The 68,422-nt window shown below is 37.4% G+C and overlaps 1 protein-coding gene across 5 annotated transcripts; it reads right to left on the bottom strand.

The window, feature by feature from the left end:
• Positions 1–13,011: 13,011 nt before the first annotated feature.
• Positions 13,012–60,490, bottom strand: MYBL1 (MYB proto-oncogene like 1). Of its 5 annotated transcripts, none has more exons than XM_054497534.2 (16): positions 60,091–60,490; positions 49,673–49,778; positions 48,956–49,027; positions 46,370–46,462; positions 44,654–44,874; positions 42,906–43,080; positions 40,447–40,521; positions 39,767–39,871; positions 27,582–27,815; positions 25,872–26,240; positions 23,150–23,292; positions 22,295–22,409; positions 16,720–16,836; positions 16,528–16,632; positions 15,907–16,086; positions 13,012–14,670 (listed from the first exon to the last, which is right to left on the bottom strand). In XM_054497534.2, the coding sequence occupies exons 1-16, from the start codon at positions 60,108–60,110 to the stop codon at positions 14,542–14,544; spliced, it is 2,259 nt and encodes a 752-aa protein (XP_054353509.1). In that variant the 5' UTR covers positions 60,111–60,490; the 3' UTR covers positions 13,012–14,541. The 5 variants fall into 5 exon arrangements, with proteins under 5 accessions (XP_054353509.1, XP_063524890.1, XP_063524889.1 ...); XM_063668820.1 differs by having other exon boundaries at positions 23,150–23,262; positions 25,872–26,255; positions 60,091–60,320; XM_063668819.1 differs by having other exon boundaries at positions 25,872–26,255; positions 60,091–60,319.
• Positions 60,491–68,422: the final 7,932 nt, after the last annotated feature.

Genomic DNA, 68,422 nt, shown 5'->3' on the forward strand with positions numbered 1-68,422 from the left:
CTGTAAGATTTCAAAAATATTAGGGGTTTGGAGAAGTAGTAGGTTTGGGGTTTGGCATATATTGCCAAATTAGGACTATCCTCATTGTTTCAGAAAGAAAGATTATTATGCAGACACCCCAAAAATAGAAAGAATGTGTTCTCAGAATGAATGACCATTCTATAAGTTAATTAACTTTTGTTTTACTTAAAAAACTTATGCCCACCAACTTTTCTCAAATAAAAGTATAGCTTCACCCAAAATATAATTGCCTTTCATATAGACAACGAAATTTTTGAAATACTTGTTTGTACTCAGCTACAGAAAGGAGATCCTGGATGGGCATGGTGACACATGCCTATAATTCCAGCGCTTTGGGAGGCCAAGGTAAGAAGACACTTTAAGCCAGGAGTTTGAGACCAGCCTGGGCAACATAGCGAGATCCTCATATTTACAAAAAATAAAATAAAATACAAAAATTAGCTGAGTGTGGTGGTGCATGACTGTAGTCCCAGCTACTCAGGAGGCTAAAGTTCAAAAATCACTTGAGCCCAGGAGTTTGAGGCTGCAGTGAGCTATGATCACACCACTGCACTCCAGCAAAACTCCATCTTTAAAAAAGAGAGAGAGAGAGATCCTGCCATTTCCCACAACATGGATATAAAGGACCTGGAGGACATCATGCTAAGTGAAATAAGCCAGACACAGAAAGAAAAAATACTGCATGATCTTACTTACATGTGGAATCTTAAAAAAAAAAAAAAAAAAAAAAAAACCCAAATATACAAAGATAGAGAACAGGGACAAGTGAGGAGGGGAAGAGAGAGAAAATAGGGAGATGTAGCAAGTACAATGTGAGGACCAAAGTTAATCAAATTGTACTGTATTGGGAATTTTTGTTAAATAAGATTTTTAGCTGCTCTTGTCACGCACAAAAAAAGGAACTATGTGAGATAATGTACATGTTAATTTGCTTTACTATAGTATCAATTTTACTATCTATACATATCCCTTAATATCACAGTTTGTTTTGTTTTGCTTTGTTTTGTTTTTTGTTTTGTTTTGTTTTGTTTTGTTTTGAGACAGGATCTCACTCCTGTAGCCCCCGCTGGAGAGCAGTGGTGTGGCGCAATCTCAGCTCACTGTAGTCTCAACCACCTAGGCTCAGGTGATCCTCCTACCTCAGTCTCCTGAGTAGCTGGGACTACAGGCACCCAGCTAATTTTTTTGTATTTTTAGTAGAGACAGGATTTCGCCATGTTGCCCAGGCTAGTCTCAAACTCCTGGACTCAAGCCATCCGGCCACCTCGGCCTCCCAAAGTGCTGGGATTACAGGCATGAGCCACCATGCCGAGCCAATATCATGTTTTAAGCCTCAAATATATACAATACAATTTATTGTTTAACAAAGAAAAACATTTATTTCTAATTATTTGCCCAGATTGAAAGATTGATTTTTAAAAATCTCAAACTGAATTCTAAAATTCAGGCAATATTTGGTATTGCAAAGATCTAATGAATTCCACTCACTCTATGTTTCTATCCCACCCGCCTCCCAACCCTTAATTTGTATTATGGTCTAGGGAAACACACTATTCTTTCTAGAGAAACAATGCTATTCTTTCTCCACCAGCAAGCTTGAGAAAAGATTTACCTTTAAAACCACATCATAGCAAGACCCTGTCTCTGAAAAAAAAAAAAAAAAAAAAAAAGAGAGAGAGAAAAATTAGCCAGGCTTGGTGGTGTGCATTGTGGTTCTAGCTACTCAGGAGGCTGAGGTGGGAGAATCTCATGAGCCTGGGAGGTCAAGGCTGCAGTGAGCCATGATTTCACCACACACTCCAGTCTGGGTGACATAGCAAGACCCTGTCTTAAAAAATAAAAACCGTATCATTAAAAGTTACAGTGAGAAAAACTATTAGGTTGGTGCAAAGGTAATTGCAATAAATAAAGGACCCAAACTACACAAAGAAGCTACCACTAAATCTAAAGTGCTCAGAAATTGTGGTAAATTTTGATGTTACCATCACATCTATTCCCCAGACTCACTATGACTCCCTGGTGCCATTCATATAGTTTCTTCTTTGGAAAGTGAACAGCAAACAAAATAATAAATATATAAATTACATTTACTACTTCAAATTGGTTAAATACTTCAGAGGTTTATCACCCACTGGCTAGTCTCAAAGAAGGGAGGTCAGACGCAAAGAGCAGCCTTCAAAGACATGGGTAGCGGGGCCAGGCTAGAGGCACAATGTCCAGGAAGAACGGAGGAAAGTCTTATTCCCACCTTCTCCAGAACTCCAGACTTCTTTTGCTTCTTCAAACATGTCCTGTTTAACTTTTCATTTTGAAATGATTCAACACTACATGTAACAAGAATAGTACAAGAAATTTCATTTTTTTTTTTTTTTTTTTGAGACGGAGTTTCACTCTTGTTGCCCAGGCTGGAGTGCAGTGGTGTGATCTCGGCTCACTGCAACCTCCACTTCCCGGGTTCAAGCGATTCTCCTGCCTCAGCCTCCTGAGTAGCTGGGATTACAGGCACATGCCACCACACCTGGCTAATTTTGTATTTTTAGTAGAGATGGGGTTTCACCATGTCGGCCAGGCTGGTCTTGAACTGACCTCAGGTGATACACCCACCTTGGCCTCCCAAAATGCTGAGTTTATAGGTGTGAGCCACCGTGCCTGACCGATACAAGAAATTTCTGAATCATTCTTCAAACCAGGTCCACCAGTTGTTGACGTTTTAGCCATGTTTGCTTTATTATCCTCTTTCCCTCTCTCTCTGTATGTTTACATGCATACGTGTGTGCACACGTACATGCATATGCACAGGCACACACATTTCCCTTGAACTGAGAGTTACTCCTTTATCCCTAAATACTGCTCCTTTACTAGAAACAAAAATATTCATTTAAATAATCATACTACAAAGATCAAAATCATGAAAGTTAATTCTGATACAATACCATTATCTAATATATTAATTTTATTTAAGTGTTGCTAATTGCATGGACTGAATCTGTCTTTCTACAATTCACATGTTGAAACCCTAACCCCTAGCATGGCTGTATTTGGAGATGGGGCCTCTAAAGAAGTAATTAAGGTTAAATGAGGTCCTGAGCATGGGGTCCTGATCTGACAGGACTGGTATCCTTATAAGAAGAGACACCAGAGCTCTCTCCTGCCTGTCCACACATGCATAGAAGAAAGGCCATGTGAGGACACATCAAGAAGATGGCTGTTTGCAAGGCAGGAAGAGAATTCTCTCCAGAAACCAAGTTTGCCAGCACCCTGATCTTGGACTCCCAGCCTCCAGATCTGTGAGAAATAAATGTCTGTTGTTTAAGCTACGCAGTTCATAATATTTTATTATGGCAGCCCAAGCATGGTCCCAATAATGTCCTTTATGGCAACTTTTTGCTCTGGCCTAGCATCTGATCTTCCCCCAAACTCTTAAAGTGCTCCGTCTCTATCCCTTCCTTTGGTCCACAGCAGGAACTGCCATGTGTTTTTGGTAAACTTTTCACATGCACATGTCCATCTTTCTGGGGGAGCTGTGAACAATGCTAATCTTCACTTTTGTCTTGTACTTCTGTGATTGCCACACATGGTCCACACAGGCTCTTGCACACAGAGGCACTCAGTAAAATACTTGTTGATTGATTGGATGGGAATAAGTTATAATCACTAGCTGTATTAAAGCTTGGGGCCAATGATCACTATGTGAGCCATTTCTTGGTAGCCCGTCTTGCCTATTGCCAGCACAAACTTTCCTGTTTGTAACACATACTCATAGGCTCCCAAACTCCTTCAGTATAAAAGTTCAACCTCTTATCAGGATTTTAAAGACTCCTTAGGGTCTGGCCTCAGTGTGCATTTTTACCACATGATTTCTTCAACCAAAGTGGAGCCACTTGGCATTCCTTAAGTACGTCCTTAATTTTCCATTCTCCAGCCTTTTACTCATTTTTGTTCTCTCTGCCTAAAATTCAATTCTTCCATCTCCATTGATTAAAATTACCCTCTAATATTGGAGCCCAATATTGGAGTAGGGCAAAATTTCAATCATTCTTGCATATATGCATGTATACATTTATTCCACAAATAATTATTGAGCATCTACTATATGCCAGGCACTGTACTATGTGCTTGAATTACAGTATTGAATGAGATAGAAATGATTTGCTGCCCTCTTGATCATCCATACCTTTGCTAATTGGGCAGTCTCTTCTGCAAATTTGAGGCAGGGTTTCTATTTACAATGACTTGTTTTCCTGATATAATAATACAGTAGTTGGTCATTTGGCCAATACAAATGCCTCATCTTTGCAGACAATTCTGTAGTTGATAGGCACATACACACTCATTAGCTCATTTCATCCTAACTCAGAGGTTAGTAACAAAGATATACCTGTTCCCATTCTATAGAAGAGAAGACTGAAATTCGGAGAGGTTAAGGTAGCCAACATAGGCTACAGTCAGATCTATCATTCCTCTAGAGATCTCTCTCTAGGATGAGAATCCTGGCCTTCTTTCTGACCCTTTGTGCAATATCAACACCTCCTTTATATACAAATGAAACTAGGTGTTAGAGAAGGGATAAGCAACATTAGTTCTACTTTATATGTAAAAACTGGCTGGGCACAGTGGTTCACGCCTGTAATCCCAGCACTCTAAGAGGCCCAGGCGGGCAGATCACTTGAAGTCAGGAGTTCAAGACCACACTAGCCAACATGGTGAAACCCTGTCTCTACTAAAAATACAAAAATTAGCCAGGCATGGTGGTGCCCACCCGTAATCCCAGCTAGTCGAGAGGCTGAGGCAGTGGAATTGCTTGAACCCTGGGAGGCGGAGGTTGCAGTGAGCCGAGATCATACCACTGCGCTACAGCCCGGGGAACAGAGTGAGACTGTGTCTCCAAACAAACAAACAAACAAAAACAATATATAAGCACAGTGGACGTCAAGGATCTACTGCAAAATAAATGCAAGCTAGTGGTATTTGGAAATAAAATTCCATCTTACTTCTTCCATCAAGAAAATATAAATGAGATATCAATGCCTTCAGAGAAAATAAACTATTTGCCAGAATTTATCTGAATTTATAAGTTTGATTGTTGGTAACTTGGCCTTGCTTTATAAACATTTAAAATTTGAACAACTAGTATTATAATCTGTTAAATCAGTAAAAATTTTAAATTCTTCTGTATGTCCAGTTTTGTCTTACACTATTGAAATAGCATTTCAGAAAATTTAGGGAAAAAAAGAAGATAAATCACTAATCTACACATTTTAACACATAGTTCTTAGCCTGAAAGTGTTTCCTTTCAGTCTTTTATCAGATATAAGGTTTTACATTATTACAATTATAATTCTCATGCCCTGCCTTTTCTGATGTCCTATTTATACTTTTCTGTGTTTCGACATAGTCTGAAAATAGAATAGGTCTTGGAATCAGAAGACTGAAATTCAAAACCCAGCTCTATGACTTACCACCTGTGTGCAAAAGCACATGCAGGTTTTACAGGGCTCAAAGCTTTTACAATTTGGGGATCCTTTCTTTAAGAATACAAAATTAGAAGAATTGACTGTTTCTTTGAAATTAAAAAGGAAATCACAACACATTTCTGGAGATGTGGAGATTTCGATCTTTAATTCTAAGAGCTCTTTAGGCAATTTACCAGAAATGCTTATATAGAAATGCTTTCCAATTGCAATCTGGTTTCCCCTACTATATCTCACACTGTGTGACTCCCTGCGCTCACAGGAGTCCATACAAGCCTTGATGTTTAAGCTTCATTTGCTTTACAATAAATCCACCTCTGCCAGTATGATCTTGGGCAGGTCAAATAACTTCTCTGGTCTTCAGTTTGTTCCTCTGTAAAATGGAATCATTATATTAATAGCTACCTGCAGAAGTTACAGTGAAGACCAAATGAAACTATGCAGAAACTAGTGCTGGAAAGCACGGAGCATCACCCAGGCCGTTTATCATTCCCCTAATGCCAGCCCTGCAGTGCTCTGGCTCCTTATGGAGACCAGCTTCTTTCCATTATATTATTGTCATTTTTCAACAAACAATCTATGCCTTCCTTTCTTATGCCACTTTTAAGGGATTTTTAGACTAGTAAATGCTGTTCGTTTTTACAAATCCTTCTGTAGCAATTTATGGCTAAAATGGGAATTAAGTAAAGCAACTCTATCTGAGTGCTATCCTTTGGTTATTTCTTCAGAAAACAATGCCTAATAACATCTGATTTTGGAGGAAATGGATTAAAGAAACTAGGAAAGAGGTTAGAGGACTCAAGAGATCCAACGGCTCTGGCCTGTGAGCAGACGGGCCATTCATAATTTTGTAGTTTCTCATTCAGAGCAGCCTCCGATGAACCTCCTGCCCAAGCTGGTCTGCTTATGGAACAAAAGGCTGGCGACGTGTGTGTTTCACGCCTCACTACTCAGGGCTGGCCTCTCTGGTGGCCTGCAGTCATCAGAGGGACTTGCCACCCTCAATTATTTGGCTTTTACAAATCACTACAGGAAATCCAGCCTAGGCAACACATAAACGCTTTCCTTCATACCACTGGGAAGCTGCCACAGTCCTTTTATTGTTTAAGTAACCGACAAAGGTTTCTATTGACTATTTCCTGTTACGGCTTCCTCACCAAGGAAAGGCACCCTTTCCTGCAGTGACTTTTTCAAAATGCTGTGGAAACCCTGAGAGTGATCATTGAAAGTTGTTCCTAAGTCATTATTCCATGGTTTACAACATAATTCCCTCAAAGGACGATTTGCAGGTGGCTGAATTTTACCTGATATTCTCCCAGCTCTGAAAAATAATACACAACCTTGGAAAAGGTGATAATACCCCAACAGGCGAGAGATGCCAACTTGTCTCATTCCATTTTAAACAACTGTGAAAGAAATGCTTCTGCAATTACAACTACTCCCACCTCAGCTGAGAGCTACCTCACTTTATATAATACTGGAAGAAGGAAAGGGTGGAGAGAACTGCAACATGGGCAGAAATGGAGGCTTGGCACCATCTCATAAGCAGATCTGGGCCTAGGGGACAGGAAAATGGGCCATATATTAACCTGGGAGTACTGGAAAGAGGAAATAAGTTACCAATTAGCTAATTTTATTTATTTATTTATATTTTTACTTTTATTTTAATTATTATTATTTTTTTGAGACAGGGTCTCACTCTGTTGCCCAGGCTGGAGTGCAGTGGCGCTCACTGCAACTTCTGCCTCCCAGGTTCAAGTGATTCTCGTGCCTCAGCCTCCCCAGTAGCTGGGACTACAGGCACGCACCACAACGCCCAGCTACCAATTAGCTAATTTTAAAGAGTAAGAAGAAGCTGTTGTTGTTGTTGGTAAAAAGCAGCTGTTACTTCCCAAGATTTCTCTAAATTTTAATTTTCTCTTTCACATATAAAAGAGTGTATGTTTAAAATACATGGAGATAGTTCAATACATATAAGCAAATTTCCTTAAATATTATGTCTAGCAATTACGCATTCTGTAAGAGATAGAATTGACCTCAAATTTTCAATTAAATTTATTAAAATAGAAAAAAATTAGCCAGGCATGGTGGCGAGCACCTGTAGTCTCAGCTACTTGTAGGGGCTGAGGTAGAAGGATTGCTTGAGCCCAGGAGGTAAATATGTTGACAATTATAATAATGGCCCTGACTGTATACTGGGTTTGATTTTAACGTTTACTTAAAGGACTCTAGAGTTTATTGAAATAGTATTTGATTTTTCTAGATTCAATATAGTTATAGAAACAGATTGTAGATGTGCATAGAGGAAGTGAATTAATTCACAATTATTTTGGTTCTATGGCAAACCTCATGATCCCACCTCTCAATATAATATGGCCCATCTATTTATTCCACAGTCCAAAGGCATGAGAAATTTACACTAATACTTATAATTGTTCTTCCCAAAGATTCAACCCAGGTTTCTTCTTTATATCTGTTATAAAGAAGTGCAGTTGATAAGGTACAAAGTAACTAGTGGACCACATTAGACAGATGCCTATCTCGTGACAAGTGATTTGGTGAATATGGATATTTTGGTGGGGGCGGGAGTGAAAGTATGAACTTTGAGGTGGAGAATCAGAGATAGGTAATTGTGAATATTTATGGAGAACTGCAAGTGTGTAGCTTGGCTTGAGTAAAGGATTCATGCAATGGGGTAGAGTTAGCACTTACAGGCCAGGCAAGGTGGCTCATGCCTGTAATCCCAGCACTTTGGGAGGCTCAGGTGGATCACTTGAGCTTAGGACTTCAAGACCAGCCTGGGCAACATGCTGAAACTCCGCCTCTACCAAAAATACAAAAGTTAGCCAGGCATGATGACTCGGGCCTGTAGTCCCAGCTACCCAGGAGGCTGAGGTAGGAGGATCACTTGAGCCCAGGAAGCAGAGGTTGCAGTGAGTTGAAATCTCACCACTGCACTTCAGCCTGGGCGACAGAGTGAGAGCCCATCTCCAAAAAACAAACAAACAAAAAACCAAGGAAATAAAAAGAGTTTGGTCATACACATAAAAATTTAGTATATGTAGCTCAAGGAAAAATTCATGTAAAAATTAAGTATAAATTTATTTTACCAGGAGAAATGGGCCTAACACATGCTGGAGAATAATGAAAAGTTCTGAGTGCTAGCTTTGTAGACTCTTACAAGTAAGCATATAAATGGAAGAATACAGAAAATGATTCATTGGCCAGGTGTGGTGGCTCATGCCTGTAATCCCAACACTTTGGGAGGCCGAGGCGGGTGGATCACAAGGTGGCGCACACCTGTAGTCCCAGCTGCTTGGGAGGCTGAGGCAGGAGAATCGCTTGAACCCAGGAGGCGGAGGTTGCAGTGAGCCAAGATCGTGCCACCGCACTCCAGGCTGGGTGACAGAGCGAGACTCCGTATCAAAAAAAAAAAAAAAAAGAAAAGAAAATGATTCATTACATTTTGTTCTGGCTGAGCACTTTTATTTTCCTGTTATAACCTAGCTTTCATTTTTAAAACTTGTTATTAAGGCATAATGTAGATAAAGTATACATACCATTAATAGTAGAGCTTGATTTTTACAAACTGTGAACACATCCATGAAATCAGTACCTGGTGCAAGAAGTGGAGTATTGCACACTCAGAACTGCCCCGTGCTCCTTCCAACCCTCCTGCCCAGGACCACCAGGACCATCACTATCCTGACTTCTAACAACATGCATTAGCTCTGCCTGTTTTTGTACTTTTATATAAAGGGAATCATACACTATGTAATCTTTCATGCCCTATGCTTAAAGAATCAAACTAAACCTTGGATGATTGAATCCCAGCTCAGTATTTCATTGTGAGTTTGGAAAGCCTCTTAACCCTGTTTCCACATCCAGAGAACTGGATTATAACAGTGTTTGCCTCATAGGGGTATTGTGAGGATTAAGTGAGATAATGTATGTAAAGGTTTTAGCACAGTGGGTGGAGTGTGGCTGCAGCTGCCACACTGTACTCAAACTTCCCGGGTAATGCAAGACTCCAATGCAAGACTCCAGTCAATTCTGAATATGAGACAGGGAAAAAATCCATGTCATCTGGGCAGAGTCAAACTATTCCTTTATTCACAAATGAGCATCTACACACACAATAGGGAACCTGGCTATTTGATCCATCTCACTTTTGGCCAAAGGAGAAAAGACATTTCTGTTACATACTTATTCATCTCCCCTTCTAGAATATCAGCTTCCTTAAGGGAAAGGTCATGCACTGTTTACCACAGTATATGCAGTGCCTAGCACAGGGCATCGTAAGCACTTAGCTAAACTGAATAAATAGGTAAGAACTAACAATATTAGGGCTTAGGACATTATGTTCAAATCTGCTCAAAACTTTTGAGCTTTGTTTGGCAAAATCACAGTAGTTAAATCACAGTAAAGTGAATCTCCTGCCTTCTTTCCCTGTGCTGGCCAGGAAAATCCAATCAAACCTAGCACATTCTGTACTTGGAACTTGAGTTAAGCACACTAGGTCTGAAAACTTCAGAAATAAGGGCAGTACACACTACTACTTTTAATACTATTTGCTCCAGACTCAACAGCTTTTGACGTAATTAGACCAACACACTAAAATGTTTTCAAAAACACTCTCTTCCTAGCACATCAGACACAAGTATTTTCCAAGTGCACTTTATCTTGATTTTCTACTGATATATTTCACATATTATTGACAATATCCATACTCATTTAAAAAAAAAAAAGCCAGGGGAAAGTGCAATGTTCCAACAGAATTCCACTTGGTTCAATTTATCTCCTACTACTTAATTAAAAATAAATTTTCACTTCTCACCAAGCAGGAAGCACGTCTTCAAATACTATCATCAGTTTTACATTACAAATTAAAGGTCTGATTGGCTGGCAAGCCTACCACTATAGAACTGGATAAGTCAAGCAGGAAATTATCTGGCTATAAAATGAACTGAAAGATTTTACGAAAGTAATACAATTTATTGGCTATGAAGCAAAACTAGCTTCATGCAGATAACTAAGAAATCAAAGCTATTTATAATTCATAGTATAAAAAAGTACGGTTAATATTCCGAGTCATGACTAATTTTTTCAATTACTTAAATTTAACACTTGGCGAGATTTTTCTGAGCACCATGCTAGACACAGAAATGAAGGAGTTATAAATAGCAATCCCTACTCTTCAGAAATGTAGTCTGGTGGGAAAGTTTTATGGAAGCACTAGGATAATCAGGAAATGACTCACAGACCCATGCCTTGAAGGCTAAGATTTTAACAGGCTAGGGAGACAAAGAAAAGAAGTCATACAAAGAGGGCCCGGCGTGGTGGCTCACGCCTGTCATCCCAGCACTTTGGGAGGCTGAGGCGGACAGATCAGTTGAGGTCAGGAGTTGGAGACCAGCCTGGCCAACATGGTGAAACCCCATCTACTAAAAATACAAAAATTAGCCGGGCGTGGAGGTGCACACCTGTAATCCCAGCTACTCCAGAGGCTGAGGTAGGAGAATTGCTTGAACCTGGGAGGTGGAAGTTGCAGTGAGCCGAGACGGTGCCACTGCACTCCAGCCTGGGTGACAGAGTGAGACTCCATCTCAAAAAAAAAAAAAAAAAAAAAAGTCATGCAAAGAGGGTATTACAAACACGGGCCTGGAGATAGGAGTGTGCACATATGTTCCTGGGAGATCCAAGTCGCCAGTATGACTGAAAAATGAAGTGTGGAAAAGTTGGTCATGTCCAGGTTAGGGAGTGAAGGAGGAGGAAAAGTATTATTATTTAGGCAACAGAGAACTATGGAACGTCTGTTTTTTATATTTGTTGCTGTTTACATATAAGGAGAAAATGTGCCTAGTCCTCTCAGCAGTTTTATTTCATGCTATAAATTAAGAGACTGGCATTATAATTTCATATATCAGTCATAAACTTGATGTAAGCCTTCTACTGAGGTAAACTCATTTTTAATGAGTTAATTCCCTCAGACTTCTGAGCCTACAAGGCTAAAGATAGAATCTAGATGGTGATGAATTTACTGAGGTAATATAATACCAAACAGCCCTGCCTGGATGACCAGTGTGCCTTTCCCAGATGACACCCTTATGACACTGCTCAATTTCTTGACACTTCTATAGAATGGAGACAGAGGCCATTTGCAGGCTGAGAATTCACAGCTGACTTCAATGTGGAGGTGGGTGATTACTCAGTGGGTAAATGAAGGGAAGGCAATACCACTAAGTGACAGAACAAAGGGCAGGTCAAAGTTGGGAAAAAGACGAAATCTGCTTTGAACATGTGTTTAAGGCGCCAACAGGAAGTGTCATGTGAAAGTATCTGAAAGACAGCTGAAAATCTGGTTTTAAATGAGGCTCAATAAAGGCGCAATGTTGTATTTATTGGTAAAATCACCGTAAAGAGAGTTCTAAATGAGAAAAAAGGCCTAAGAACAGAATGTTAAGTCTCTAAGGAGTCTATCAGTCCTTATAAAGCACAAAACCAAGTGAATGAGCAATGCCAAGTCAGCTTGTACACAGATGCTTTATTTTGGATGTTAATATGTCGACATTGTATGCAAGATTCTCTTACAATGAAGTTTTCCATATATCACAAAACTCAATTTAGTCAGGGTAACTGCTGTATTAATGTGAAAACCTTACAATAAAATGCAGTATTATGTAAGTGTAGTCAGTTTCCATGCAAGTATGGCTGCTACATGTATGTCTGGCATTTGTATAACATACTGAAAGAAACTCAGAGGAACAAAACAGTATAAAGGTGACTTAAGATGCCTGACATGTTTAAGATAAAAAATCTTGCAAAAAGCAACAAAGCAGTTAACTGAAGGATTCAACCAATACCAACCCAAATATGTATTATGTCCAATAAGCCCAGACTTATCCACAATATATTACCATTTAGGATAATTTAATGCTCAAGAAAAAATATGCTTTAAAAAATATAGCTCTTACAAGATATTATACTTTGGTGATTGCAGACTATGTATATCCAGGTAAGGGCTACATTAAAAACAACAACAAAAAACCATTATGTGCTATTAGTTCAAGGTAACTGAAATGATCCAGTATGAGTTTGCTACAATCATTGGTTTCACTAAGTGAAATTTCTGTGAGAAGTTCATTAATTAGGAAGAAATCAACATACTTAAACATGCTAAGAGGATTCAAATTGGTTTATCTATTTATCAATAAGGCATAATCTTAGTACCATACATTTTCTTCACTTCTCACTATATATATATATAAATATATATATATATATATAATATGCAAAAACTAGCAAGTAGATTTAAATAGCTTAAAACCCTTTTAGGTCCACTGTTCAAGAGCTAAGCATTAAAATACTTAGTATTTCCATTTCTATTAACATACAAATAGAGCAGAAAATCTTAACCTGCTTTCATTTTGTTTTATAAGGCATAGTAGTATTTTGGTATTTGTAAGAATTTGCCTGGTAATGGTTGATTCCATTTAGTTAACTTGAGAACTTGCCATCATTTGTTTTTTATCTTTTCACACAGTGCAAGTGGTGGTCGCTCTTTCCTTCTCTCGTAGCAGCAAGCCTATTCTGCTATTTTCTATAGCAGCATACTTCAGGAGTGGAGAGGGAGAGAGTGTGTCAATTATAAATAATTCAAACTACAGTGTACAATCCTATTTACCTGTCAGTGTTTAAGTTGACAGCACACCATTATATGACTGAAAAAAAATTACATATAATCTCTACCACAAAAGCAAATAAAAATTCTTTCAAGAAGAAATAAAATAAGTGCAAACACCTAAAACAGGCAACTGAAGCAACTGTTGTAACCTGTAGAGAAACACAAAACATTTAAAAAAGGACAAAATATTTTTATAAATAAAAGATAATGTTCTCCACTTCTGAAACACTGAGTAAATATAAACTTCTAAGTGCAGACTGTTTTTAGGGACCAAGGTACCATATTATTTTTTAAACAAAATGCAAAAATTTCAAACACATATACAAATCACCAGATTAATGTATATGACCACCCCCGATATAATTTAAAAAGAAAATATTAAATTATTATTTAGTACATTTTTAGAACTACTTTATAACCAACATGATTTAAAGGGCATAGTGCAACATTTAGGTAGATGTGACATACAGTATAGATATTGTATTCTTTGCAGCTATAACTTACTACTGTTTCATACTTAAAGTCAAAATTATTCTTTACTGTGTTAGCTGTAATAACAGGAAACAACATTGGCTTCTAGGCACCCTGTATACATATAAATATCTACATTTAAGCTTTAAAAATAAAAATAAATTATAAAAACAGACTTCTTTCCAATTTACAAATTTCTCCTGCTCCTACATACTGTACAATACATTCAACAAAACTCTCAGCTCCTCTGAGATTAAGAAAATACTATTTACTAATAAAGAAGAAAAAACTCTTTTTTGAATGCTTTTTGTTTTCAGTACTATGCTCAAATAAATACATTTAACACTGTAGTTAATTTTACTGCTTCTGAAAAAAAAAAACAAAAAATTAGTAGTGCAACTTTCTATCCTTCCTTTAAATTCCTTTTCAATGTGTTTCTTTGTAAATGGTAGCCTAAGTAAATCAGCACATGGGCAAAAGTACTTCATAAAATCATGTGTGCTTTCCATACATAGACTAATTTCAGAAATCATATATACTCATACACCTATCTATAACAAAACTGCAGCATCAAGAGAGTAGCAACATATATCTTGTGAAGAAAATATATGAGAATTTACTTTTAGAAATCCATGAACATTCTATTATTTTCCCATCTTGTTCTTTAAAAACAATTTTTTAAAATCTCATCTCTTAAAAAATAAACTATGAAACTGTCTACCCCTTAAGTGACTTACTAGCTTTCTGCCTACTACATAGAATAGAAAAAAGATGCTGTATTAAAAGGGCTATCTTACAACTTTAAAAACAACTAATTGAGAAAAATTTCACTGCAACCTAATTTAGTAGAGATTGCAGTAAAGGAGTGGGGCATTTCATCAATTTTAATAACAATTACAGTATGAGAGCTCTTGAAGTACTACTGGTAGCTGTGTAAGTACTCAGATATCTTCTTGCTTGTTCAGTCATAATAAGTTGGTCTTCTGTCTTCCCATAAACCACTGTTTCCCATTCACAATTTGACTAGAAAGGAAATATTAATAATGATGTGAAAATTATTAAAATAGCTATCCATATTATATCACAATTAGACTCTTAAAGTCAGTTATTTTAACTGATTAGATATTTTATAAACAATAATTATAAAAATGTTTTAACAATGGCATTGTATTTTTTTAATAATAATGTTTTAAAATATATACTGAAATATTTTTGATCAAGTTTTTAAAAAGTCAATTATTTTAGCTATCTATATTGCTTACAGGCCTAAGGAGGCAGTTTAAAATCTTGTCCCCAATAATTCCCCCCAAATCAAATGAATCTTAACATGGAAATAAATGTTAGTCTTTATTGCTTCAAAATTTTGCAAAAGGTTTAAAGAGAGGATGTAATGTCAAAAAATGAGCCAAGAATGCTTTATTTACAAATTAGGAAACATATTCATAACAAAAAATCAAGCTTATGTTTTTTTCCTTCCCTTATTATAAAGATTACTATGTTATAGACATGATCGTCTATATAATAACTTTCCCCAAAAGTTCTATGTTAATTAAACGCCAGGAACTCAAATCATTTTACATGGATTAAGAGAATGTGCTACATGGCTCTTAGAAAGCAGTGGCTGAAAACAGATGTAAGGTGGTCATATGTGATTGCCAAAGATGTTTTCAAGGTATGCTTCCAATATCAGGAATACTAGTGCTGCAGTCACTGTGGCATAAAGAAGAAAATTTCCTACTCAATGAACTCTCAAATTCTCTGGGGTAAACTCTTAATGCAGTAAAAATTTTTCCAACCTTCATTTGCAGTTACACACTGGTCGCATCCCAACAGAAAAAAAAAGGACTTTGTTTTACAACTTCTGAGCCAAAAGGTTCACTGGAAACCATAGTACCAACAAAATCATGCTGAAACTGCTTCCAACCACTTACCCTTTTTCAGAATAGCAATTAGGGCTATACATATTTGTTACAGGAGAAGAGGTGCCAGAAGTAGATTTATGTATCTTTAGTTTAAAAAAGATACAGTGCTTAGGAAATCACCAGACGAGTCTTTGGTTACAGCTCCAATTGTTTAGTTTATATGTGCTCTAATGAATGAGTCTCTCAAACCCAAATGTGAGTGACAAAATAATGGTAAATGTTTAGTTACTGTTACAATCAAATTTGAATTTAAAAGTATAATTTGTGATCAGTAAATCCAAAGTGATCATTGATTAAACAAAAACAAAAATCACTAAAGAAATTTATAAATCCATACCTGAAGATTCTTTTCCAATTTGACAACTTTGGAAGTGTTAGGGTTTGGTTTCTTTTTAGTAAGTGTATATGTTTTGTTGGTTGAATTTATATCTTGTTTTTCAGGAATCAAGTTGCACCTATTGTCATGTATTTCCAATAATGGTATCATTAATAAGGATGTAGTAAATATATTTTCTGACTAAGAGAGAAAAAAGAAAGAGGAAAATAACTAATTCAAAAATGGAGACAAATGGAGGGACTACTGAGTAAGTGGTAATGGAAGCCCTGTTTATTTCCCTCCAAGAAAGCATTTGGCTCTGATGAAATTTCTAGTAATGTAGTAATATTAAGTATTTTGGAAATGAACCAGAGATAAACTTTGATATTTAAAATCTTAAGAACTACGATTTTTTGACATCAGATATAAGGCAGCTAACTCCTCTCATAACAAAAGAAATATAAAAAAAAGTAAATAAAATATTCTCTACAGTGAATAGTTTCTCTGTGAATTAGGCAAAATGATACTAAGATAAAAATCCTCCATGAATCTCTAATGAACTGGCTACACAATGAGTAAGAAATAAGAACCTCTAGGACTTGAAGCAACCATTTAAAATAACAATAATAATTCTTTACAAACCTGCATGTCTGAAATGTCTTCAGTCAACAGTTGAGTGCCTGATTCTTCTTTTTCCCAATTATCTAAGACTAGTGATTTTCTGACTTTCTTCCCAGAAGCGGTATTCTAGAATGAGTAATTTATGTAGAAGCTTTATGGCAAAGTCTCTTGGATACAATAAGACTTTTATTAACAATAATACTAGAAGATTACCTCTTGTTTGCAGCTTTTGTAAGCAGGTTCATCTTCCTCTTTGAGGAATAGGTCTGTTCCAGTTTCTTCTTTTAAAACTTCCCGAATATCTTCTTCCAAGAAGGCAAGTGGCTGGGACTAAATTGTTTTTTAAAATGTTGTAAAAAGTCATTTATAGCAATTCCTTTTTCTCCCTATATATAGGAAACCCATCTTTTATACTTTTCCATTATTGTCATAATTTTCTCCTAGCCCCTATAGATATATTAATTTAATTAATCCATGTTATGGCAAAACAATATTATACATTTGCAAGTACTGAGTAAAGAATAGCAATTTCTTATTTCTAGGCTACTAAACAAAAATCTTCCTTTTGGGGAAACCACTGTAGCTCCTGCTTCAGGTCAGGATCTTCAGAATTAAACAGAAAAGAAAGATGTTATTTCTCAAGTTTTTTTTACATAAAAACAGGAAATATAGAACATATTGGGAATACACTAGCTCTTATTCTACTTTTATTGTACTTATTACATAGTATGTAATTACTAGTTAACATGTTTCTGTTACCACTAAGATTGTGAGATACTTGAGAGCAATGATCAGGTCATTTTCATCTTTGTATACCTAGCCTAAGCAAAGAGCTGACACAGTATCCAAGAAGACAGAGAGAGTGAGTGTGTGTGTATAGTGTGGGAGGGTAGGTTACAGAGAGACAGACACTTGAGTGTGAGCTGAGTGATGAAATAGTCTCAAAATACTATTCATCTGGCTTTCTGTCCAACAGGTGAGCACAACTTATGACCCAGAAAAAATTTAAAAATTGTATCTAACTTACACCTTTCATAACCAAGATATACTTGAAAAGGTAATCAAACCTCTACTAAATAAAAGAACTGGCAGCACTTAATAACCAGCAGCTGCCGGGCATGGTGGCTCACGCCTATAATCCCAGCACTTTGGGAGACCGAGGCGGGTGGATCACGAAGTCAGGAGATTGTGACCATCCTGGCCAACATGATGAAACCCCATCTCTACTAAAAACACAAAAATTAGCCGAGGGTGGTGGTGTGCACCCCGGGAGGCTGAGGCAGGAGAATTGCTTGAACCCAGGAGGCAGAGGTTGCAGTGAGCCGAGATCACGCCACTGGACTCCAGCCTGGGCGACAGAGCCAGACTCCGTCTCAAAAAAAAACCAAAAAACAAAAAACAAAAAAACACCAGCAGCTTATGTCCCCAGCCAGCAAAGTTAGAGAGAATAGTATTCATATATAAATGAGATTTCACAGCACTTACAAAAACTTTTAAGACGAAAACAAAATGTTAAAAGTATTCTCATCTAGACTGAGACATATAGGAATTATGTTAGTGTTTCTGTATACTTCTCAAAGAGCTGATTATTATTATTATTATTATTTACTTATTTATTTATTGAGATGGAATCTTGCTCTGTCACCCAGGCTGGAGTGTAGTAGCATAATCTCAGTTCACTGCAACCTCCACACCCCACCCCCACCCTCTGGTTCAACCGATTCTCCTGCCTCAGCCTCCCGAGTAGCTGGGATCATAGACACCTACCACAACACCTGGCTAATTTTTTGTATTTTTACTAGAGACGGGGTTTCACCATGTTGGCCAAGGTGGTCTCGAACTCCTGACCTCAGGAGGTGATTTGCCCACCTCAGCCTCCCAAAGTGCTGGGATCACAGGTGTGAGCCACCGCACCCAGCCTCAAAGAGCTTTTAAATGATGGTATTTCACCAAGAACATAAAGTATTCTTTTTTCAAATTAACTTTCATGTTCAAGGGTCCAAGTGCACGTTTGTTACATAAGTAAACATGGGGGGTTGTTGTATAGGTTATTTCATCACCCAGCCAGGTGCAGGGGCTCACGCCTGTAATCTCAACACTTTGGGAGGCCAAGGCGGGCCTCGGTCAGGAGTTCAAGACCATCCTGGCTAACATGGTGAAACCCCGTCTCTACTAAAAATACAAAAATTAGCCGGGGTGGTGGTGGGCACCTGTAATCCCAGCTACTTGGGAAGCTGAGGCAGGAGAATCACTTGAAACTAGAAGGCAGAGGTTGCAGTGAGCCGAGATCACGCCACTACACTCTAGCCTGGGCAACAAGAGTGAAACTCCGTCTCAAAAAAAGAAAAAAGATTATTTCATCACCCAAGTATTAAGCCTAGTACCCATTAGTTATTTTTCCTGATCCTCTCTCTTCCCACCTTCCACTCTCTGAAAGGCCCCAGTGTGTGCTGTTCCTCTCTATATGTCCACATGTTCCCATCATTTAGCTCTCATTTATAAATGAGAACATGCAGTATTTGGTTTTCTGTTTCTGTGTTGCTTTGCTGAGGATAATGGCTTCCAGCTCTATCCATGTCCTTGCAAAGGACATGACCTCATTCTTTTTTATGGCTGTACAGTATTCTATGGTGTAGATGCACCGCATTTTCTTTTTTTTTCCCCTTAATTTTTTTTTGAGGTGGGGTCTCACTCTGTCACCCAGGCTAGAGTGCAGTGGCATAATATCAGCTCACTGCAACCTCTACCTCCCAGGGTCAAGCGATCCTCCCACCTCAGTCTCCCAAGTAGCCAGAGCCACAGGTGCACACCACCATGCCCAGCTCATTGTATTTTCGGTAGAGATGGGGTTTCATCATGTTGCCCAGGCTGGTCTTGAATTCCTGAGCTCAAATGATCTGCCTGTCTTGATCTCCCAAAGTGCTGGAATTACAGGCATGAGCCACTGCATCCAGCCCACATTTTCTTGATCTAGTTTAGTATTCTTAAAAAGATCTGGAGGTTTTTCCCCCTTTAAGAATACAAATGTCCTAGAATAGGGCTAAGACAGATTAATTCATTCACTAGCAAGAATTATTCTCCTAATTGTTCTAATGTGTCAAAAGCAAAGAACTCCTGCAATTAATACTTTTCAGGTTTGATACTACCAAACTTAACATTTCTACAGTTTTTAGCCTTTTGAGTAATTTATAGTAAATATTAAAAGAATCAGTTTATTAAAAGGGCAACAGATATTTAAGATATACCTGATTAAAATTCCAAAGCCAATCTCCAAGAAGTGCATTTGACTCATAGTAAGATACAAAAGAAAGCTAAGTGGTTAGCGTACAGTAGATGCTCAGTAAATAACTGGAGGAGGAGCAGGAGAAATGAAAAGTCAGCTTACTGCAAAGAGATGTATGAGCATATAGATATTCTAGGAATTTTAATTTATAACTCATTGCCTTCCTTTTATCTTAAATTGCTGATGCAAGTAATCTATTTTGGCAATCGTCAAATTCTATCCAAAGAGCTGTGAGTGCTGCTGGTATTAAATTTAAAATGTCAGAAGGCTAGTAAACAAACTGACGAGGACTTTAGGTATTCGAAACCTATTACAAATGATACTTTTGTTTTTGTCTTTTTTTTTCAAACAGCTGCACTCTGTCCTTTAGGCTGGAGTGCAGTGGCTTCATCACCACTCACTGTAGACTCCACTTCCCAGGCTCAAACAAACCTCCTGGGACTACTACAAGAGCATACTACCACACCCAGCTATCAAATTATAATTTTTATTCCACTTATATGTTGACCAAATGACCCTGACTCACTGCAGAATTTTTAAATGCTTTCAAATCATTGTTTACTTGTCTAATCCCCAATTAGTCTACATGCCCCTATGAAGGCAGGAACCATACTTGACCTTTTCAACATTCTTTCCATCCCTAAAGCCTAGTACAGTGCCTGGAACCTATTAGGCACTCAATCAATATTTGCTGAATTAATGATGAATTTTTAAAATAAACAGCAAAACACTGAAACAGCCTAAATCAATCAGGTAATTCCATACAATGGAGTATTATGTAAACCTTAAAAATTATGGGATAAATATATACATTTACTTGGTTAAATTAAAAAAGAGTGTTATAAAATAATAAAGTGTGGTCATACTCTTGTTTTATTTATGTATATGCATAAATAAAAACTCTAGGAAGCTCTAAAGGAAATATGATTGTTCACAGCAGTACATGGAGCTAAATGACAAAAAGACTTGATCAACCCTACTACGTACCCTTTAACACAGTATTTTGAAAAAGAAAAGACTAGAAGATGTGCATGTGTAACATGCTTTTGGGCAAAAAATTAATTAAATCAAGTAAACTAGAATTTGTTAATGAATCTAACCAAAAAGTGACTAAAAACAGAAGAACATAACTAAAAAACCCTGGAAGTGACCAATATTTTAAAAATCATATTTCTAAAGAACTTGCCAGAAATCTGTATCTGCCTAAAATGCCCATCACTTTTCCAAGGTATTTCAAAGGCGGTAAGATATATGAAAGCACAGTAACTAGAACACTTCCCAGTCCTATTCATTCGTGAACTACTACCACAAATACTATTATTAGAATAATAGCAGCAACCAAGCACACACTACTTGAAACTCAGAAAAGCCCCTTTAATTACATCATCTCTTTCAGCTTCACAATAACAATTTGGGGTGTGTTTTATGATCTCCTTTGCATAGAAAAGGAAACTGGGCCTTTTCCTAATTAGTTTCCTAAAGAGGTACCCTGATTAGTTTCCTAAATATTATCATGAAAGTGCTTCAGTATATCAAAATATTAAAATTATTTTATTCTAATACATGTAACCACGACTGAAACTACTAAAATGTATATTTCAGTATTAAGAAAAGTGTTCCAACAGGGCGCAGTGGCTCACTCTTGTAATCCCAGCACTTTGGGAGGCCGAAGTGGGGTGGATCATGAGGTCAGGAGATCGAGACCATCCTGGCCAACATGGTGAAACCCCATTTCTACCAAAAATACAAAAATTAGCTGGGCGTGGTGGTGCAAGCCTGTAGTCCAAGCTACTCAGGAGGCTGGGGGAGAATCGCTTGAACCCAGGAGGCGGAGGTTGCAGTGAGCCGAGAATGAGCCACTGCACTCCATCCTGGTGACAGAGCAAGACTGCGTCTCAAAAAAAAAAAAAAAGAAAAAAGAAAAAAAGGAAAAGAGTTCCAATGACACCTGATCTGTTTTTTCTAGATGCTATAAAGTTAAGAATTCAAAACAGCCAAGCAAGGGTTTATTTACAAGTTAAAGAAAAAGGTGAACACAAATTCAAACTTGAAAATTAGGCCAGGTGTGGTGGCTCACGCCTGTAATCCTAGCACTTTGGGAGGCCGAGGGCGGGGTGGATCACCTGAGGTCAGGAGTTCAAGACCAGGCTGGCCAATGTGGTGAAATCCCATCTCTACTAAAAATACAAAAATTAGCTGGATGTGGTGGCGGGCACCTGTAATACCAGCTACTCAGGAGGCTGAGGCATGAGGATCACTTGAACCCAGGGGGTGGAGGTTACAGTGAGCTGAGATCACGCCACTTCACTCTAGCCTGGGCGACAAAGTGAGACTCCATCTCAAAAAAAAAAAAACAAAAAGAAACCTTGAAAATCAAAAGATAAAGCTTTGTATCTGTTTCAGTAAATATCTTTTTTTAAATGTTAAAAATCAAAGTGATAAAAATCATAATTTGTGTTTTATTAAAATTAGGAAAATTATTAAAAATAAAATGAATATACATACCACAATTTTAAGAGGTCCATATTTTTTCTCCTGAGCAGCAAGCGCATTCTTAAAAGGAGTAGGAGTTCTTGGTGTGGTACCCAGTATAGATCTTCTAATAGTAGGTGTTCTAAACCTATCCAGTCATTTAGATATTTACGTTATAGTCACGATCTGATTTCATACAAGTTAATGAAAGCAAAGCAATTTAAGCACACGCTAAATTTTCTTACACATATATATATGCTTCATTTAAACATTCTAAGACTATTTTAAAGTATGCCCACCTATGGTAATTCTGATTTCAATCAATCATCTTAAAATAGAAAAAAAGAATTAATATAGAAAAAAGTACTAGAAATGTTTTGATTGAAATCAAAGTTTGATACTATATTTAAGTTGGTTTTCACTGTCCTAAGGAGAAAACATAAGGTTATGATTAAAAAAAAAAATTCTGGCCGGCCACAGTGGTTCACACCTATAATCCCAGCACTTCGGGAGGCTGAGATGGGCAGATCACCTGAGGTCAGAAGTCCAAGACCAGACTGGCCAACACAGTGAAATCCCATCTCTACTACATACACAATATTAACCAGGCATGGTGGCACATGCCTGTAATCCCAGCTACTCGGGAGGCTGAGGCAGGAGAATCATTTGAACCCGGGAGGTGGAGGTTGCAGTGAGCCGAGATCTCACCATTGCGCTCCAGCCTGGGCAACGAGAGCGAAATTCCATCTCAAAAAAAAAATATATATATATTATAAGTCCTGTAGGAATAGGAATTATGATACATGCTATTTATATGCACAAAAAGCTAATCTACTTTGACATTGTGCTCCCCATTTTCTCTAAAACAATTATTTAATACCTACTTACCCTACATTTTCCTTTTGATCTTTGGGAGTTGTTTCCTTATGAAGAGGAGTTGTAATGAGAACTTTCTGCCCACAAATAGGGGTTGATGTAAATGAAGGATTTTCTATATTAAGCTGTTCATTACCAGGACATGTGTTAAAAAACTAAAAAGGGAAGAGAGTTTAAAGACGACTTCTAGAACATCAAAATCCCTACACAAATATTAAACTGATAAGATTTTCAAATTATTTCTTCATACCTCTTTAAAAAAGCTTATGAATAATATTACACTTATACTCCATGGAAATTATGTTCCATGAGGGTAGGAATTTTTGTCTGGTTTGTTCGTTTTTGTCTCCGCAGCTCTTAGAACAGTGTTTAGCACATATAGGAATTCAAGAAACATTTAACAAATATTCAAAAGTTACAAAAAAATACTAAAAATTTAAAAAACAGTATATTATCAAATAGAGATCTATAGAAACCATAAACAGCTGCTGTGTAAAATGTAACAGTTTTGTACAACAGTGTGTAACTGAAAAAACAAGTTTTTTAGCTCTTATTAATAAATGACCTTAAGTGGCTTTTTCTATGAGAGTATTTTAATTTAGAATATACTAATAATGCTTTGCTGATAAGAAATACAGCTGTCTGGCAAATTTGCCTATCTAGAACACAGAACAGAACCTCTAAGCAGTCAAAACTGGCATAACAGAGTCCATTTTCTAAATTATATAATTTACAATTGTGAAATACTAATTGTATTCACAATACAATTGTGAAATACTAATTGTATTCACAATACAATTGTGAAATACTAATTTATTTTTGTAATCAAAAGATTAGAAACAGTGATATGAAGCCATAGAAATGGCTTCAAAGCTACTTATAACTAGAATGAAGTCTAGCTCTATCACTTCTGGCTCTGAATACTTGAATTTATTTTACCCTAAGATTAGTAATCAAACTCTCTTTTACAGGATAAAATCCAAGCAGTTTGCCATGGGAAACAAGCATTTTTCAGCCACTTCTACCTTAGAATTCACACTTCAACAAAAATTGCTAGCACGCAAAACTCCAGAATAGAAAACTGCTAGTATGCCCAAGCCTACTTCACTTTCTCCAGTGCTTTTTAGCTCTGAGAGCAGGGCTGGGGGTGAACAGACTATTCACATTGTAGTCTACACAAATGGCATCCCCTGAAGCATGGGTGCACAATTTTTAGAGATCTGTGTTCTGCCAGATCCTACTTATCTCCCTAGCCTCAAAATATACCTCCAATAATATCCCAGCATTCTCCATGTTTATTTGACCATTAAACTCCCTTCTTCCTCCTTAAACTTTGTAGCCTCTGCCAAACACTTTCAGAAAACATCAGCTCCATCTCTTACTAACTGTTGGCTTTGACAAGTGGCTCAACTTCAGAATTTTAGTCCACCTAACTCCTTTTGAAAGAGCATTAACTGAGATGCTATAAGAAAAGTGTTTGGAGGCCGGGCGCAATGACTCACGCCTGTAATCCCAGCACTTTGGGAGGCCGAGGCGGGCAGATCACCTAAGGTCGGGAGTTCAAGACCAGCCTGACCAACATGGAGAAACTCTGTCTCTACTAAAAATACAAAATTAGCCGGGCGTGGTGGCGCATGCCTGTAATCCCAGCTACTCGGGAGGCTGAGCCAGGAGAATCACTTGAACCTGGGAGGCAGAAGTTGCGGTGAGCCAAGATGGTGCCATTGCATCCCAGCCTGGGCAACAAGAGCAAAACTCCATCTCAAAAAAAAAAACAAAAAAAGTGTTTGGCAAACAGCCTGGAGCATAGCAAGTGTTCAATAGGAAACTGTCCTAACATAAACATCTACTGTCCAGGGATATTGCAAGAGGAGAAAGTAAGTAGGTAGTTCTGGACATCCTTAGGAAACCTCTTGACACATTAAATTCTTACAGTAAGCAATGATCTAAGTTTCTTCCAAAGAACATTAAAAGGAAAAACTCAGTGGGCAAACTAAATACATTACTCTAAATAGGTAAAGCCACTTTAAACTTTATCAGGTATATCTATCGAACAGTAGTCAGTCAGGAAACCGGATCTTAGTCTCAGCCTTGCATTAGGTAACTTTGGGCAAATCAATGTTACCTTTCCAGGCTTGTTTTCTGATGAGTTCTATAAAGATATGGGACTACAAGATAAAGAAAATGTCCCTCTAAAAACTGTAGTATAATATCGTGCAGAACTGGGAGCAGTGGCTCACGCCTGTAATCCCAACACTTTGGGAGCCAAGGCAGGTGGATTACTTGAGCTCAGGAGTTCAAGACCAGCTTGGGCAACATGGTAAAACCCCATCTCTACAAAAAATACAAAATTAGCTAGGTGTGATGGCACGCATCCATAGTCCAGGCTACTTGGGGGGCTGAGGCAGGAAGATCACTTGAGCCTGGGTGGTTGAGGCTGCAGTGAGCCGTGTTTGTGCCATTGCACTCCAACCTGGGCAACAAAGTGAGACCCTGTCTCCAAAATATAAATGAATTAAATCAATCAATCAATCAATCAATCAATCAATATTTGCAGCTACTACATTTTGTGAGATACTTTCTATTCTCTCAGAGTTCAGTATTCTCAAGTATACATTTAAACACATTATTTTCATATGTTATCAAAGCTACCAACTGCTAGTAAGGATGTTAAAGATCTAATTTAATGTAACTCACTGACATTCAGAAACATAAACAAAATCAACACCACTACCTGTGAAGGAGAAAATGGTAGTGTTTTCAGTGGTGTATGTTTTAGCGCCGTATTACCACCATCGTTCAATGAGCCATCCCTAAGTTCGCTGCCTGGGGAATGACCCACTCGCATTTTTCTCTTCTTTCTGAGGATGGCTGGTGGAGTGCTAAACTTGGCTATATTTGGGGATGTTAAAGGAACAGCTTCACTGTTGCCACCATTACAAGTGTTTTTTTTCCCTTCAAGTACAAGACTGACGTTAAATTGGCATTCCGTGGCTCCTTCATTGTGCTGAATTCTCATTAATTTAACTGGGGTGGATTTGACAGGAGAAGCAGCAGCATCAGAAATATCAAAACTGGTAACATCACTCCATGCTACAGGATCCTGCAATAAATTAAACTGTTAATAAAGTTAATGCTATAACCTAGTTAAATCTGCTCTTGAACACAGGATGATGATTTCCACAGAGTTAATTAACAACTCATTTTATCAGTAAAAATGCTTTCCTTGGACATTTTTTTTAAGCAAGACCATTTAAGAGGAACAGATTATGGCTTTCCTATGATTCCAAAATACATAATAGTTCATCTAATTCAGTAGTTGAAGCTTACTGTCAAAGTACTTTAAGAACAAATTATAAGTTATTATCAAAAAGTATAATTCATCATAAAACTTCACATTCTACTGCACATCAGGAAGACACCATCAAATTCTGCATAATCATTTGGTAATGTGTATGGAACATGTTAAAAATGGTGATACACTTTGATCCAGAAATTCAATTTAACCTAAAGACATAATCATGATTTTGCACAAAGCTTTATATGTTATTTGTAGTACTGAAAAAGTAGACACTACCTAAATGTCCAATAATAATAGTTGGGTAAATATATTTTCTTATATTCATTTGATGGAATACTACAAAGCTCCTAAAATTCAAATTTAGGCCAGGCACAGTGGCCCATGCCTGTAATCCCAGCACTTGGGGAGGCCGAGGTGGGAGGATCACTTGAGGTCAGGAGTTCAAGACCAGCCTGGCCAACATGATGAAACCCCATCTCCACTAAAAATATAAAAATTAGCTGGGTGTGGTGGCAGGCACTTGTAATCCCAGCTACTCAGAAGGCTGAGGCAGGAGAATCGCTTGAACCCAGGAGGCACAGGTTGCAGTGAACTGAGATTGCACCACTGCATTCCAGCCTGGGTGACAGAGTGAGACTCCATCTTAAAAAAAAAAAAAAATCAAGTTTATAAAAGGAAACAGAAACATGCTCATGACAGGGTGGAAAAAAAAAATCCACAAATATAATACAGAAGTGTATTTTTGTTTAAAATATACACTTTAAATTTTGTTTAAAAATATCATGTTTTCTAAGTATAGAACACAGACTGAAAGGAATATATCAAATTATTAACTCTGGGTTTATGAAGGACTTTAATTTTCTTTTTTATAGTTTTCTCTAGTTTCCAGCTTTCTCTAATGCACTTGTAATAACTTATATAATAAAAAATGAATTAAGTTTTTAATTTTTAAAAATTCCTCACAAGGCACATACTTGAGAAAAATTTAAACTTTTTTCCCCTAGAAGCCACTGCAAAATATCAGAACAAAATTAAGCATGGCATACAAAACATAAAACTGGTCGATGTCCAAAACTGAGTTTCTGAGCATGAAATCATGTAACTAAAATTGAATTTTTGATAATCTTACAATTTTTTACTTACAGATTCAATAAGTTCTAGAGTCTCTGCAAACTCTGGGATGGTCTGCAAAGAGGATAACACAGCGTTTGCCTCCACGGCCAGGAACTTTGTGGGTGAATTCTGCTGAGCAGACACAGGCTGATTTTCATCCATACTGTAAAACTCACTAGTGTGCTCGTCAAGGCTATTTAGAGTATTAGACATGTTATCATCCATGAGGAAACTACCAGACCAGCTAGAAAAACTTCCAGGCTGCTAAAGGTACAAAAGAAATTTGAATATTATTTGTCATTCTCAATGTAGGCATAAATTCAGATTTCAACACATTTCAATTAGGCTAAAAATATAGTAGCAAATATTTTGTCTTTCCTCAAAATTGGTATATTTTTCTCATTAAACTTCATGCTTTGACTATGTTTCTTTTTTCTAATTAAAATTTTTAATCTATACAATCATGATGAGATAAAACAAGCATTTACATACAACATAAAGTCCAAACTCTTAGAATCTGGCTACTCCCTTCCTTCCAAACTTCATTTCTCAACACTTCTACTCAAGAGCTATATATTTAAACCTTATCATGTGTATCTATTTATTCCTGGTAGTTATCAGGAATACCCAACTATAGCACTTGCAATTCCCCAGTGAATTATATACTCTTTTGACCTGGAGTGCCTTTGCACATATTGCTGCTCCCTTTATCTATTAATAAAATACTCTGTAACCTACTGACCAGGGAAGGTATTCTTTTTTTTTTTTTTTTTCTGAGATGGGAGTTTTCACTCAGTTGCCCAGGATGGGGTACAGCGGTGCTATCTCGGCTCACTGCAACCTCCACCTCCTGGGTTCAAGCAATTCTCCTGCCTCAGCCTCCCGGGTAGCTGGGATTACAGGTACCCATCACCACACCCGGTTAATTTTTTATATTTTTAGTAGAGACAGGGTTTTACCATGTTGGCAAGGCTGGTCTCAAACTCCTGACCTCGGGTGATCTGCCCGCCTCAGCCTCCCAAAGGGAAGCTATTATTAAGACACAGTTCAAATACTGGAAAGTACTTCATCTGATTATACACTTTTATCTGCTTCATTTATAATAATGTCCTAATTCATTTATCTTGCTAATATATAATCATTGTCCTTCAAGGCTGAGTTCAATCAGGACTTCTTCCAGGAACCCTTCCCTGATGATAACAATCTAAATCAAGCACCTCTCCTGTATGTTACCATAAACTTTGTGACTTATAAATTGTCAAAAGTCAAAGACAGAATTCTAAAAATAGCAAGAGAGACCAGGTATGGTGGCTCATGCCCATAGTCCCAGCACTTTGGGAGGTCAAGGCAGGCAGATGGCTTGAGCCCAGGAGTTTGAGAACAGTTTGGCCAACATAACGAAACCCCATCTCTACAAAAAATACAAAAATTAGCTGGGCATGGTACCACGTGCCTGTAGTCCCAGAACTCGAGAGGCTGAGGTGAGGGCATCACTTGAACCCAGGAAGTCAAGGCTGCAGCAAACTGTGATCACACCACCACACTCCAGCCTGGCTGACAGAGTGAGACCCTTATCAAAAGAAAATTAAAAATAAAAATTGCAAAGTATTACATCACATATAAGGAAATCCTTATTAGATAACAGCAGATTTATCTGAAAAAACCTTACAAGCCAGAAGAAAATGAAATGATATATTTGAGAAGCACTGAAAAAAGAAAAATGCCTGCCAAGAATACCCAGCAAAGCTATCCTTCAGAAATGAGGGAGAAATAAAGTCTTTCCCATACTTTTTCTTTTTAAATGGTAGGAATTCATCACCACTAGATCAGCCTTACAAGAAGTGCTCAAAAAAGTCCTATATCTGAAAGCAAAAAGATAACAGACACTATTATGAAAATATGTAAAAGTATAAAATTCACTAGTACAGCAGGTACACAAAGGAGAAAGATAAAATAATCAAACCACTGTACTACAGAAAACCACCAAACTGCAATAATAAACATTAAGAGAGGAAGAAAGGAACAAAGAATATACAAAACCAGAAAATAATTAACAAAATGAAAAGAGTAAGTCTTCACATATCAGTAACAACCCTGAATGTAAACAGATTAAACTCCACACTTAAAAGACACAGACTAGCTGAATGGATTAAAAACACATGACCCAACTATATGCTGCCTACAAAAACTCATGTCACCTGTAAAGACACATACGGACTGAATGTAAAATGATGGAAAAAGATATTCTATGCAAACAGAAACTAAAAGCAAGCAGGAATAGCTATACTCATATCAGATAAAGCATACTTTAAATTAAAAACTATAAAAAGAAGCTGGGCATGGTAGCACATGCCTGCAACCACAGCACTTTGGGAGGCCAAGGTGGGCTCAGGAGTTTGAAACCAGCCTCGGCAACATGGCAAAACCCCATCTCTACCAAAAAAAAAAAAAAAGAAAAAAAATTAGCTGGACATGGCAGCACATGCCGCTACTTGGGAGGCTGAGGTGAAAGCATCACCTTAGCCTGGGAGGTTGAGGTTGCAGTGAGCCAAGATCACAGCACTGTATTTCAGCCTGGGGGACGGAGTGAAACCCTGCCTCAAAAAAAAAAAAAAAAAAAAAAACACCCTATAAAAAAAGACAAAAAGGGTCAATATATAATGACAAAGGGATCAATTCAGCAAAAGAATATAATTGAAAATATATATGCACCAATATCAGAGCACCCAGCTACATCAAGCAAATACTATTTGATCTAAAAGGAGTAATAGATTCCAATAAAAAATAGTTGGAGACTTCAACACCCTACTCTCAGCAATGAAAGATCATCTAGACAGAAAAATCAACAAAGAAACAAACGTTGGCTTTAAATTGCACATTTATACTGAATGAGCCTAACAGACATCTACAGAATATTTCATCCAATATCTGCAGAATATACATTCTTTTCATCAGCACATTCTCCAGGACAGATCACGTATTAGGCCACAAAATAAGTCTGAACAAATTTAAAAGAATTAAAGTCATATCAAATACCTTTTTTGACCACAGTGAAATAAAACTAGAAATCAATAACAAAAGGAACTTTTGAAATCGTAAACGGAAATTAAACAACATGCTCCTGAACAACCAATAGGTCAATGAAGAAATTAAGAAGGAAACCAAAACATTTCTGGAAACAAATGAAAAGTAGAAACAAACATACCAACACCTATGGGATACAGCAAAATCAGTATCAAAAGGGAAGATTATAGCAATAAATACCTACACCAAAAAAGTAGAAACATTTCAAATAAACAATGTAGCTAGAAAAATAAGAACAAACCAAACCCAAAGCTAGCACAGGAAAATAAATAATAAAAATCAAAGCAGAAATAAACAAAACTGAGACAAACAAATACAAATAATCAATGAAATGAGAAGTTGGCTTTTTTAAGAAATAAACAAAATTGACAAACTGCTGGCCAGACTAACCAAGAAAAAAAAAGACCCAAATAAATAAAATCAGAAACAAAAAAGGAGACATTACAACTAATACCACAGGAATACAAAGGATCATTAGAGGCTATTATGAATAACTGTGTATCCAATTAGAAAACTTAGCAGAAATGGATAAACTTCTGGACAGATATAACCTATCAAGATTAAACCAAGAAGAAATAGAAAACCTGAACAGACCAATTACAAGTAGCAAGACCGAATCTGCAATAAAACATCTCCTATAAAAGTAAAGCCCAGGACCCAATGGCTTCATTGCAGAATTCTACCAAACATATAAAGAAGAACTATCAATTCTTTTCAAATTCTCTCAGAAAACTGAAGAGTAAGGAATTTTTCCAAACTCATTCTACAAAGTCAACATTACCCTGATACCAAAACCAAATAAAGAAAACTGTAAGCCAATATCCCTGATGAACACAGATGCAAAAAGACATTCACCAAGATCAAATGGAATTTATTCCAGGGATGTAAGGATGATTCAACATACATAAATCAATAAATAAAATCAAATATCAATAGAATAAAGATTATCTCAATAGACATGAAAAATCATTTGATAAAATTCAACATCCCTTCATGATAAAAACTCTCAGCAAGTTAACTATAGAAAAAAAACACAATAAAGGCCATATATGACAAAACCACAGCCAACATCATACTGAACAAGGAAAAGTTGAAAGCTTTTTCTCTAAGATCTCAAATGAGACAAGGATGCCCATTTTCACCACTTTTATTCAACACAGTACTGGAAGTCCTAGCCAAAACAATTAGGCAAGAGAAAAAGAAAAGGCATCCAAAATGGAAAAAAGGAAGTCAAACTGTCCCCGTTTGCAGACAACATGAACTTATATATAGAAAACTCTATAACCCTATATAAAGCTCCTCTAAAAAAACTCTTAGAACTGACAAACAAATGGGGTAATGTTGCAGGATAAAACATCAACACAAAAAAAATCAGTCGTGTTTTGGCTGGGCACAGTGGCTCATGCCTGTAATACCAGCCAGCACTTTGGGAGGACAAGGCAGGAGGATCACTTGAGGTCAGGAGTTCAAGACCAGCCTGGGCAACATAGCGAGACCCCCATCTCTAAAATTAAAAAATAAAATAAAATAAATCAGTAGTGTTTCTATACACCAACAACAAACTAGCACAAAAAGAAATCAAGAAAGCAATGCCATTTACAATAGCTACAAAAAAATAAAATACGTAGGATAAATTAAACCAAGAAGGTAAAAGATTTCTACAAGAAAAACTACAAAACACTGATTAAAAAAATTGAAGAGGACATGAAAAAATACAAAGATCTCCCATGTTCAAGAATTAGAAGAATTAATATTGTGAAAATGACCATATTACCAAAAGTAATCTACAGTTCAGTGCAATCTTTATCAAAATACCAATGACATTCTTCCCAAAAGTAGCAAAAACAATGCTAAAATTCATTTAAAAAACTACAAATAGCTAAAGTAATCCTGAGCAAAAAAACAAAAAACAAAAACAAACAAAAAACAAAACCAAAGCTGGAGGCATCACACTAACACGCTTCCAAATATTCTATATAGAGCTGTAGTAACCAAAACAGCATGGTACTGGAACAGAATACAGAACCCAGAAATAAATCCACGCATTTACAGACTCTCAACAAAGGCACCAAGAACACTCATTGAAGAAGAGACAGTCTCTTCAATAAACAATGCTGGGAAAACCGGATATCCATATGCAGAAAAATGAAACTAGCTCCCTATCTCTCACCATATTAAAAAAACCTCCTTTTTTGTGAAAGAAGAAAATCAATTCAAAATGGATGAAAGACTTAAATTTAACACCCAAAATATAAAACTACTAGAAGAAAACATAAAAGCTGGGCACAGTGGCTCATGCCTGTAATCCCAGCACTTTGGGAGGCTGAGGCAGGCAGATCACTTGAGGTCAGGAGTTCGAGACCAGCCTGGCCAACACGGTGAAACCTCGTCTCTCCTAAAAATACCAAAAAATTAGCTGGGCGTGGTGGCAGGAGCCTGTAATCCCAGCTACTCAGGAGGCTGAGGCAGGAGAACTGCTTGAACCCAGAAGGCGGAGGTTGCAGTGAGCCGAGATCGCGCCACTGCCACTGCACTCCAGCCTGGGTGACAAGAATGAGGCTTCATCTCAAAAAAAGAAAGAAAACATAGGAGAAATGTTTTAGGACATTGTTTGGGCAAAAATTTTATGGCGAAGACCTCAAAAACACAGGCAGTAAAAGCAAAAATAGACAAATGGGATTATATTAAACTAAAAAGCTTCTGCACAGCAAAGGAGGCAATCAACAGAGTGAAGAGAGAAATAATGTACAGGATGGGAGAAAATATTTGCAAACTATTAACCAACAAGGGATTAATATCTAGACTAGACAAAAAACTCAACAGCAAAAAATACTAATAATAATCTGGTTTGGGTTTTTTTTTTTTTTTTTTGAGATAAGGTCTGGCTCTGTTGCCCAGGCTACACTGCAATGGTGTCATCCCAGCTCACTGCAACCTCCACCTCCCAGGCTCAAGCTATCCTCTCACCTCAGCATTCTGAGTAGCTGGGACTACAGGTGCTCACCACCACGCCTGGCTAAGTTTTATATTTTTTGTAAAGATGGGGTTTCACCATGTTGCCCAGGCTGGTCTCAAACTCATGAGCTCAAGCAATCTACCCACCTTAGCCTCTCAAAGTGTTGAAATTACAAGCATGAGACAAGGCACCCAGCCAATAATCTGACTTAAAATAGGCAAATGAGCTGAACCAATATTTCTCAAAAGAAAACATACAAATGGACAATGGGTATACTAAAAAATGCTCAATATCACTAGTCATCAGGGAAATGCAAATCAAAACCATGATGAGATATCATCTCATCCTTGTCAGAATGACTATTATCAAAAAGACAAAAAATAACAGATGCTGGCAAAGATGTGGAGAAAGGGGAACTCTACTGTTGGAAGGAATGTAAATTAGTACAGCCATTATCAAAAACACTATGGAGGCTCTTCAAAACACTAAAAATAGACTATGATATGATCCAGTAATCCCACTACTGGGTATGTATCCAAAGGAAAGAAAATCATATATGTACTTCCATGTTTATCGTGGCACTATTCACAGATACGGAATCAACCTAATTGCCTATCAACAGATGAATAAAGCCAGAAAATGTGCTCTGTCTGTATATTTATACGCACACACACATATAACCACATAATACTATTTAGCCATAAAAAAATATGAAATTCTACCATTTGTGGCAACACAAATGAAGTTGGAGGACATTATGTTAAATGAAATAAGCCAGGCAGAGAAAGATAAACACTGTAGGTTCTCACTTACATGTGGAAGCTAAAAAAGTAGATCTCATAGAAGTATAGAGAAGAATAGTGGCTACTAGAGGAGAAAAAGGGGAGTCAAGGAAGGGAAGCAGAGAAGGGAGAGTAGCCAAAGGTTGGTTAATGGATATATAAGTACAACTAGAAAGGAGGAGTAAGTTCCAGTGTTCTATAGCACTATAGGGTAACTATAATTAACAGCAACTTGTTGTATATTTTCAAATAGCTATAACAGCAGGATTTAAATGTTCCCAACACAAAGAAATGATAAATGTTTGAGGTGATGGATATGCTAATTACCATGACTTGACCAAGACACATTGCATACATGTATCAAAATAGTACACTGTACACCCAGAAAATATGTACAATTATTATGTGTCAATTAAAAATAATAATAAAAGCAAAAAAAAACCCTTGTGTCTTATTTTATCATATACTATCCTGTTTCTTGTGTAGGTTCCCATTGCAGAGTAAAACCTGAAGTCAGAGATTATGTTATTTTTCTTTATCTGTTTAGAAATGTACACTAGGCAATTTACTTATCTTGCAAGCCTAGCTTTCTAGTGTTTTATAATTTAAAAATTAAAAAAGAGGCCTTGAAGAGTTATGAATGAGAAACAACATGTAAAGTGTGTAGCATTGTTCAACAGAACTTTCTGAGATGATGAAAATGTTCTATATTTCCAGCTGCTCAATATGGGAGCCACTAGCCATATAAGCAACTGATATGTGGCTAGTGCAACTAATGAACTGAATTTTAAGTTTTGTTTAAAATTAAATGTGGCTAGTAACTACCATATGGTAGACAGCACATTGGAAGTCTATAGGAAGCAATGAATAATGGTAACTATTACTACTAAAAGTAAAAATTTTCAGAATGTTCTAGAGATTCACAACAAAATGTTACATTTCAACTTAAATAAGGTAATAAAACACTGTTGCAAAGCAAATTCAATGTGTTTTATAAATAAAAGAAATTAAAGTAATCTTATTTCATTATTTTCCATTTCATTAGCATAGCCACCTTCTGACTTGACAATCACTTTCAGGAGACAGCATGGTTTTCCTGTCATGCTGGAGGGAACACGTGGTTCCCTCCAAACCACATACCTTTCAGCCGGTATGTAGGTGAGAAAAAGATCCAACACACAAAGAGGGCAATAACTGGGCCCAGTGAAAAAACCATAGGTTGCAATCAGACAAACCTAAATGTGAATCTCTTTTCTTTTTTTGTTTTTTGAGACAGGGTCTCGCTCTGTCGTCCAGGCTGGAATGCACTGGCCTGATCTCAGCTCACTGCAAACTCCACCTCCCAGGCTCAAGTGATCCTCCCACCTCAGCTTCCCGAGTAGCTGGGACTACAGGAGCGCACCATCACACCTGGTTAATTTTTGCATTTTTTTGCAGAGACAGGGTTTCACCATGTTGCCCAGGCTGGTCTCAAACCCCTGACCTCAAGTGATCTGCCCGCCTCAGCCTCCCAAAGTGTTGGGATTACAGGCGTGAGTCACTACATTCGGCCCTAAATGTGAACTCTCTAATGAAATTCTACCCACTTAACAGAGTTAACATCAGGATTACCAAGCATACATATAAAACATTCACAAGAGTAGAGCTCAATGGATACTCAGTAAAATGGCAGTCAATATTGTCACATAACTGTTTAGAAAAAAAAAACTTAGGCAGGGCACAGTGGCTCATGCCTGTAATCCCAACACTTTGGGAGGCCAAGGCAGGTAGATCACGAGGTCAGGAAATCAAGACCATCCTGGCCAACATGATGAAACCCCGTTTCTACTAATAATACAAAAATTAGCTGGGTGTGGTGGCACATGCCTGTAATCTCAGCTACTCGGGAGGCTGAGGCAGGAGAATCGCTTGAACCAGGGAGTTGGAGGTTGCAGTGAGCGGAGATCATGCCACTGCACTCCAGCCGGGAGACAGTGTAAGACTCCCTCACAAAAAGAAAGAAAAAAATGCTTTATATGTGTATGGAGTCTATTCTACTGGCTGCAGCAACTTCCCTCTAGATTTCAGAATATGCTTATTCAACCAAATCTTCATGAGAACAGATTTTAGATAGTGAGTTCTAAAAAGAAAATAACTTTCTTCCTTTTTAATGCAAAATATTCATTCTTTTAGTTATATTTTTCCTGTTAAATTAAAAAAGGGTAAGATTCTATTAAAAATCCAAAATGGTTTAAACATGATATAATCATCTACAAATGCTGATTCTCTAACCATAATTCTTTGTGGCTTTTTTTTTTTTTTTTGAGACAGGTTCTTGCTCTGTCACCCAGGCTGAAGTGCAGTGGTATGATCATAGCTCACTGCAGCCTCAAACCGCTGGGCTTAAGCAATCCTCCCCCCTCAGCCTTTTGAGTAGCTGGGACTGCAGGCACGTGCCACCATGCCTGGCTAATTTATTTATTTATTTTTAAGATGGGGTCTTGCTCTGTTGCCCAGGTTGGAGTGCAGGGGTGTGATAACTGCTGACTGCAGCCTCGACCTCCCAGGCTCAAGTGATCCTTCTGCCTCAGCCTCCTGAGTAGCTGGAACCACAGACATGTGCCACCATGCCTATCTAATTCTTTTAAAATTTTTTGTAGAGATGGGGGTCTCACTATGTTGCCAAGGCTGGTCTCAAACTCCTGGGCTTAAGTGACCCTCCCACCTCAGCCTCTCAAAGTCCTGAGATTACAGGCATGAGCCACCAAGCTCAGTCTATTTGTAGCTTCTTAACAAAACAAATTAACTTTAAGGTAAGTATATGTCAGGTCTTCCTAGTTGCTAATGGTTTTTGCAGTTTCAAAACAGAAACTGCAACATAGGGAAATCTTGTCTCTACAAAAAGTATTTTTTTTTTAATTAGCCAAGTGTGGTGGCACACACCTGTGGTCTTAGCTACCCAAGAAGCTGAGGTGGGAGGACTGCTTAAACCTAAGAGGCTGAGGCTGCAGTGAGCCATGATCGTACCACTGCACTCCAGCCTAGGCAACAGATCAAGACCCTGACTCAAAAAACCCCCCAAAAAAAAAAAAACAGAAATTGCTTTTCTTATGGTATATATCTTGCCTATTATAATCAATAAATATCATTTTTATTAATATCCTCTTAAGTAGTATAAAGACATCACCAGTTGCCTCATAATACTATTTCAAGATCTCAGGTTATCTTCTTAGTAATTTTGCCTGAGTTCCCAGTCACTCTCAATATTCTGTCCTCTCAGTACCAAACAAAAAACAAACAAACCAACCCTTTTCTAAATGTAAAAAGGGGCAAGGAATGGTGGCTCATGTCTGTAATCCCAGTACTTTGGGAGGCCAAGGTGGGCAAATCACTTGAGGTTAGGTGTTCAAGACTAGCCTGGGGAATATGGTGAAATGCCATCTCCACTAAAACAATTTCAAAAATTAGCTGGGCATGTTGGTACATGCCTGTAATCCCAGCTACTTGGGAGGCTGAGGCAGGAGAATCACTTGAACCCAGGAGCCTTCTGGGTAGTTAGGACCACAGGTGTGCACCACCACACTTAACTAATTTAAAAAAAAAAAACTTTTTGTAGAGCCAAGATTGCGCCACTGAACTCCCGCTTGAGTGAGAGAGTGAGACTCTGTCTCAAAAAAAAAAAATAATAATAATAATAATAATAATAAGGCTCAAGGCATTATTTTAAATTTTTAAAAATGTTATTTAAAGGAAGGGTAGGATGAAGGGAGGGACAGGGAAATATGTGTTAAAGAATATAAAATCACAGCTAAATAGAAGGAACAAGTTCTAGTGTTCTATATCACTGAAGGATGACTACAGTTAACAATATTAAATAGTTTCAAATAGTTAGAAGCGGGGATATTCAATGTTCCCAAGACAGAGAAATTATAAGTAATTTGAGATGATGGATATGCTAATTACCATGATCTGGTCAGTATACATTACATGTACGGAAACATCACTGTGTACCCCACGAATATGTACAATTATTTCTCAATTTAAAAATTTTAATTTGGCTGGGTGCGGTGGCTCACGCCCTAATCCCAGCACTTTGGGAGGCTGAGGCGGGAGGATCACGAGGTCAGGAGATCAAGACCATCCTGGCTAACACGGTGAAACCTAGTCTCTACTAAAAATATAAAAAATTAGCCAGGCGTGGTGGCGGGCGCCTGTAGTCCCAGCTACTCAGAGGCTGAGGCAGGAGAATGGCGTGAACCCGGGAGGCAGAGCTTGCAGTGAGCCGAGATCGTACCACTGCACTCCAGCCTGGGCAACAGAGCAAGACTCTGTCTCAAAAAAAAAAAAAATGTTTAATTTAAAAACCTAAGAAAAGTCATTTAAATATAAACTTGTATCTTTATTTTAACCAATCTAGCATAACCTGCTTAATTCTACTAGAATGACTACCTTAGATCCTAATTTAACACTCCTAGTTAGTCTCATCAACCAAATCTTACACAATAGTTTTCACATGTGGTAACCAACACCCAACATCTATATAAAATTTCTTCTTTTAGAAGAATTGTTTAGACAGCATAAAATCTAAATGTTCCTTTTTCCATATATTTTTAGTGTTATTACTTTTTTTAATTTACTGAACTCATATTCTAAATCTAGTAAATAGGAAAAAAATTTCAAAGAGAATAAAAATAATTTTGGAGCTCATAAATCCCTCTACATCTATTCAATTCTTTATTTTAAAAAGAATTAAACCCATCATTACATGGAATGTCTAAAATAAAGCCAAAGCCTAATCTAAACACACATAATTTTCACAAATATATGTGTGTGTATATATATATACACACATATAAAATTTTACTTTACATCTGCTTTGCATTTATGACTCAAGAAGTATCCTAATACAGAACACTGTAAATTATGCTCAAAGAAATGCATATCAAAATCAGGCAACCTTGGGCCAGGCACAGCGGCTCACACCTATAATCCCAGCACTTTGGGAGGCCAAGGCAGGAGAATCACTTGAGCCCAGGAGTTTGAGACCAGCCTGAGCAACACGGCGAAACCCCATCTCTACAAAAATAAAAAAAATTTGTCAGGCATGGTGGCAGGCACCTGTAGTCCCAGCTACTTGAGAGGCTGAGGTGGGACATCATGAGTCCAGGAGGTCAAGGCTTCAGTGAGCAGTGATTACACCACTGCATTTCTGCCTGGGTGACAGAGCAAGACCCTGTCTCAAAAAGAAAAAGAAAAAAACAGGCAACCTCAAAGTTGCAAACGAAAAAAAAAAAAACTATTTTTACTCCATATTAAAATCTGCAGTCATACTGAGTATGCTTTCTAGCTGATAAAAATGACAAAAAGCATATATGAAAGATTCTAACAATACAAATAACAAGCTTATTTCTTACTGATGGAATTCGCTTTCTTCTAACTTCATTCTCAGCTGACATAAGAAGCAACTCAAGTTCCTTTATTTTCTTTTCCTTATCAGGATCTTCATCAGTGAAGGGTTGCTAAAATAAGTTAAATAAAAGAGAAAACAGGCTACTTACATAATTGCTTTATTATTAGTGTTCTCATTTTTATTTTCTTCTATGCAACATGAAATATATTTTTCCTAATAAAGCTTAATGCTACTAAATACTAACTACTCATTATCACAATCCCTCTGGTATCTAAAGAGGTGCTGGTAAATATTTTCAACTTAACAGATTTGCGAAAATTTTAATGCCTTAAAAAATGTTGCATCATCTCTATCAGCTGAAATGTATGTCTGAAATATTTTAGATTTTTAAATCTTAATACATACATTCTATACAATTTAGCAAAAATATGTCCATTCCCAACTTCAATGCTTTACCTTGAAAGAATGAAAGGACTGCCATACTGGTATCATCAATCATATTTGTACAGTTTATATCTCTTCAAACTCACTTACACACTTTCTTCTTTAAGGTTAGAGTACTCCAAGTAGGACAGATCATATTATTTTTATACTAGTTTAATAGATGAGGAAATAGACACTATTAGGCTTTTAAAAATGTGACTGAACACATTTCCTTTGGTTTTTGTTATAAATAAAAGTTACCTGAATAAAGGCAGAAGTAGGCTGAACATGTTCTATACAATTGCCTTCAGGTGACACATACTGATACCCAGGGATCTAAAAAGTAATTAATGCATTATTATCATACATATAATGCTATATAAATGTTTAAAATCTGAAGCAAATGACAAAAACTTTTGACACAGTATCAACATAAAAAACTTAGAAAGTACCTGTATTAATTTTGAAATTTTATACCTATACTTTCTTATCTATTAAATAATAACTATAGCTCCACTCCTAGAATCTATGATTAAAAGTCGTAACACTTAGAAAAGACTTTTTTTCCCAGATGAAATATGAGAATTACTTATCCTAGATTTATCAGCCAGTGTATTAAATCTGACATTCACCAAATATATTTAAACATCTACTATTAGAAGGGTTGCTCTATCTCCTAAAGAAAACAAAGTAATTGTGTTCCCATGTGTCCATATGAATGAAGCACTCACAAGGACAGAGACCTGAAGCAAGTTTTTCAATGTTCATATCTCCCACTTTTATCACCACCCCATGCCAAAGTCTTCTTCTATTACTTGTCTTAGAAAAACAATCAGAATCACTCATATACTTTTAATAGATATACTGATGATAGGCTAAGTATCATTCTGCTTCTTCTCTAAAACATCTGTAATAAGAATTTTCAAGATACATATAAATTTAGTAAGCAGTAGTGGAAAGAAATATGAGAGGTGTTTTTAAAAGCCTTAAAATCGGGGCCAGGTACAGTGGCCCACCCCTGTAATTCCAGCACTTTGGGAGGCTGAGGGGGTATGGTCGCTTGAGCCCAGGAGTCCAAGACCAGCCTGGGCAACATGGCAAGAACCTGTCTTAACAAAAAATAAAAAAATTAGCCGGGTGTAGTGGAACACGCCTGTAGTCCCAGCTACTCAGGAGGCTGAAGCAGGAGGATCACATGAGCCCAGGAGGTTGAGGCTGCAGTGAGCTGTGTGCGCACCACTGCATTCCAGCCTGGCAACAGAAAGAGACTGTCTCAAAAAAAAAAAAAAAGCCTTAAAATCAAAAACTATAAATATGAAATTGTCTGCTTTCCATAATAGTCTACCTAAATCACTATATAATGCAGAATCATTATGTATAACTTCTAACATAGAACTTAACTTTTAGAATACTCGATTGGTACCACTTATCGCTCAACTTGGTAACTCTAATGAATTAGAAACGTATCTTTCCCAAACTTTCCATGAAAATCTGTGACAGTATTTTAAACCCATCTTTTTTTAATCAAGTCACACATATAATAAAATTATTTTATTAGTTTAAATTAATTGAATAATGAATATATCTAAATTAAAAGGGAAACAATTCTTACAGTGTGAGAAATATCCTCATCTTTCCAACATATTTAGATTAAGACTGTTAAATACTCTGTTAGCCCCATGTATTATCTTTCTATGAGTTAAAAAAATAAATTTAAATGATAATCTTTCTAAGATAGGAGCAGAATGTTTCAGTTTATGCTGCTGAAATCTAGACTCTAAAGAAAAATGTGAAGAAACATAATAAAAACCTTAAGGTATTGAGTATCAGCAGATAATTATACTGTCTTCACATGTTTTCCTATTGTTAATGAAAATGTCATTATTCTAAGTGGTTCTTTTAAAATGATGCTTAAAAAACTTAACAATGTCCACAAAATGTCAAAAATCAAATCTGAGGCATAGTAAGCACAGATTTTTAATATCTTGCCCAATTTTATCTTTTGGTAGACAACTACTAAGTCCTGACTTAATCTTTACAATTTATGTGACAAGAACCAAGAATTGCTCATTTTGAAAAATGGCATAACAGGTAGACAGGGAAATGTAAAACAAATCCCATGAAGACTTCTACACTAATTTCTTCCAAGTAGAAAAATGCACTTAAGGGACAACATAGAGCTTGCCCCATTTTGAGCTCATGTAATACCTACTTTAATGAATCATCTAAACAAAGACTAAAATTACCCAAGTGATTAGTTATTAGGGGGAAAAGCAAAGCTGAATGCCAGCAAAGTCCAATTAATTACCACACCCCCAAAACAACTACTTATTTTTTGCTACTTTCTCTTTTAAGCCATTTTATATATACCTACCTCTTAGAGATAAGCAATACTATAATTACGCCAAAATTTTTAAAATGGAAAGTACAATAGAACGTTAAAGCACAGATGACCATTAGCTTTGAATCATAAATGAAGATTCAAAGAATCAGAGTATTAGGAAATGTACATAGTTTCTTAATGTAAAAATTACATATAAAAGGAAACATTTTAATAAATTTGTTCTCAAAATACTTATAAATCAAAGTTACACATTTTTCTCAGTTTGTCTATTTACCCCTTAATACGCATTGTATTTGTCCTATTAAGAAACCAAACACCTTCCCATATAGCAACTTAAGAAAATTTTTTAAATAATAAAGGTATTAAAAGTATGTGCCTGAACAGGTATGTAAAACTGATTCTGGGTTTGCATATGATCCATAGCTGCACAAGGTTTGTGTTGAAGTTTAGATGAAGATCGTTCTGATTTTATTCCATCTTGTAAATAGCCCTCCTGTTCCACTTTTCTTCGCATAGTAGAATTCCAATGATTTTTGATAGAATTATCAGTCCTAAGAAAGGAAAGGTATGATTTAAAAAGAAAAAAGGGTTCCACAGATTTCAACACTGTGTTAACTTGTACAAAGTGCTTAAAACAAATTTTTACACTGATGAAATTAGATATTTTTTTCTTAATTTTTCTTTTGGAGTTTCTACTCCGGAAGATAGGTATTTTTTAAAAATTCAAAAGATAAACTGTATGTGCATATGTCAGGCATAGTTCTAAGCACCAGAAATATTGCAGTGAATAAGGCAAAGTAGGTCACTGCTCTCATGGAGCTTACACTCTCCTTGGAAGTGTGGGAATGGGAAGGAAGGAAGAATAGAAAAACAAATAAATAAATAAAAAAATTCAGTACAATGCAAATAAAGTAGGATAAGAAAAGTGGGTAACAGAGTAATTTTGGTTTGGTTAGAACAAACCAGCTATACAAGAACAGAAAGAAAAAAAGAGCATTCCAGATAAAGAGTATAGCAAGGGCCAAGGTCTTAAGCCAGGAACAAACATGATCATGAAAAGCAAATCACAAACTAAAGAATCCCAGTATTCTTTCTCACTTCTTAGAACAAAATATTTATGGTAAGAAAGAATTCATTGGCTCCCTTCTTATCTAAGGTTCCCTTTATAAAAATGAAAATCTTCAACCTATGGCTACTTGTAGTGCAAATTTCATCCCTCATAAAATATACACACATAAAGCACATTTTCAGTAAATGTTAAGGCACTAAGCTAGGTTCTATGGAAAGTAAGAAGACGTATAAGAGATTAAAAGTATCTAGACCTGGTTTAATAACTTGAATAAAAAATTTAACACTATGCCTTAATATCTTATCTATAAAACAAAGATAGCAATGTTTGCTCTGTATACTTTCCAAGTCTATAAAAATTAACAATACACGTAAAAGCACTTAATGCTATAAAGCACTATACAGATAGAGATTACAGCAACAAAAACAAATGCGTATCTTCTAAGTTATGAATTTTCACAAGGTTGTTGGTCTGCTGTACTAAACACTATTAGAAAACATGAACCAGTACAATGTAGAGTGTACTTAGCACATCACTGCCTCTGAGGAAAATCTGGTATTTTAGCCACATGGATATATACACTAATTCCATGGTTTGGATCACACCATAATTAATTAAGATTGAATTTTCCCCAACACACTTTCATAGCAGTTTACTGCAGCTAGCATATCATTCCCTGGTCTTACACATAGAACGCAATATGAAAGAAATCTTAGATTTATTCTTTTCCAACATAGTTTATACAAAGGGGGTCTCATTTGATTGACACTGATATGTCAACATGATTTTAGGAGTGTATTAAATGTTCATATAATCTAAAATCTATCATTTTATTGTACAAATTATTGCCATAAAATAATTCATTAAAAAAGTAATCATACCCTTTACCACAGAATTTAGTACAAGTGGTCCCAAAAGGTTGCTTATGTTATATAGTCTACACTTTAATTATAAATTTAAAAAAAAGCTGTCGGGGACTCGCAAATGTATTTAACAGTAAGGTAATAAAGGTCATGTTTAAGTACAGAAAAATATATATACATTTATATAAGCACCTTCCTGGAAGTAGTTTGGCAATTTCTGCCCAACGATTTCCCAACCGCTTATGTGCTTCATAGATGATCCTGTCCTCCTCTTCTGTCCAGGAAGATTTCTTTACCTCAGGATTCAGATGATTATGCCATCTTTCTCTACACTGCTTGCCTATTCTTCCTTTTAAATGTTTTGCAATTAAAGACCATCTTTTTGGCCCATATTTCTGAACTAATTCAATAACCTAGGAAACAGAAAAACAAAGTTTAAAAAAGCATTACCTTGAAAGAATTTTAAAACATAATTCAAGAATACCATTTTAAATAAATACATTAAATCCAAGCCACAACTATAATTTGTTAAAAAAAAATTACTAATAAATACCCCTTTAGCATTTGCCAGCTTCAAAAATTGATTCCAAACTCATCTAAAAATCCAAGGGGCTAATTAAAGACTCTTGAAATTCAATTGCTTTCACACACTATTAATTTGAAATAACTGTAAACATGCTGAAACTTGTGCATTTTCTACTCTTACATCTAAAAAAAAAAAAAAAAAAAAAAGCTTCAGCACAAAGCCAAAAGCAAAAAACAAAAAAACAATTAGGAAGCAGAAAGATTCTACCAGGTTATTGGTTATCATTTCTTCCTTTCTCAAACTGAAAAGACACAGATTTTATTCTTTTCTCCACATTTTACAGTTGTTTTTATTTCACCTAAAATTGCAAGAATAGTTATTCCAGCCCACTTTACCTCACTGCCCTATGTCAAATATCACCTCATAAACATTTTATATTGGTAGACTAAGTGTAATATATATTAATATTTTCACTATATGTATCTATTTACTATCTTTAAAAAATAAAATTTCAGGCTTTGGTAAATGCATTTTTAAACAAGATCACACATTTTAAAACTTATAAGTAGCCATCAAGCAAATCAGAGCAGTCTAGGTGAAGTAACTTTAAACTTTGTTCTGGCTGGGCATGATGGCTCACCCTCTAATCCCAGCATTTTGAGTGGCCAAGATGGGCAGATTGTTGGGCCCAGGAGTTAAAGACCAGCCTAGGCAACATAGCGAGATTCCATCTCTACTTATTTAAAAAATTTAAAAAATAAGAATAACAAATAAAGTTTGTTTTGAGCAGGAGTAAGGATGCTCTAATTCCTCAACTGCATTAGCAACTTTTATGACTTAAAGGGCATTAACTAAAGAGTGCAGAAACACTTCTATTCATCTCCAACTTTATAGCACAAACAATGACCTTGATTTTTAAATCACAAAACCTTTGGAAACATGATGCTCTGACATCTGTCTAATCCTGGGACTCATTATAGGTTAAGAGAAAAAGTTAAGAATGACTTCCGTGCATATCAAGTTATTAGATGTAAAAATAAAATGAAAATCTGTTTTAAAATGTTAGATTTTTGACAAAAAACTATACCCTAATAGTTGTGAAACTGAGCTCAAAACAAGGTAACTAACCTTACAGCAAGTATTTTTCCTTCTGCAAACCAAACTCTCAGAAAGAAAGGGCTGTATGTTATACTTGGTTTGACTCAATTTTCTAAAAACCCAACAACATTTCCAGACACTTAACATTCAATTCTTATGCAAGTAGCCTCCAGAGAACAAAATCAAAGTGACTTAAACATGTACTTCATATGTCAAAACAACACATTAAAAAGAAAAAAGCTAGTCTACCTACATAGTGAATATAAAGAATATGAACACATTACCCTCTGATCTTCTTCTTTAGTCCAAGGACCCTTTATCAATTCAGGATTTAAAACTTTCTGCCATCGATGCTGGCACTGAAAATCAGAGCGATTCTGAAAAAATTTAGATGATTTTGTTATTAAACAACTGTCTTCCAGAAAACAAGTCAGCCTGAATTTACGTCTCACATCCTTAGAACAAAGACTTCAAGAATAGTGTATTCAATAGCATTCTTTAAACATGTAACATTTATGTTACATGTCTCTGTCCCAATTATGTTTTTTCTTAATTATAGTAGTCAATAGGGCTTAGACTACAAATAAAAACAATTTATTTAAAACTAAAGTGTGTATCTTTACACTACACCTTATAATACAGAAGCAGCAAAGATAAAACACAGATAACTGAAATAAAGAAATGGATTTAATGCTGAGGAATAAAAAGCAGTGGACAGAAAACTACACAAAGCTGACATAAGAACTCAAATAGTGCCAGGCGCAGTGGCTCATGCCGGTAATCCCAGCACTTTCAGAGGCCGAGGTGGGTGGATCACCTGAGGTCTGGAGTTCGAGACCAGCCTGACCAACATGGAGAAACCCTGTCTCTACTAAAAATACAAAATTAGCCGGATGTGGCGGTGCATGCCTGTAATCCCAGCTACTCATAAGGCTGAGGCAGAAGAATCGCTTGAACCCGGGAGGCGGAGGTTATGGTGAGCCGAGATTGTACCATTGCATTCCAACCTGGGCAACAAAAGCGAAACTCTCATCTCAAAAAAAAAAAGAAAAAGAACTCAAATAGCCTATCAGTCTGGATTCACGTAGTTCAGCAGTACCTAACTATAAAGTTTTAAAAAAATGTAAAGGCATTGCTATACTACTGCATGGGATCAAAAGGATGTTATAAATTATGACTCCAAGTTATTAAGAAAACATTACATAGTCTACATAGAAGACGCATGTTACATTTCAATTAAATTGGTTAAGTGCTGACACTTAAAAAGAAAATGAATTCACCAGAATAAGAAAACCTACGCAGTATCTGGGTAGAAACATCTCAAATTCCAAAAATAATAAATGAAGCCTTATTTTAGTCAGTCCAGAACCTGGTAACTCCTATATATTACAAGGATAATGACACCTAACACTTTATTAGTGATTCACAGTTTACAAAATTGTTAGCTCATAAGATTACAGAAAATCTAGAAACATATAAAGGGACAGATAAAAATGTTGTGTCTACCAATGGCTCTTTTGCCCAATGTACTTAAAATTATTTTTATTCAAACTCAGCTTCATTTATGGCTTCTGTACACCAACGCTGATCCATTTTAAGGCTGACACTTTCTTCAAAATAATCAGGTTGCTCCTGTATATCCTTGTAGCATTTCTGTTAATGCTAATGTAAATAACTTTTCTAACCTAGCTTCCATTTATTGAACACCTGCTAAATATTAAGAATTATGCCAAACATCCTATATGTTATTTCTAGTTCTACACAACCATACTACAGAAACAAGTATGATTATCTAGACATTATAGATAAGGAAGGTGACAAAGAGACTAAGTAATTTTTCCATGCTCATGGAGCTGATATTTGAACATAATTCAAACTGACTCCAAAATTTATGCTCTTTCCATTACTTGATCTCAATTTTTGGGTTACGTTGAAAGGCATATGACAATATAGAAAAAACATAGTTAACATGGTTTCTGAAACCCAAAGTAGTCAATATTTAAATTCAAATATGTATATTTTCCCTCACTACTCATAGTGTATTAAGGATACAAATAAGAGCATATATGAGGACTGGGCGCAGTGACTCACGCCTGTAATCCCAGCACTCTGGGAGGCCGAGGCAGTTAGATCACCTGAGGTCGGGAGTTCGAGACCAGCCTGACCAACATGGAGAAACCCCGTCTCTACTAAAAAAAAATACACAAAGTTAGACGGACATGGTGGTGCATGCCTGTAATCCCAGCTACTCGGGAGGCTGAGGCAGGAGAATCGCTTGCATCTGGGAGGCGGAGGTTGCAGTGAGCCGAGATCGCACCATTGCTCTCCAGACTGGGCAACAAGAGCGAAACTCCGTCTCAAAAAAAAAAAAAAAAAAGAGTACATGTGAAAATACTTCATAAATTATAAAGTTATATAACGAACAGCAGGTGAATAGTAGTATGGTAAACAATAGGCACAATAGTTTTTAAAATCAACATTTTAAAAGGTAAGCCTCAGATGATAAACTTTTTTTAATAGGGCTTTTCTGGATTTTTTGGTTAGCTATCAAATATCTCAACATATTTCTCATAGAATGTTTTAATGTGTATTAGCAAATATTTATAAGGTCCCACATACATTTATCATCATTTTTGTTTTAACTTAATAATCTTTTTAGGCCCCTGGATAAACACGTTACTAGAAAACCAGACTCTAAACCAGACTCTCTAAGCCATTAGCAACCAACTACAAGCGGACCAAACAAACAGGGATGTTTTTAGGAAGGAAACCTAAAATTAAAATATGTAAACACATTTTTGAAAAATAGCAAATTTAACCCAATGCCTTAAACCAGCCATGTTAGAAATATAATTTAATATTTCACTTACTTGAAGATGACTAGCAATTAGAGTCCAATCATCAGTTCCATGTTGTTCAACCAACTTCTTTAATTTATCATCCTATTAAAACAGTACGAAAATTAGAAAGCTTTCCCCTGTCCTTTTCCTCTACCCCTAAATATAGATAACTCTCCAATTCTATTAAAGAATATCTGGTAACCATAGAATAACCAAAGCCATCCACTATAATACAAATTCCTCCATTTATTATACTGTTTCTGTAAGTTCCAATGTCATCAGTTATTCCTGTCTCTGGTTGAAGAAAAAGAACATACAGTTAATTTGATGCGTACCTTTTCTCATATTTTGTTTTTAAATATCTTTCATAACTATAGTAGCATTTTTTTTGTTTTTGAGATGGAGTCTCACTCTTCAGCCAGGCTGGAGTGCAGTAGTGCAATCTCGGCTCACTGCAACCCTCTGCCTCACAGGTTCAAGCGATCCTCCTGCCTCAGCCTCCCAAGTAGGATTAGGATTACAGACATGCACCACCACACCAGGCTAATTTTTGTATTTTTAGTAGAGATGGGGTTTCATAATGTTGGCCAGGCTGGTCTTGAACTCCTAACCTCAAGTGATCCGCCCATCTCGGCCTCCCAAAGGGCTGGGATTACAGGCGTGAGCCACCACACCCGGCCATATAACTATAGCAGTATTAACCAATAAATACATGTAAGAAACTATGAGACCTTGTCAGATAATTACCTCGTCCCTTGTCCATTTTACTCTGTTCCAGAGTTTCTTCAGTCCTTTTTGTTGGGGTACTTCATAATCATGATCGGCATACTGAAGGTCATCATCCTCATCCTCACTACAAAAAAACACAATTTGTGAAATCAAGAATTTTATTTAAATTTGTAAATTCAAACATTGAACTTGTGTGTGCAGGTATGACTGAAGAAATCATACAGACTACAAGACATATTCACAATGAAATTATTCAAAGTATAAAAAATTAAGAGTCAGACAACGGGGTGGGGTGGAGCTATACTTTTTGTTTGTTTTTTTGTTTTTTCTGAGACGGAGTCTCGCTCTGTCGCCCAGGCTGGAGTGCAGTGGCGTGATCTCGGCTCACTGCAAGCTCCGCCTCCCAGGTTCACGCCATTCTCCTGCCTCAGCCTCTCGAGTAGCTGGGACTACAGGCGCCCACCACTACGCCCGGCTAATTTTTTGTATTTTTAGTAGAGGCAGGGTTTCACCGTGTTAACCAGGATGGTTTCGATCTCCTGACCTTGTGTTCTGCCCGCCTCGGCCTCCCAAAGTGCTGGGATTACAGGCGTGAGCCACTGCACCTAGCCTGGAGCTATACTTCTTACTGACACCAAACACATGAGGTTGGATATGCCACTATGGGAAAAATCATAACCTTGTACATCATGTTAAGGAATTTGACCTTTATTCTTTATTTGACCTTTATTCTAAAGAGTTAAATAATTTTAACACAGCAAAAGACAAGAGACAGATATCTTGTGTTTTAGAAAAATCGATGACAAGAGTGTGGTGAAACTGAAAAAGAAAAACCAATTAGTAATCTTCACAACCCAAGCAAGAAATTATTGGGGCCTGACAAATGGTAATGGTAAAATATAAACCACAGCCAATTAAAAGACACAATAGAAGTGACCCAATTAACAATACCAACAACAAAACATTTTTAACATCTAAAAATATTTTTAACATACAAGATAAAGGTACAGTAAGTGACAAGACACTACATGAGACACAGAAGTCTTGAACAAATGGAAGAACATTCTGACTTTTTTTTTTTTTTTTTTTTCAGACAGGGTCTCAGCTTGCCCTGCCACCCAGGCTGGAGTGCAGTGGCACAATCACAGCTCACTGTAGCCTCAAACTCCCAGGCTCAGGCAATCCTCCCACCTCAGTCTCCCGAGTAGCTGGGACTACAGGCATGCACCATCATGCCCAGCTAATTTTTTCTATTTTTTGTAGAGACGGGGTTTTGCCATGTTGCTCCACCCCCAAGGCTGGTCTTGAACTCCTGAGCTCAAGTGATCCTCCTGCCTCAGCCTCCCAAATCCCACGCTTGGGATTACAGGCATGCATCACCATGCCCAGCCTCCTGACCACATTCTTGGATAAGAAAACAATATTATAGATATGTCCATTCTCTAATTTAGGGAGATGGCCATTCCCCCTAATTCATAAATTAAATTAAATGAATAAAAATACCAATAGACTTTGGGAGGGAACTAGACAAGCTGAATCTACAATTCATATGAAAAAAAATCAAGAAGAATGGCGAGAAAAGTTTTAAAAAAGAATAATCAGAGAATTACCACTACCCAATATCAAAATACGGTGTAGAGAAATAAAACAGAATGGCACTACCACATGAACAAACACACAGATAAATGGAACAGAACAGAACATTTAGAAAAGAAAAAAGACCCACATGGAATTTGGTAAATTATAACAGTAACATTTCAAATCAGTGGAGTAAAGGTAGACTTTTCAATAAATGGTGTTAAGACACTGGGTAGCCATTTTTTAAAATTAAGATGGGCTGGGCGTGGACACCTGTAATCCCAGCACTTTGGGAGGCTGAGACGAGCAGATCATTTGAGGTCAGGAGTTCGAGACCAGCCTGACCAACATGGCAAAACCCTGTCTCTACTAAAATTGCAAAAATTATCTGGGTGTGGTGGTATGTGCCTGTAATCCCAGCTACTTGGGAGGCTGAAACAGGAGAATCGCTTGTACCCAGTGAGCCAAGACTGCACCACTGCACTCCAGCCTGGGCAACCGAGAGAACCTCTGTTTCAAAATTAAAAAAAAAAAAAAAAAAAAAAAGATGGTGTCCTACTTTACAATAAAATAAACTGGAGTGAAGCAATTATTTACATTTTTTACATGAAACCATAATAGTACCATAAGAAAACAGAAAAGAAGTCTACTTTTCATATCCTTGAGTAAAAGACAGGTAAATGGTGACAAAAATCTGGAAGTGATAAAATAGATCAACCAAGGTAATGATATTAGGAATTGAAAGAAATATATTAAACTGAGAGATATTTAAAAAGTAGAAAAGAAAGGATTTTGCAACTGATAGATGAGGGACATGGAAGAAGGAGGAATTAAGGATGACTCCAAAGTTTCTGGCTTTGAAAACATAAGTAGAGCTGTTTACTATGGAAAATGATAGAAGGAGAAACAGAACTTTGGGAGAGAGAAGAAAATGGGGAGACTATGTACAGTTTGGGACTAGCTGTTTTCAAGGTACTTGAAAAATACACAGGTGGATGTCTGGAACAGCACTTCCCAACAGAGATATAATACAAGCCACATATGTAATTTTCTAGTAGCCACATTTTTTAAAAAAAGAGAAATAAGTGAAATGTACTTCAATAGTCAATATTCTTTAGCTTAATATATCAAAAATATAATCATTTCAACATGTAATCAATATAAAAAAGTATAAATGAAACGTTTTACATATTGTTTTCTTACTAAAGTCTTCAAAATCTGGTGTGTGTTTTGTAGTTAGAGTTCATTACAATTCAGACTAGCCACAGTTCAAGAGCTCAATAGCCACATGTGGCTAGTGGCTATCCTACAGGGCAGAGTAAATCTAGAAGGCAAATGAGCATGTGGACCTGCTCAAATATAAGGTCTAGGGTAGAGATGCAGTTTTGGCCAGCATACAAAGAATAGTTGAGGGCACAGGATGACCCAAGGAAAATTAATAAAGTGAGGAAGGGGCCAAAGTCAGAACCTGAGTTGATGGAGTAAAAAAAAAAAAGCAATTTTAAAGAATAAAGCCCCATAAAAAAGGGCAAGCCTTAATGATAAACTGAATTAGAAGGTCAGGCGTGGTGGCTCACACCTGTAATCCTAGCACTTTGGGAGGCTGAGGCAGGCGGATCACCTAAGGTCAGGAGTTCAAGACCAGCCTGGCCAACATGGTGAAACCCCTACTAAAAATACAAAAATTAGCGGGGCATGATGGTGGGTGCCTGTAATGCCAGCCACTCGGAGGGCTGAGGCGGGAGAATCACTTGAACCCGGGAGGTAGAGGTTACAGTGAGCCAAGATCGCACCATTGCACTCCAGCCCGGGTGACAGAGCGAGACTCCGTCTCAATAAATAAATAAGTAAACTGAATTAGAGGATTCTGAGTAGGCAGTGGACTGAATAAAGTCATGGCATCTGAAAATAACACAGTTTACCATTTATTTAAAACTTTCTAAGTACCAGACATTGTGGTAGTCTATTAAATTTTTCTCTTAAAGCCTCATAACTGGAAGAGGGGAATATTATCATTATTCCCATTTCACGGAATAGGAAACTTTGACTCAGAAATGTAACCTCTTGCCCACAGTCACTACTTAACCACTATACTACAACATACTAGAAAAATAGGGGGAAAGTGCTAGGAAGCTGGAAGATACTAAAGACAAACCTCAAGTTCATTTTGGAATCAGAACAAGGTTCTGGTTCTAACTTAATTACTCACTCTGTAACCTTGAACACGTTAACCTCTCAGGGGTTTAGTTTACTTGTTTGTAAAATGATAATAATACCACCTACCTTATAGTGTTGCTTTAAGGATAAAATTAAATGAGAAAACATATATAACACCTCATACAGCACATGGCACAGAAAGGTGCCTCAATATTAGTATTACATGCATAGGGTGATCACCTAATAGTATTCAAAATTATTTTTGCCTTACTAGATTCAACTCTTTCTCAAAAATTCATTCTGATTTCAAACAGCAAGAGTTTGAAGATTTGTTTAACCTTACTCTAATATAGTTAAGCGCATGCAAGTAGTTTCTAATATCTATGTAAGTTATGTAATTTTAATCTCACAAAATTGAAAAATGAAGGCCCAGATTTAATATATACTGTCTATAGATCCTTTGCAGGAAAGTTTAACTTCCATTGACTTGTCAATTCCATTGGAACAAAATTCTTCATATTTGACCAGGCAAAACACCAAGATTCTCCCATTCCTCTATGATCTGCTTCTACAGTTCCACACACTTCAATAGTCCAATGTTCTCTCTCCCTGAAGCCATTGTCTATTTGTAACAATAATCCACCAGTCCTCCTTCCATACATGGCTTTGTTTTGTTTTTTTTTCTTTTTTGAGATGGAGTCTTGCTCTGTCGCCCAAGCTGGAGTGCAGTGGCGTAATCCCGGCTCACTGTAACCTCCACCTCCCCAGTTCAAGCAATTCTCCTTCCTCAGCCTCCCAAGTAGAAGGAATTACAGGTGCCTGCCATCATGCCTGGCTAATTTTTGTATTTTTTTCGTAGAGACGGGGTTTTAGCATGTTAGCCAGGCTGGTCTCGAACTCCAGACCTCAGGTGATCCACCAACCTTGGCCTCCCAAAGTGGTGGGATTACAGGTTTGAGCCACCACGCCTGGCCCATATATGGTTGTTTTATTAAACTGTGTTAAAAAAAAAAAAAAAAAAAAACTCTACAGGCTTGATTAAATATCTGATACGTGCAGCCATTTTCAGCTATCAGAAATATCACCTGATTGGCCAATATTAAATTGTTAAATTCGACATGCTTCAGGGTCCAATGACTTCACAAATTTCTAAGAAAGCTACTGAAGCAGATAAAACACCACACTGTAGCTTTCTGTCCTATTTGTACGTACTAAGAGCACCTACCTTTCTTCTTTTTAATGTTTATCACATTTGCCAACCTCCACATCCAAAAAGTAAGCTCATGAGTGCAGACCATGTCTATCACGTTCACCTCTCAGGACTAACTAAGCACAGTACCTGCCACTCAAATATTTGTAAAACTAATAAACAATCTTCCCTAACCTTCCAGCTTCACCAAGAGCTCTATATTCCAAAATTATCTCACTCCTTTCCAACCCAACCAAAACTTCCACCTTCTTCAACACATGTGATCTCAAAGTGGATCTGAGAAAGAAAACTTTTTAACAAATGAAAATACCTCTAGGAAGAGGTAAAAGCATTCTCATTTGTTAAAGACTTTCAAAACCCAAAAAAAACACCTCCAAGTGGTAGAATTTTAAGAAGCAGAACCTGCTGAAACAAACATTTTAAATATTCAATACAGAAAAGGTTATTTGAAGGTATCTACTGTACTGTTTAACCCTTCTTAGAAATGCCACCAGCAACATTACCACTTCCTGACACCCCAAATAGCCCTCAGGCACGCTTTTCACAGGGTCTCTTTCTTTTCCTCCCTCTCTTCAGATCCTCAAAGTTTCCATAACAGCATATTTGAGACTGCTTTAAAATACAGGTTATTTCTAAGTCAAAATAATTTTTACCTTGGGAATTTGCCCATATAAATCTTGAGTATTCGCAAATCTACATCACATTTAATCTATACGAAACCCACTTTAAGGTTCTTACAAAATATTTTAAGGGTATGAGTCCAAAAACATTATTTTGGTCAAAAAGATGAGTTTTCAAAGAGTAATTTTCCTAAAAACTTGTTCATTTTAACTGTAAAATTTTGCCCCTTACTTTTTACCCACATACTTTATTGTGAGAAATTTCTATTTCTACATGAGGTTTCATTCTCTGTTTTGCATTTCAGCATGGTCATCAGTTTCAGACACTGAGTTATATAGCCCATTCAATGTTCAGTAAGCGGGCTTTTTGAATGGGTAAAGTGTGAAGAAGCAAGTAGAATTCTTAGAATTATCTACCACTAGGACTTTCCTAGAGTCTACCTACTTCTTAGTTATAGCATCAAGTTATCTCTACATATATATAAGTGAGTATTGAAAAGACAATATTAACTTTCAAATACATGAGACCAAAAAAAAGATCCTAGATATCTATCAACATCACTAGCTACAAAGAAAGATGCCTGAGAATGTGTATAATTTGCAAAGAAAACAGGGAAAGGATAAAACCCCACGAATCACTGCACCAATATCCCACTTTCACCATTTAACAGTGAAAAAGTCCCATCACTGAAAAATGGTTAGATATCATCAAAATGGATCTGCTCTATTTGTCTACTTTTACATAATCTTTTGACATTTCTGTATTATAACAATCAATGCTGGTAATATGTAATAATTTAATAAAACTGGCTTCCTACTATGTAGTTAAATAAACCATTTCTAGCCTAGTGTAATTATCTAGAAGACAGCAAAATAAAGTGACATTATTTCTCTAGTCACAAAGCAATAATAGATTAATTTGGTCTTTGACTCTCCAGCCCAGGACTTGGTTTCCAGAATGATTCTGCTAGTTTACCTAAGTCAAAGAAAGTATTTATGTGATAAATGTCTAATACATAACCAAACTACTATATTCAAATGGAAACAGTTTCATAGACTGTGAATTAAAGTGATTAGGGTGATTATAAAACAGTCAAAGGAAGCACACAAAAAAATTGTATAACTCATTAGGCCAGGAAAATAGTTTAAGAGTAACTTCACATTGGGGTACAAGCTAACAGGACATGATAGTCATGACTTTGTCTGTAAAATAATACGCACTTGATGAAATAATTCACATGTGATGTTAAGATAAAACATTTAGAAGTTCAATTTTAGAGGATAACAATTATATCACTTAAACCAGTAAATGAGGTATTCCAAGGAGGAAACTGAAATTTTTTTAAATTTTTTATTCTAAAAAAAAGAGAAATACCGGTTCTATATATTTGCTCTAGTAAAATCGCATCAAGTTGATAATATTTTTAATCACAAATTAACTCAAGTCCGAAATCTTTATCACAGACAAAAAAAAAATCTTTATTATACAATCTTGAGGACAAGTCCAATCATATTCAAGGTATGAAAATTCAGGTTGATTTAATAAAGTGAAATTAGGCCACCCAGTGGTTAATATGATGTACTGCATATATGAATATTTTATTTCCAAATCTGGACTGTGCAAACCAGCATTATTATAGTAAGACAAACTTTACAAAACCTTTGATCATTATTAACAGCAATATTGAGAAAGGTGCTACCTAGTAATTCCATAAACAAAAATAATGTGAGAAAATTTCTATTTCATTAGTATGTATATACTTTTAAATGAGAAAAGATTACAAAATGTCTTCAAATATATACATTAAAGCTAGAAACTACCTTACAGACCATAAAATCCAAACTCCATATATTAACCAGATGAAAAACTGAGGCAGAGTTTACCTGCTTCCCCAAACAATATTGCCAGTTAATGACAAAACCGATTAAAAGATCAGTTCTCATATTTCAGTGTAATTTCACACCCACCCATTTAGCTGGAAACAACACAGTAAAATTGGTTCCTATACACACACATATACATAGCACTGCAAAAAACATCTTCTATTTCAAGAGCTGGCTTTTATCTTTTCAGGTTAGTGTAGTCATAGGTCATCTCAAGTGTAAATACTTTAATCTGTTACTAGTAAACAGGTTTCTAAATGACATTTTTTAAAGCTTACTTTAAAGGGTAAAACTGACTTTCGAATCTAAAATTAATTATGTATATATAAAATGCTTAAAAGTCAAATATATGTTAATAACAGATATATTAATTTTAGTACTGCCTGTAAATTGTCATTGCAATTCCCAGTGGGATGTAAAATTATTTAAAGTCACAATACAAATGAGTCTTCCTTTATGTAAATCTAGAGGACAGATACTACAGCTATCTTAAAGATCAAAACAGCTAACATCCTGCAGTTGTTTCACACTTGAGGTAACACTTAGTTTTCTACTCTTAGGGTTTTTTTTTGTTTTTTTTTTTTCCAGTTCACATAGGAAACATATATTACAGGATTTACGCCTATGCTCTTAGGCAAAACTTTTATACAGCAAAGTATAGTTTTCACTTGAACGCTTAAGTGGTTGTATACTGGAGATCTCAAATTACAACTTGAAGTAACTGAATTATTTCTTTTCCCTTTCAACTATAAATTGAGTTCAAATATATTAAGATACTTAGCTAAAAGGCAAGAGAGATTTTTCCCAATGACTACATTATTTTTGCTTCAAAACAATTCACACTCTATCCTCTTTTGTTTTTTGTTGAAGCACAAAAGCAGAGCATCTACTATCTTCTAAGATATGTAAATCATATTTACGTGGGCAAGAAATGTAATTCAGAGTATGAAACACATTCAAGTATGAAGACTTAAGAGATACATCATTCAGAGATGATAATTTCTCCCCACATCCTCTATCTGTATACTCCCAGGGAGAGTATAGCTTCACCCCACCACATTTAATTACTCCAGATTTATGACCCTTTAAATCATTCTATCATGTTTAAATTAACTTACACAACTGTCAAGGGATAAATGTCAAAAGTACAATATTTAGATTTCAAGCTCACAGTATTCTCAATAAAACAACTTATATATGCAAACTAACATTAAGTTATTTCTCCTTTCTTTGTCCATTATTATGAAACATACACTTCATACATATGAAATGGACAGAAAACCCATGGGGAAGGGAAGGTTCTGACATTTAAACATTGGTGTCTAGCCATAATTTTAATTTAACTAAGTGCTGATGACAGAATTAGCCAAGAAACTGTTTCAAATAAGATTAACATCAATACTGATAAGTAGATAATATCACACATTAATAAACTTGTTATTGAGTTAACATATTCAATTGTCATCTTATTTTTAAATTTTTTTATATTTAAAAATTCAAAAAGCCTAAACCAGTACTTCAGCAATCATAATTACAACAGCTTTAAATATCTATCTTTTCTGAAGATTGATGTTAATTGGTCCTTGAAGTTCTAGAGGAGTGGTTCTTTCCTGGGTGATTTTTGTCCCCCAAAAAATATTTGGCAATGTCTGGAGACATTTTTACTGTCATGACTGAGGGAAGTGGAGTGTTACTATCTCTACTGGGTAGAAGCCAGCGATGCTGCTAAACATCTCCCCATTACAAAGAATTATCTGGTCCAAGATGTCAATAGTGCAAAGGCTGAAAACAGTTTTAGAGGGGTCTGTGTACACATTTATTTCATCTCAAGGGTTTGTCCTATAACTTATTTCAAAACTAATAAGCTTACAGAGACTTAAGCATTTCTGCAGAAGCATCCTGCACACAGCAGATGCTTAACAGAAAACTAAGGAGAAAACAATTATGTATAGTTACTGCCAATTTTTAGCAGAACTCTGCAATGAATGACCCCCATTACTAAATTTCAACTTAGGAAATACATCTCTAGTTAATATTTTGGGGCTGTGGATCTAGATAAATAAATATTTGGAAATCCTGCCAAACATCTTTTCAGGTTTATTTGATAATGCCGAAAATCAGAAGACATCCTATATTTTTGTTATCTAAGCAATTACTCCACATAATTTATGAGTAGCTGCTGTAATGGCATGTACACAAAAATTAGACGCATAAATTCCTCCTAGCACATTCTCCAGGCAAAGGTGGAAAAAAGTGCCTTACCTCTGTGCAATACTTAGGTACGGTCAGAGCCAAACACAGACACTCAAAATATTAAGTGAATCAAACACATTGTTTTATTTTAAGATCAAGCTACTAGTTGTTACTACTAGTTGTTACTATGTGACATGGTCCCAATAGAGGATATTAAAATATATATATATACATAAAGCTGAGAATATGGGTATAGGAATTACAGAAAACATCAAAAAAGTCCTCTCAGCTATTCCCCAGATGATTTTCCACAACGTTTCAAGATAGCCAAGCTGGCAGAGGGGTGGCCGCCCAGGTTCACCGCGTAGTTCCTATTTTGACTGTACCATCATTCAGAAAAGAGTCGCCCGAACACCATTTTCAAGTCCTCGCGGCAGGACACAGCCAGTTTTCTCTGCGTAGCGAACTCCCTAAAAGCGCTCGACTTACCTGGCAAGAAACCTGCCTCGAGGAAGCGGCAGCGTGAGGTCAGGAATCTGGACGCGCATTGTGGGGAGAGCCACCGAGAAACCTGGGCATCTCTTACGTCCCGCGCCTCAAACACCCTGGTCCCCAACTCTCCACACGTCGCAGCTGCGCTCCGGCCATCGAGGCCAAGCGGCCGCGGAGACGCGGGAAGAAAAACCTCTGCCCTCGCCGGGGAGGGCCTTATGGCGGGAGGGGGCAGCGGGATAGGAAAGAGAATCTGAGCCGAGACGGCGCCGACAGGCCTGGGCGAAAGGGGTGCCACCCACCTGCGCGACCTCTTCGCCATCCTTCAAGTACCGCATAGGAGCAGGCTGGGCGGGGACGCGGGTCAGCCTCCTCCAGCCTCCGGCGAATGCTCCTTCTCCCCGATCCTCTAGCCGCTTCCCTCGCTCCTTCTGGAGGCAGCCGAGTGCGGAACGCACGTCCTCGACAGGGCAGGACGGAGGGACAGCGGGGGCGGACCGCGACCCGCCCCCGACCCCGGCCCGCAGCGCCGCTCTTAGCCCCGGCCCGGCCCGGCCACGGATGCCCCCAACATGTCAGGAGGCGCAATCCCGCCCTCCGCCGGCTTCTCCCGCCGCTTGTCAGCCTCCCCGCCCCGGTCCCAGCCCGGCTCCGCCACAGGCGCCCGACCCCTGCCCTCTCCCCCGCAGCTAGCAGTTCTGCAGGGCTCGCAGTCTCCTGCAGGGTTTTGTCCGCACCGCCGAATCTCGCGCCCAGCCTCCCTCAAGAGCCGCCGTTTGAATCTGCGCACGCGGCCCTGAACCTCATTGGCTGTGGGGGCCGCACGCGAAGGAGCGAGGGCGGGGCGGGGAGAGCGCGCGCGGCTGAGGGCGGGGCTGGGGAGCTGGAAGCTGGGACTGGAACTCGCGGGAGTCGGGGAAGGAGCCGGGAGCCAGGGGGTGGGGCCGCGGGTGGGGCCGTGGGTGGGGCATGCGAGCCGAGCTGTCACAGGACCCGGAACGCGCCGAGAGGCGCACCGCGCGGGGCATGCTGGGAGAGCGAGTTCCTGCGCTCGCCAAGGAGTGGGTCCGGAAGCTGGCGGTGGAGCAGTCCAGTTGCCCCAAACTTCTTAGGGTGAGCGGACTGAGTTCCTGGCGGGGTGGGTGGTCCCGCGGCCCAGCAAGCGAACGTCTCCGCAGCCTCGCCTCGGCGACAGCTCCTCGCTCCTTAGGTGTCTTCCGCCTCACTAGTTAGGATGCGCGGTCTTCAGACTTGAGACAAATCTAACCATAAATTTGCGCGGCCGTTATTTTTTAAGCAAAAATGTGAGCTATTTTTACTCAGACATCATAGCTACGAGAGTGACGAAGACTCTGGCAGGAAACCAAATATCACCTGTTTTCCTCAAAAAGCAGCAGAAGCGTGACAAGTGAAAAAAGTTCCTAGTGGGAGACGTGCTTGGAACAGGAGATAATCTGTGTCTACCGCTGGTCCTCAAGGTGCTTAATTTCGTGCCCGCTCTACAGGAAATAACGTGCGCGGCGGAGGAGCCCGGTCCTGGAGAATAACGCGTGAAGAAGACAGTGGACTGGGCATTTCGTCCGGATGAATGAGCATGGTAGTTAAGTGTAGAAGGTGACCTTCCCTCTGGAGAGACCAGGGAGTAGGGAACCACCGGAGGAGTTTCTAGTGGTTGCAGCTACTTGAGGTTCCAGTCTAGTAACTACGAACTGTTCATTTCAAGTAGCATTAAAGTAGATTTGCTACAGTAACAATTACACTTGGCTAAGGAAAATTTGCAAGTCCACATGGTCTACTGCATAGAGCACTGAGCCACATGTTAACACTGTAACAAACACTTGCTATTTTGAAATTTTACACTTCATCTTTTGCAAATCAGATGCAGGTGCAGAGTGAATTAAGAGGCGCTGAATTAACAGAGAAGCTTGCATGCACTGCTGTCAAAAACTAAACACACTGGCTTTTTTTTTTTTTTTTTTAACAGTTCCTTTTTTCAAGGTATAGATTCTGGGAAGGGAAGGGAAGGTAAAACAGCTTTTCTTTTCTTTTCTTTTCTTTTTTGAGACTAGGTCTCGCTCTATCCCCCATGCTGGAGTGCAGTGGCACGATCATAGCTTACAGTAGCCTCGAACAGCGATCCTCTTGCCTCAGCCTCCAAAGTAGCTGGGACCACAACACCTGGCCAAGCGTTTCTTCCAGATCATTCCTTACTGGGTTGCTGGTTCAGTAAAAATAAAAAATAAAAAAAAATTTAGAAATGAGTTCCCAAATTTCATTATGTTCCCAATGTCATTTGGAATCACTGTTTCACTGTTTTCTTATTTACCCCGGGTCATACATTACTTCACTTATATCTAACAGGAAGCAGAGCTTCTGCTATATTTTAGGCTGTATTCAGTTTTATACAGAATACCTTTTTTAGAGCTTGAAGACAGATGTTTTAGATTTTGACAGTAAAACAAATTTCCCTCATTTTTACATATAGAGAAAAACAATTCCCAGAAAGATAACATTGTGAAATTACATAAATCAGTTATAAAACTCAGGGCAAAGTGTGGAATTAAAGTGGTTCACAGTCATTTGAATACACATACTCAGGTGTATTCTATACTAAGATGGGTTTTTTTTAAGCAAACATTTAGAGATTTTATTCAGAGTACATAAAGAACTCTCAAAACTCAGTGAGAAAAAAAGCATTTAAAAAATGGGCAAAAGATTTAAAAAGATTTCACCAAACGAGATATATATATATATATGTGTGTGTATATATATATATACACACACACACACACATATATGACAGGCACATTAAATGATGTTCCACCTCATTAGTCATTAGAGAAATGCAAATTAAACCACAATGAGATACTAGACTACACTTCTGTTAGAATGAGCGGGGAAGATGACTGACTATACAAATGTTGGTGAAGATGAAAATGCTGAGCAAGTGCAACTTGCATACATTGCTGGTAGGGATGCAGAATTCAGCCATTTTGGAAAACATTTATAGTGGCTTTGTTTCGTTTGTTTTAATTTTTGTGGGTACATAGTAGGTGTATATATTTATGGGGTACATGAGATGTTTTGGTACAGGCATGCAATGTGAAATAATCACATCATGGAGATGGGGTATCCATCCCCTTGAGTATCCTTTGTGTTACTTTTAGTTATTATAAATTTTAGTTATTTTAAAATGTACAATTAAGTTATTGACTCTAGTCAACTTGTGCTATCAAATAGTAGGTTTTTTTTTTTTTTTTTTTTTTTTTTTTTGACAAAGTCTCACTCTGTCACCCAGGCTGGAGTGCATTGGCGCAATCACCACTCACTGCAACCTCCATCTCCCACATTCAAGCAATTCTTGTGCCTCAGCCTCCCAAGTAGCTGGGATTACAGGCATGTGTCACCACGCCCGGCTAATTTTTCTGGTTTTTGTTTTTTGTTTTTTGTTTTTTGAGACAGAGTCTCACTCTGTCACCTAGGCTGGAGTCCAGTGGCATGATCTTGGCTCACTGCAACCTCTACCTCCCGGGTTCAAGAAATTATCCTGCCACACCAGGCTAATTTTTTGTATTTTTAGTAGAGACGGGGTCTCACCATGTTGACCATCCTGGTCTGGAACTCCTGACCTCAGATGATCCTCCCGCCTCGGCCTCCCGAAGTGCTGGGATTACAGGCGTGAGCCACCATGCCTGGCCTAATTTTTGTATTTTTAGTAGAGATGGGGTTTTGCCATGTTGGCCAGGCTGGTCTCAAGCTCCTGACCTCAGGTGATCTGTCCATCTCAGCCTCCCAAAGTGCTGGGATTACAGGCATGAGCCACTGACCCTGGCCTGTTCTTAACGTTTTTAGAGATGGGGTCTAGCTGTGTAGCCCAGGCTGGATTGCAGTGGTGTGATGATAGCTCACTGTAACTTTGAACTCCTGGGCTCAAGCAGTCCTCCTGCTTCACCATCCTAAAGTGCTGGGATTACAGGCATGAGCCATCTATGCCTAACCAGGGCCATTCTTTAGAGATGCTGGTGTGGTTACTAAAAGAAACAATCTTCCTTGGTCTTCTTGCACTCCTATATACATCTTGCTGGGTGTGCCTAGATTGCAAGGCCCTGAGTACTCTTTTACACAGGCCATTTCTAAGGGTTATTTGCAGCTAGTTGCCTTGAGAGATGAGGTAACATCTCAGTCCAAGACAAAAACTAGGTTTACTTACTGCTTACTATAAAAGCAGTGGATTCCCAAGTTCAGTGTTTCTCAACTGTGGCACAAATCCACTCTATGCATGACATCCATCTGGTACCATTACATTGCCCCATGGGACCTGAAAGCGAGAATAACTGGCACAAATATGTTGATGCTCAAGGTGTTTGCTCTGCTATAAGTAATACCAATACTTTGTCCCCAACCTAAGAGTCTTGTGTCTTCTGGTAAAAGGATCCATGAGCCAGTAACAGTTTAACTTGGCTTATAAGTAGGGTAAAATCAAATCCCAGACCTGACAGCTAGAGTGTCATGAATGAAGGGGCACTCACAACCCCTGTCACTCTTCTTATTATATTTAAATCTTCATGAAGTAAATTTTTATTTTTCCAATTCAAATTTATATTTTAGAATTCCTAAATTCTTCAGCCCAATTTTTACTGGATAAAGTGCACGACTTGGGATTGAAAATAACCATCGGACAGGTGCGGTGGCTCACGCCTGTAATCCCAGCACTTTGGGAGGCTGAGGCAGATGGATCACCTGAGGTCAGGAGATCGAGACCATCCTGGCCAACATGGTGAAACCCCGTCTCTACTAAAAATAAAAAAATTAGCTGGGCGTGGTGGTGTGTGCCTGTAGTCCCAGCTACTCAGGAGGCTGAGGCAGGAGAATAGCTTGAGCCCGGGAGGCAGAAGTTGCAGTGAGCCAAGATTGCACCACTGCACTCCAGCCTGGGCGGCAGAATGAGACTCCATCTCGAGAAAAAGAAAAAAGAAAGTAACCATTGTCAGATACAACAAGAAAAAAAGAAAGAGAGATAAGGAAAGAGGGAAGGAGGAAGGGAGGAAGGGATCAGCACCCTTCTCTCACAGCTATAGTTGTGTTGGATGTGAAGCTCCAGAGACATAGAAAGCATTCATAGCTAATGGTGACCCCTTTCTGCTTTGTGAATGGCTGGCTTTTGCTTATTTGGTAAAAGGATAAATCTTTGAAAATGACAATCTCAACCTTCTGATTTTTAGTTTTAGAAAAACCTACTTTTAAGAGTTGCAATACTGGACTCAAATACTGAAAAGCTACTGATACTCTGCTGTTCCTCTTTAGTGAGTTACTGATAAATATCACAGTAAACAAATTAGTGCAAAGTTGGTTCATTTGTACATATTCATGTAAATTACCATAAGAGGGAGGTAGTGGTATAATATAAAATTTCTGCACAGAGCACATAGCACCTGGTGCTATAATAAAGATTGAGAATCCCTATTCTTATAAAAGAAATGCTTATTAATCTTATTTATTTATTATTAATATTATTTAATTCAATTTAACAAACAGTTCTTAAACACCTACTCATGCTACACATTAGTACTACAGAGATTAATTTTGCTCTCAAAAGCAGTCTCAAGTATAGCACCTTAACCTGTTACGAGGAAAGTCAAGCATTCTATCTTCTAAATTACTCTTATTTTTCAACTAAGTTAATTTTTTTAGGTAGAACTAGCTAAAAGAAGGTAACTTAAAGTAATAGCAAAGTCAGATTTGAACATAGATCTCTAAATTGAGAGAACCAACTTAAAAAAATTTGATATATGAAAATGTACTTTAAAATCATGTACATACAAATAAAGGACATACTCATTATTATTTTAATAATACCTGCAAAGTATGTTTTAGATTAGCTATAATTTGGTAAATTAATTCTCAATATTAAAATGAATAGTCTTTTCCTCTACTATATAAATCTACAAGTCTTCTCCCAATTATCTTTCCTTTCTTTCTTTTTTTTTTTTTTTTTTTTGACAGGGTCTTGCTCTGTTGCCCAGACTGGAGTACTGCATGCAGTGCAGTGACACAAACAGAGCTCACTGCAAACTCCTGGGCTCAAGTGACCCTACCACCTTGGCCTTCCAAAGTGTTGGGATTACAGATGTGAGCCACTGAACCTGACTCAATTATTTTGAATTCAGATCTATTAGTGAGTTCATATTCTATTACTCTCTCATACTCTAGTAATATGATCCATTCATTTAAATTGTAAAATTTAGTTTTTAGTATCTTCAAAGAGTTGTGCAACCATCACCACAATCAGTTTTATACCATTTCATCACCTCCCTCCAAAATCTGTACCCATTAGCAGTCATTCCCCATTTTCTCCCAAGGTCCTCAGCCCTAGGCAACAACTACTCTACTTTCTGTCTCTTTGTTTGCTTTTTAAACAGGGTAGAGATAAACAGACTTATGTTTCAAAAGATACCCCAGGTGACCATGTGGAGGATGTATTGGATTGGACATGACTAGAAGCTGGGAGATGAGTTAAAAGATTTGCTGTAACTGGGTGAGAGACAGGAGCTTAAACTGATGCATTGGCAGTGGCGATGGAGAAGACAGGATAATGGAGAGAGAAAAAGGTGAATCCAAACTCTCAGGTTCTTATTTGAAAGACTGGCTGACTGGTGGTGCTACTAATTTGGAATAGGATACAGGAGTAATTATAGATTGGTGGGTAGGAAGTGAGTTCCATTTTGGAACATGTTGAATTTTGGGTATTTGGTGCTTCCAGATGGAGAGAGATATAGTTCATGAGTGGGGTTTGGATTGAAAATAAAGATTTGTGAATCAGGATGAGACTGAAGTCACAGGAGTAGATGAGATTGCCTAGGAAAAGAGTGTAGAGGGAGAAGCGGGGCTAAAAGTGAAGTAATGGGAAATGCCAACAAGGAACAGGCAGAAGAGCAAGGCTTGCAAAGGAGTTTAAGGGATAGAAATCATGGAGGTGATATAATATAAATCAAGGAATGAAAGTTTCAAATAAAAGGGAAATGAGCTCAAATGCTGTAGAAAGTAAATTGAGACTGATTTCTTTCTACAGGTATATATTGGATTTAACAGGGTTTGGTGACTTTGTGGCCACAGTTTCAATGGCATGGTGGTAGTAAAAGTCAGATTTCAAGAGGACTGACAACTGATTAGGTAGTGAAGTCAAGGCACTCTTTGAAGATATTTGAGAGAGAAGGGAAGGCAAGGCAGTGATACATGGTTATGGAGGGAGGGAGGGAGGAATGGATGGATGGATGGATGGATGGATGGATGGATGGATGGATGGATGGATGCATTTAAAGCAATGATTTCAACCCTACTGGAGCCAATATCCCCTTTTTATAACAATATTTTCTATTCCCTGTACCATACTAAAATGAAATTCATAGATAACTTACACATTACTTTTTTAAAAATTGTTTTACTGCTCTACCTACAATATACAGGACAGACAAGAAATTTATAGTAAAATCTCTCTCAGGCACAACTAATACAGCCGATATATATAGGCAGAGTCACTATGAACACAATATCTACAAATACAGACGTCCATACATGGGCTGTATTAGCGTCTTACAACTTTGAGCTGGGTTGCCTTCAGTAATGTGATTTTCTAAAATGGGGAGACAACTCTTGGTTCAGCCTGAACAAAATAAAATACAATATTTCCTTGGTTTACATGGTAGTTGCATTTCTGGAAATACTCAATTATTTTAAAATAGTGCAAAAAGCAGTTGTGCACTTCTGTATAAAAGGAAGTCTGGTTCTAGCTTACGTAATTATAATCAGGTGTTTCACTCACATGACTGGTTGAAAGGTGAATGGAATGCAGGATACTTCTTCCTCGTGCAGGACTGTCTCACACATCGCAAGAGGAATGTGTTCCCAGTCCCAGCACACTAAATGCCAGTAACCACTGTCAAGAAGCACAGATTCCCCCTAAACTTTCAAAAATTCACTATGCCCATTAGTAATGCCTGAACATGCCAGGCCAGTAGAGAAGGAGAGGCTGGAAAAAAACAAGATAGATTATTATCTCTGTTAAAGTAGAAGGTGATAACATTTAGAGTGGAGGTAGAAAGATCAGAATTTAAGAGAAGCACACATATTCGTATCTTTGTGGATGTCATGTTTCCCACCAATTACTAATAACCCTGCTTTGAGGATTTTGTGGCATGCTGGTAAGTTATCATTTTAATGCCCTGAATACCCTCTTCCCTAACTTGGAGTTCCTATCCTTCATTTTGAACCCTCAGTTAGTAGGCTTATTTGTTGTAAATAAGGACTAGAATTTGAACATTATGGAAAATTACTTTTTGAAGAGAAACATTACTTTTATTATTACAGGCCAAAAATATTGAAAATTTCAGCAAAGGTATATTAGTTTCCTATTCCTGCTGTAACAAATTACCACAAATGTAATGGCTTAAAACAATACAAACATGGCCGGGCGTGGTGGCTCACGGGTATAATCCCAGCACTTTGGGAGGCTGAGGCGGGCGGATCACGAGGTCAGGAGATAGAGACCATCCTGGCTAACACAATGAAACCCTCTCTCTACTAAAAATACAAAAAATTAGCCAGGTGTGGTGGCACATGCCTGTAGTCCCATCTACT

The sequence above is a fragment of the Pongo pygmaeus genome, chromosome 7 (genome assembly GCF_028885625.2).
Source record: "Pongo pygmaeus isolate AG05252 chromosome 7, NHGRI_mPonPyg2-v2.0_pri, whole genome shotgun sequence".
NCBI classification, from domain to species: domain Eukaryota; kingdom Metazoa; phylum Chordata; class Mammalia; order Primates; family Hominidae; genus Pongo; species Pongo pygmaeus.

Coding starts and splice junctions, on each gene's coding strand:
- MYBL1 (XM_063668819.1), bottom strand. CDS start 60,110: ATGGCGAAGAGGTCGCGCAG. Junction 43,081..44,653: donor GCCAAACTACTTCCAGGAAG/GTGCTTATATAA, acceptor TTCCTTTCTTAG/GACTGATAATTCTATCAAAA. Junction 16,087..16,527: donor AAGACATTTCAGACATGCAG/GTTTGTAAAGAA, acceptor TTTCTCTCTTAG/TCAGAAAATATATTTACTAC.